Raw genomic sequence first — 60948 nt, 5'->3', positions numbered from 1 at the left:
GAATGGCAGCCCTCTCCTTGAGTATATTGACTGGCTTCCCTCTTGGTGTCATCTACACATTTGATGAGAGCACATTCTTCCACCTCCTCCAGGGCACTGATAAAGCTGTTAAACAAGGAAGGTCCCAGGATAGACTTGCAATACCTCACAACATAGGCGTCCAGGTAGGGCTTGATCAGTAACCATGACCTTTCAAGCCTGGCCATCCAACCAAGCTTCTACTCATTTGGCTGACCACCCATCCAGACCATGATGTCCCAACCTGGGTACAAGAATACTATGGGAAACTATATCAAAAACCTTGCTAAAATCAATGCAAATAATGTCCAACGCTCTTCCCTTAACCAAACATCTATCCATTTTTTTTTTCATAGAAGCCCATCAAGTAGCTCAGGTTCTTCAGTGTTTTTTTTTTTTTTTTCAATTATACCAATGGCATGGTGTGACTGTATGCAGAGCTCTAGTTCCTCCCGCTTGTTCCCCAGATTGCATGTATTTGTGTACACTTCCTTAGGTAAGTGTCCTTTTGCCTTCCTTTATTACTTCTGAAGTCTTTCTTTTACCCAAAATCCTGCCATCTTTGTTTTTAACTCTTGTACACTGCTACCTCACTGTGTCATCTTTGTCCTCTCCCTCCCCTGTTCTTGCTAGTTCGTCTCTCCTCACCAAGTTGGTCAGACTGTTGGAAAAGATCTCTCCTTAGCAGTCCTCAGCCCTCACAGTGGGTCCCATGGTCAAAACTGCTGGTTCCTGTTGACACCAGGTGTGTAAATAGGTGTTGATCTATCTGCACCTCCCCAGGCCTTTCCCCTTCTGTCATGGAGACCAGGTACTGTGGTTGTATACTATGGTATTGTTGGCTCTGCCAATCTATAAGCGTAAATATGTTAACACACGCTGTTCATTTAACCTCTGTATTTCCAAACCCCAGGACAGAATTTAGTTACACAACTCCTGTTCTGTTCAATAGGATTTGTATGGTTAAACTTTGGCAGAGTCAGAAATACAGAGAGTGTACACATGGACATGAACATGAGGACATGTGAGAATGTCACTGCTTGCAGGTGCTCTGCACGTCCTCTGGGACAGATATCTCTCAGGGGTCTTCAAAGCCAAGTAGGACTTCTTCATACACTGTCAAAATAAACAGTCCTCTATAAAGAACTGTTGAAAAGGGCCCTGGAAAACTCTGGACACAGAATCTCTCTGATCCTTGTAAGTGCTACTGGCAAACTCATTTCTGCGGTGGTTTTCCTTAAAAAGGTCCGGTAACATTTTCTTGTCATGGAGTAGCATGTTCCATCCTAATGAGCTACTGCTTTTTAGCAGTTGCCTGCTACCTAGTGGTTTTCACACACCATTGGCACAAATAAAGAAGAGTATTTACTGCTCAACTCCCAGACAGAATGAGAGGCTGGAAAGGTGTTGAACCATGGCCGTCTTTGCTTTTCTGTGTTGTCCAAGCACTCTCTCTCTCCCCTCTGCCCTTCCTACCTCTGTTCCTTTATTTGCCATCGTGAGCCCTTTCTCCCCACTTTGTTTCCTGCAGAAATACTCTGATCCCCGTAGGACTGCCTTTGGCTTACACTGCTGGTCACTGAGCAGTAGCCCTGAAAGGGAAATCTCAGTCTCTTTGAGCCACATGGATGAACACAGGGGCAACTTGGTCTGAAAACAAAAACCACAGCAGGCAATCCTCCTGGAATGCCTCCTCTCTGCCAGTGCTACCGTCTCCAACCAACCAGCTGGAGAAAAAGGGCACAGTACACTCAGGATAGCTCTGGGGCAGCACATCCATTACACATTTCCCCACCACATTCAGACTTATTTCCTCATTTCGGTCACACTCCAGGTCTGCCATTGCTCTGTCTACTTAGAGCTGGAGTAGAGCACATGTTTTATCTGTTATGGATGTGGAGCACTTGCAAAGGTTAGTCCCGTCCTGCCTGGGAGGAATGCGCATGGGAAATCTCTCCTTGTCTTGTCACAGACCCTGCAGATTGCCCAGTTAACCTGTGAGTTATCTTGGGAGTAATCGTCCTGCTACAACCCTACAAACATGGTTTTGCTGGGTTTATGCTCCAGCCATACTCCAGGAAGGCCAGAAGTTTAATTTGTGCTTACTAAAGGCAAAGCCATACCCAAGCAGCACAAAGACTGTAGGGGCTTTTGCTTATGGGAAAAAATGGCAGTATTAAATCCTACTCAAAGAGCTTCTATTCCTTAGAGCCCAGCCTAAACCAACACTTCATGACCTGGATCCAGAGAAAAACTTCTGTCCATCAAGATTTGGGAGCCCAGGTCAGGGCACAGCTGCTCTTGTCTGTCTTGCATGGTGTTATGAACCAAGTGGTAATCTCACATTGCTTTTCCCAAAATCACTGTCTCCACGTAGTTCCATTCTCTGAAGAGGGATTCTTCCTTGTGGTAGGCATATGGGAGTTGAAAAAAGTTCAGGTTGAGTTCACTGGATTCAGCTTTAAATATATTTTTATTTAAATGTAATCCTGTGAGCTAGTAACTGTCACAGCTCGCCATGATGAGGCAGGGAGACGTAATTCACAGTTTATAGATTGAAGGCCGAGGGACAGAGAGCTGAAGGGTATGCTTGGATATACTCTTTCAGTTGAGCCTTAACAGCTTAAACAGTTACGACCCTTTGGCTGTTGGGTGCTGTTTTAATTCACACTGAAAGGCTGAGCGTGCCTCACACAATAAGTCACAGCGTCACAGCCAGAGGGGTGGGGGGCAGTTAACAGCTGAGAAAAAAATAACTGGAAATTAAGGGGCTAAAACTCCTTAATATCAGCCACGAGAGTACATCTGGAAAAGGGGGTCTGGATCAACTTGCCTACCTTGGCTGCTTGCAAGCTGAGCAGATAGATAGTTTAGTCCACTTTCTCAGTGCTTCCTTGTGGACAGATGGGAATGTTTCGGGTATCGGAGAGTGGATTCCAAAATGGTCACAAACAAACTTTGCCCTTACAATCACAGAAGAGTGGATTGTGGGGCAGGAAGGAGGTAACAGGGTACAATTTCAACAACAGTTTAGGTGGGCTGTAAGAGAAAACCATATGGTAACACTGCAGAAGAAAATATGCAGGGTGGAGAGGGGACGTTTCCCCTCCCAACAGAGCAGGTTAAAAATTATGATTATAGATTTACAAAATGATGAGAAACACTTAATGTAAAGCCAAAGGAATCTTCATAGCCTGACCTATCCTGTCCAGCCTCGAGGCTAAATTCAATTCCTCAAACAAGGGATTCCCTCCAATTCTTGAAGACGCTACAGTGACACTGAAGACAGCTACCTACAAATTTTGTGTGCGAGCCCACATGGCCATATAGACTCATGTTGTCACACATGAGAAAAAGGCAGTTTCAGTGGATGATTCTTCCTGGAATACAAAAAATCATCTTTTCAGGATGCTGTCCGTTAATAACAATCAGGCTGTGCAGAGTACTAACTTTCAGGTTGTAAAAATGAGGTGGAAAGAGTCATTAATGGCTTACTTCAAAGAAGCTTCAGTTATCACTAGCTACCAACCCCAGTAACCATTCTGCTCAGTTTCTCTGACATAGGACTGACTAGAAGATCAAAAAGACTATCAGCTATTTATTTACTCCTACTAAATCAAAAAACATGTTTTTTAGGAAAAAACAGGGCCATTTGCGATGTGACAGACACTGAGACAGAACAGTTGTGCACACAGAGGCAGCTAGACAACTAGGCTTAGACACTTGAGCTATGACAGTTCTTCAGTCTTAGTGTTACTTTGTGAGTTGGCTTTATTGGACTTAGCACCGTAAATGCTATTTCACATTTAAATAGAAGCTGCCTTAGTGCTTTGTCCTTAGCACTGGTTGTTTCTACAGAAATTGTTTCTACAGAAAAGTACTGGTGAGGGACGGGCTTATGAAATGGAATAAACCCTATTACTCTTCTTACTTTGCTCTTATTAGTACCAATAAACCTACTTGACTGCCAAAAAAACCCCAAACCCAAAACAAAAACAACAACCAAAAACCCCTCTACCTTTGCTTTCCCCTTGCTCTCTGGATTTCACAAATGAAATGGCAATGAGTACTAACAGCCCTGCAGCCTCGTGTCGGAGCACAGCATCATGGTGGTACCAGAATAATGTTTTGGCAAAGGGACGGCTATTTCTTTGTGTCTGCTTAACTGCCTTCTACAAAATAAAAACACCACCAAACCAACCAACCTACCAACCAACCAACCCACCCCACCCTCCAACCCCCCGCCCCCCCAAAAAAAGTAAAGGCTATCCGTTCTGTAGATCTGTGACAGAGCACCTGTATACTACATATGTGATGGTAAAGAATGGGAAGTATGTTAAAAATTACAGAATATCACATCATTCTCTTCACCTCTTTTCTCCTTATCCCCCAATCCCTCAGAGACTTTACACCACAGTCATTAAAATCAGAATGGCCAAAGTATGTGGGCCACCAACTGTATGCACACACCAATGGGTATTCACTAGAGCATCTGTACAGTAAGCTCCTCAAAAATTAGAATCACTGAATCTCTCTTAATGAACCTTTAAGTCTGTGTCTATCTCAGGATTCATTTTTTCCTTCAACTCAATCTAAGAATTACTGACTAGCTTGCAGAGGCTAGTGGAATTAGTAGTCTGATGGCACTATGTTTCTCTTTGTATTTCTCTGTGAGATTAATGAAGTAACAATCAACAAATTATTCCAAAGGTATTTATTTCTTTCTTGCACATGAAGTAAAAATAAAATCTGAAATAAAAATTTAACAACAGTTTATTGAAATATACAGTCTTATTTATACATCAAGTATTTTTTTGAATATAAGAAGCTAGAAAAATAGAAATCTCATCTGGAACCCATATAATTATTCCTGCAGTACTGCATAGAAAATTATGTTAAAATAAACATTTTTACCTTGAAAAGGCACAGTGCACTTTGCTTAACTAGACAAGTGAAAAGGAAACAAAGAATTCAGTGCAAATTTCTAAAATAAGCATTTTGGTTACATTTCCTATCATACACGATTTCTAAATGGTTAACAGGTCAGATCTTTCATATTCCAAAACAGAGTTGATTTAAATTGAAAAGAAAGTTGAATATGCCCTTGCCTCTTCCTCTTGGAATTTAGTTTTCAGAAATGTCCTAATAAACTCTTCTGGAAGTTCTTGTTTGACTTGAAGTTAGGCAGAATGTATGGAAGCAAAGCATTTTTTTATTTCTTACCTAGAATGCTTCAAGTATATTTAAATTTTACAGAACGTTTCGTCTATTTGAGGTATCTGTGAATCGTCTTCTGAGTTAAAATTTACAGAAATACACATTTATTATGTTCAAAATCATGTAAATTATCACTTTAAAAATTTTGTAACAAAAAGTTACATACTAAAGTTTGGTAGTTTCATAAACCGTTATTTAAGTTAAAAACGTCAGTCTGTGAATCTGACAGATCAGTTAAGGATCTCATTAGCATCCATTTCCTCCATGTTTTATGTGAACTTTGACAATTTTATTGAAGTTGACTTTACTTCGAGAGTCAGACTGCTCACAAGCCAGAGCTAGGTGATATCTTCTGGATAATAACAGGTCAGGGTTGGACAAGCCCATTCAAATCAAGCTCAGTGAAATAGTTCTTACAAAAAAATGGGTATGTCCTAAGAAGAAGTTAACTTTTTTTTTTTTTTTTTCATTTTAGATAATTCTAAGTCTGAACAAATGTACTTTTGGTCCAAAAGAGCATTTCGCTAGATTTTGAAAAAGAAAGGAGAAAATTGTATAAAATATTTTGCTATGCAGCTTCTAAAGCTTGAAATTATAGCCAATAAAATCATACGTTCTGTTAAAAAACAGAGCAACTACTACAAAAAAGAAAATTAATACAAAATCAAGTAATTATTTAAGATTTGCTCAAGGATGCTGTTGGTCTGACCTTGCAAAATACTTAGGCAGGTGCTTAATTTTAAGCATGTGAGTCTCTGTGCCAAGAGAGATTTTTATGGCAAACACTAATGCACAAATATTAGTTAGACCGGCTCTTCCACTTCAAGATAAGCATGGACGTAAGTGCTTTGCTGGATATGGATCAGGATGCTCAGCACCTAACAGGACTTTAGGCGCTGATCCAGCAAAGCACTTACCCGCACGAACAACACTGCTGACTTTAAGAACACTGCTCATGTGCTTAACATTAGGCATGCTCGTAAGTGCTTTCCTGGAAGGGCCCGATAGACCAATAGTGTATAAGCTATAAAATTTGAAGCACTGTATGTTTAACACACCGCATATTTAACAATGTTAATCTGCTGAGATTTGCTTTTTCTTGGAACAGGGCATGTCTAACTTCAAGCATTTATTTTCAGAAAGTGCATAAAAAAAGCCTTTAAAAGCTGCTTTGAGATTATGGCAAGTTAAAATAATATTAGCGAGTCTCCTTATGCTCCTTTCACTTCTTCTTTGGACGTCTTTGTGCAGGCATCTAAAAAGAAAAGAAAACCCTAGGCATAAGCATTAACCTATTCAAATAAGCACCCATGCTTTTAGTTTCCCTCTAAAAACCATAAAGTCAGATGCAACTGAACATGTGAAAGCAAGCATCACTGAACGCTTCTAAATTTCTGAGCTGAAGGCAAATTCTGCCAACTGTGCCACCTTTTCTACTGAAAAAAATCAAATCACCAATTGTCACTTCTACAAATAGAACTAACTTTACTATGTAATACTGAAAACGACGTGCAAGCCCAACCCCGACATATCCCCAAGTCAGTGCTGGTATTTCCGTATGAAGTCTTCCATGCTCAATGATGTCAATCCGTTTGCAACGTGAAGTCTTAAAAGAGTTGGACTCTAAGAGCTGCTTAATCCGAAAACAACAACTATAAAAGCATCACAACTCATCAGTTATTTACATGAGCATGTAAAGACAGCATGTTAATCCTGAAAAAGAAATAAAGTAAGACCATATTTCTGTAACGGCGCTGGCATATTGTCTCATACTAAGCTAACCAAGCAAGAAATAGCAAAGCAGCACTTCATAATGACCTAGCGCTACTGCTGGCTAGTCATAGTAACTATATTTAAATCCTCGTTGTGGTAGGAAATATTGTTTTATGTATTTGGCACCACATGTTCTTCATAACATCTTACAGCTACATGTTAAGGAAGTTTCAAAGTTACTAAATGTATTTCATTCTTTCCTAAAGGGAAAAGAGTTTTTGTTGTCACGTGAAAGCTGTAATGGCTCTTGGAAATGGCTTGTGCTCTTTTGTCATGCACAAATTTCTGCTCAACCAAAGACAGGTGCTAATAAAATTACTGTTGTTGTAAGTTACGGCGTAGCTGACAGCTGAGGTTGAGATGTGACATGCTAAAGCACAACGCATCCATGCACAGAGGAAGAACTCTGACTAGTCCTTACGTGTAGCGATGGATGTGAAAGTCATGGCTGCAGAAAGAAAGAAGAAATCTGTACCCCAAATCAGAAGCCATGACAAAACCTCCCATCTGTATCAGGATTGTCCTTCTGCCCTAAATTCTGACCAGATTTTTTTTTTTCTTAGAAGAAGCATTCTCAAACTGTTCAGTCAATGAAAAGACAAATTTCCAAATTTTATTTCACAAAACCTTTGAACTATTAAAAACCCCAAACCTGAAACTAGCACATTAAAATATTCAGAATAAGAGATACAAACATGCATCTCTCCCACCTCACAGCTCCTGTTTCTACTGTAACTCTCTCCCATTCTTGGTTTTCCACTGAAACATCCATCCCATGCTTGCTTGCTTGTCTTCCCAACACCTTCCAGTGCTTGGAATTGTCGTTCAGTTAATAGATACACAATTCCTTTAATCTCATTTACCAAAGCACTCCCTAAGATGTTGCTTATTGCACAAAACTTCTACATTAACATGACGGTAAGTGCCTGTTTGCTCTTTTTTCATTTCATTACATTACATTATCCTGCACTTTGCTGTTTTTCAACAGGACTGCAGTTCCTCAGTCTAGGCTCACCAGATGCCAGTTCTTCCCAACTCATAGGAAGAACCCATTGGATAAGCCAGTAACTGCTACTACAGCACCGGTCTTCACTTATAGCCCAGACAAGTAAGGTAGGAAAAAAAGCAAGATGGCAACCCTAAAGGCAGTGCACATCAAAACTATCATGGCACCTTCTATTATTTTTTAAACTTGTCTCAGAGTTAATATCAGAACAGGAAACTCTATCGACAGGACTGCTGTCTGCTCAAGACAGCTGAACAGCAAGGCAGTGTGGTGTAGCAGGAGTTTCTCTATGGCCCCACACAGCATTTCCCACTTGTGTTCCCTACCTTTCTCTACCCCTTATATTGTTTAGAAAGTTTACATTCATGAGTGAAATTTTATTAAAGCACCAAATGACTTGGGAGAATGATTCTAACTGAAAAATCAACAAAGTGTCTGCATCTGAATCACATATTCAAACACTAGTACAATGGACTGACTTCCAGAGATAGGGAAGACATACTATTGATTCCTCAGAATGCCTGAAAAGCATTTTTCCTAAGTAATGCCATTTTGGGTCTAGATAAACCACTTCAGACTTTTTTTTTTTTTAACTGGAAGCATTAACTCTACACTTGCTCCTACCTCAGTCCAGTTTCATTGGGAAGGCACCCACATTTAGAATTAAGTACCTCTGTAATCAGAGATAATTCCATAGATTTCCAAATATTTTCCTTTATCTGGAATTCTAACTGTACTGACTTCTCCATTTACAAACATAACTTTGAAAAAACACTTTTGAAAGGCATACAGACCCCTCCCAAAACTGCAATTGCAAAACAGCATACAAGGTATGGCATGTTTTTTCATTCATTTCTGTTTGGAAACGAATGCCACAGAGCTCTTTAACTTGACAGACACCACTGCGATCCAAGGGTTTTAAACAGCAAGCATATCAGCCTGCAGTGGAACAATGGCATAGTTACCAAAAATGGATCAACTCACAGTTTCTCTCAAAGTCCCCAGTATCAAGGGATGCAAGGAGGTTCTCCACTGAGTTAAGTAGCAAAGAATGATGTATTTTAAGATTCCCTTTCTAAAACACTGTAGCTCAAACAGAGTAATGGCTCAGTGCAAGAACTCCTGGAGGAAATCAGATGTTAGTATTGTGCAGGACTGGCTAGGTCTATACAAATGATCCCAGTAACCCAATTCTGTGATCAGGGAAATTGCAATATAGCAGATACCTACACACCTCTGAATACATGGGAATACTCTCTAATAAGGAAAGAACACACCCAAGAGTGAGTTGTATGTTTTAAGTAACAGACAAACTTTGTGCGTGTCTTCATAATGCTTACCTAAGGCACTCAGAGTTAAGCTTTTGAATTACACATCCAGTTCCACACAGGCTTTTTTAAACCCTCACTTTTGTCTTTAAATAAATCTTTCACTAATTATTTTGGTAAGGACCTACTGACCTTGGAACTGAACATAAAATAATTCTATATTGCTATGTGTTAAGAGATTTATCATTTAAGCCTGAAATGATGTTGTAATTCTTCAAGGATTAATATTTATACACAGAAAAATACCAAAAGCCCACAAGAAATATCCTGAAGCCTAACCCAATTCTTGAAACATACAGCAAACACCACAAGCACAAATTTGTTACATAAAGTACTTTATTGCATCACATGGATGTTGACATTTATTGCAATTTGTTTCTAGCATCTTCAAAACAACCAAATCTGAATATAGACACAATATCTTTGCCTCAATAAATTGCAGTGCTTATCTCAGCACTTAAGATTTGGGTCAACATAAAAATCTGATGATGCCATCCTATTCTGGTGTTGTATTGAGTAAAAATCTCCAGAGAGTCTCAAAAAATAATACTCCTAAAGAACAAAAAAACCTCTCCTTTAAAACTTACCACAGGAGAGAGGACATGTTTCCAGCCCACAATGGAGTGCAATGGAGAAAACTCTGCGGTGTTCTTTACTGAGCTTGCTCTAGAAGACAAGGCAGTACAGCTGTGCTGTATGCTACATGTTCATTCCAGGCTGGAATTTCTCCATGGTACTACCTTGTCCCACTGAGACAACAGTTCTGTCCCACACTAGCTTGCAGATCTCTTCATTGCACTACACCATGTACATTAACATGCCCTGCATATATACGTAACAAAAAAACTCCAAGAGACGTTTTTAGCTTAATGTAAAAATAAACACCGTATAAAACTTTTCCAAAAACAAGTCTTTATTTTGATGCCTTAGGTTTGGAGCTAAAGAAAGAAGAAATGGATTTCATTCCACTCTTATCAACTTTGGCCAGAGCCTTCTGAGCTGCAGTCATCTTGCTGTTTGCCTGTAAATGAAACGAGAAGTAGAACAAGTTAAAAAGCATTTTTGTAGGAGGGAAGTATAAGGTACAAATTTCTAAATACAGAAGTCAAACAAGAAGTTGAATTGGTTTTTTAGTATACAGCAGTAAAGATAATTTTATGCAGGCTTTAAATTGTAGGGGAAAAAAACTTACAAAACAAATTTGAGATTATTCAATCAGAGAAATACTTGTCATAAATTGCTTAACCTCAGACAAAGGCAGAGAATCAATTACAAAGACAAGGAGGTGAAACATCTTTGCCTTCTCCAGAATGAGATATCCCAACTCAAACGTTTACTTTGGGATAATCCCTGAGTGTACATTAAGAGGAATAATGCATGCAATATAACAGATGCATACTGTACCCTCCGACTCAATCTCATGATTATGCTGTCAGCAGGCTGAATTACAGCCTTGCATTACAGATGATGAATAATTCACACTGATTTATTATCAAAGTCTCTATGTGCAGTGAAATAAAGGGAAAAGAGATGGAAGAGCTAAGAATGAAGAAGGTAACCAACATTTGCAAAGCACTTTGAGGCCACTGGGACAACTTCCCAGACTTTTACACCTAAAACACATTTTATGAGCCACATTTTATAGAGCTGACCTCTTTTCTTTCTTACATTTTAAAATGTTATGTTTTAAATCTCTAGCTGTTTTACCTATTAAGAAAACTTTGCATTGACCTTTCTTTATGATATTTCTCAGTCTACAGGACTTCACAATTACACTACTTGGGATCAGCTAGAAGGTTACGGACAGGATGGAGATATGCAACTGCAGTATGACTGTCTGTGTTACTGTACAAACAAAAACACTGCCAAAGTATTAAGAAAAAAAAAAAAGAGTAGTAAACTGTACGGAGTCCAAGAGCTATCTTTTCTTTCCCAGATTCTCTCATCAATGTGCTTCGTTATTTTAGAAGTAAATCATATTTAGCATTAAAAGGAATTATCTCTCCTCAGTCTGTTTCTATCTTTATGCTCAGTTCAAAACCTGTGTGTACATAATAGAGAGAGGGGACAACATGCAGATTTTACACTATTTATTACCTCCACTTAGGGGGCAATCCTCTAAGTTCAAAACAAGTGTGTGTCCCAGATATGAACAATTCTGGGGGGTGCTAGGGAAAGAAGGAATCTATCTGTCACCAGCTGCTTCTCTTTGCAAAAGGATAAGGAGTAGTCAGCATTAGTCTGAAGGTCAAAGACCAGAACAGAGGGCCTTTTTAGTTCCCAATGGACTGCAGAAAGATTCATTTTCTTTCAATGCTCAGAGAAACAACCCAGTGCAAGCCTCATAAGCTTGGCACATACAAACAATCTATTTTTCACATCTCTGTTTCTCTCCTAGGAATGGTACAGTGGCAAGCACCACTGGACTCAGATTTGAATTGGCCTCCAAACTTGTGTTGGAGCTGGCAGTCAGCAAGCTCAGTGTTGATTTAACTGTATTAAATTGACATAAATAAGCGCACAAGCAATATGTCTACGTAAAAATACAGCCTGTCTCAGCAGCCCTCGGAATTTAAGTGCATGTTGCCATCATTGTTTCTTTTTCAGATAACCAAAAGTTATCAAGTTGCTATCACTCAGATGTAGGATTTCTCATCTGAAGATCTCAAAGAGCTTTTGCAAACATAATCTGAGAATCTTAACGTGTCAAAGTCTGCAAGGTTCACTGGCGTGTTCACCAATAAAATACAGTCAAACAGTAACAGTTCAGAAGAGTTCAGAACGGGACATGAAGACCATCAAAATCAAATTAAACCTGAAAGTTCAAGATGATACAACTGCAGAAATCTGCCATTTGGCTTCCCCTCCCCACTTCTTGTGTGTTTCGGAGGAGAGTAAAAGTGACTCTGTGCTAATGTTGAGTTTTAATCTATGCTTTAACAAAACATGCATGAGTGCAAGGCTGGCTTACCTTTTTGTTTTTCAGATTGCTGCTGTTAAACTTAGTATAGTCTTCTTCTTCTTCCACAGGGACATCTGATAATTTCCTTTTCTGAAATGTTAGAGTGATGAAGTTTCTCTGTCAACCACTTTTATGTGTACACACATGGAAGTTTAAAGTTCTGGCTTTATAAAGTAACCATAGCACCAAAACAGGACTGGCGATGAACAGAGGAATCTACAGTAACAGTGGAAGGTTTCTTTTTGTAATTGTCTTCTTTACACGATTATATACCATCCCTAAAGTATTCAGAAGAGATCATTCAATGCCATAGGAAGCATTTTCTTCTTCCTAGCCTTTCTGAAGAATGACTTTACAGAAATCACTTTAATCCAGTTTTTAATTTCCATGATTGTGTCTGTGGTGTCAGAGTCTAAATATTTAGAGAACCTTTATGGAGCAGCTGTTGGAAGTTAATTGTCTAGCAGCCAGGGAACCCAGACACTGGTCCCCACAGACTCATGGAACTGTGAAGGACCAGCAACTCCAGTGTTACATCTGCCAGCACGAGTGGATCGTCACCTAGGCTGTTATCTGTTCATGCACAACCTCTAGAAGTGATTAGTTTCTACAGCTTGGCCACAATGAAGCACTGACATAGTTCTGCTGGCTCCTTCATCACTTGAATCCGACAGTACATTGAGAAGCTTGACTGTGCTTGTGCTGGGTGCTTTCTAACTTCAGAAATAATGGGAGTTAAGAGTCCTCAGCACTTCACATGATCAGGCTGTAAGAATGAATATTTCTTTCCATAAACTGTGAGCATGTGTTTAGTTTAAAGGTGAAAACTTTTGGTATGCTTCCAAAAGGGAAAAAAAGTATATTGTATTTTACAACACTGTATTTTTATTATTATTATATATCTGATATTACTACCCTGTCCTTAATATCCTGTGAAATCTAAGCTGTGGCCTTCCCAGGTCTTGTGCCAAAGAGAGTGATTTTGCAAACAACTTGGATGGTACCGTACCATTTTAAGATCCTGTTTTATTCATTTTGTTTATGGTGCTTGTGATCTCCCTCCCTCCCCCCTCCCTTCTGGCACAGAAGCCAGGTCTGCAGCTTAGATTTCTCAGCTCTTAGAACCAGATCCAACAGCAGCCTTCTCTTCTGATTTCAATGGGATCTGGATCAGTCTCTCTGGGAGGCTGTTTACTGAGCTGTGATTATATTTTCAAATGACAATGTAATGAATAATGACTATTCTCCTCTTTTTGGAATCTGATAAACAAGTTTTTAAAACTTACAATAAAATGTTTGCATTTCGGCAAAGCATTTGCTGTTCAGTTGTAGCAGAGCCTACATATCCTTTGTAAGCTGTTATCGTCTGCCAATGGCCAGACTTGCCTATGCTGACAAACTGGACAGTATAATGACTACAACACAGATCAACGGCTTACAATTAATACAGATAACATGTATTTTTGATTTAATCATTAAACCACAATGTCCAGACTGTACCCAGTCTACCTGATATTACAAGAGAGAATCTGTCATAGCTTTTCTGCCAAACATCGAAGTTTCTAAATCTCTCCTCCCTTCAGAATTTAACACCATTTCTAAACATGTAATTACTTTGCTATATGAGGAAATATGTTAGACCCTTATTTGCAAAAATGATATACTATGTCTGTTGATATACCTTGCCCTCATAAAGAGAAATCTCAATGCAAAGCGAATAAGAAATTACAAAGTGAGTAAGTATGGTCTAAAGGAGACTACAGATTTTAGTGTACAAGTCTGCCTTGCTCCTCTGAGGTTGTAAGATAAAGGAGAGGTTTAAGCACCGAAGTTGCAAAGACTTAAACTCAGACACATCATGCACACCTTGGTCAGTGCTCTGAAAATTAATGGGATACTCAGTAAGATTTCACTGCCCAGCAACTGAACGGTTCTAAGCCTCGTTTCCTCTGTAACCCAACTGCTGAAATAAAACTATTTTTAAAAATAGATTCTCAGAACTATCCCAATAGTATAAAAGCTATTCATACAGAATATGTAATGTACATCACATGTAGTTTAATATAGTTGTTGTAACATGCTTATACAGCTAATGAATATCAGTTGGCTCCTGATGTGTGTTTAATATTTCTTACAATACATAAAGATAATTCTTAACAGAATCAAAGGGCCAAGTAACTGTGCAGCCAGAACAACTGTCCAACCACATGGAAATAACTTATATCCACGGATATACATTGGAGAACAAATGCTATTAATAACAGTAGGGCCCAATTATTCCTGCATGTGCTAGCTGACATACGGCTTAACAAAACAGTCACTGAACCGGCCAGAAATGAGGTTATTTTAGACTGTGTTTCGGTAAGTAGCAGGGACTTTGCAGGAAAGGTCATTGTAGTAAGTAACCTAGTTTCAGTAGACACAGGGTGCCTCAGTTGAAATTAAATGAAAAGGAAAATCAAAAGTGGGGCTCTTGATCCCACAGGGGCAAAATTTGCAAACTGTTTGCGTTATTTTCAAAAGCCATAGCAAAGGACTTGATGCATGGGGAAGACTCTTGGAATGCAAAAGAAAAAGATGAAATATGTAATTTTGGATCTCTTACCTTAACAAAGTGAAGAATTTTGAAGCAAAGAGCTTCTCAAACTAAACTAGATGAATACTCCCCCACACATACACTCACACAGATGCACACATTTTCCATCCCCCTCAAGTAAAAAGATAGTAGTAGTAAGCAAAAATCTAAAATGAACAGGGAAAAAAAAGGCATAAAGAAAGATATTTGTTTTAGGCGTCAGGTAATACAGGGATAAAGTGAGAGCTGCCAAAAAGTCAAGCTGAGTTAGACCTTGGAAAGGAAATTAAAACAAATAGTAGAAGGTTGTTTAGCCACAGAAGCAAAAATGGAATCTAAAAAGCAAGGCTGCTACAAATGAATAGATATTAAAGCTAATCTAGGTCTAGCCCTAAAATGGAATAAATCCTTCGCCTCAGTAAATCGTTTTCAGTGAAGATGAAGAGGTTAAATTCAGGGTTAAATTCAGATCAAGAGTAAAGAAATCACTCTGTTCAAAATAGAAGCAAAAACTCAATATGCTGACACTGTTGGGAGACTGCCTCAGAAATCACAAGTCCAGGAGCAAAACCTGGCAACTGTTTTACTAGATAGGGACCACATTGCCGCAGAATAGCAGAACACCCATCTATTTGTAAGGAGGAAGAAAAAGTTATAGTAGGCTTCAGCAGAATGGAAGCTGTGGGTGTGTGAAAGAAGGAAGAATAATTAAAGACACGGAGTAAATGAGAACTAAATGTAGGCAATACCTACTCACTTCTTTTTTTCCACAAAGATAATACAGTTTCTGGTGACAGAAAATGTAAGGGATTGCCAGAGGATTTGACATGGTGCCACTTAAGCAATGGAAATGAAAGAAGATGAAGATTGCATAAGAATTTTAGGGTACGTAAGAAACTGTGTGAAAGGGAAACAAAGGCAAGTAACGCAGAAAGGGATGTCATAGGGATGGATGAATATTACAAGTGGAGTGCCATGAACAATACCTATTCAAAATGTTCGTTAATTGTTAATTAAAGATAACAGCATGCTAACATTCACTGAATGTAGACCACTGAGTAGCATTATGAATACCTAAAGAGCTTGTAACACTGTGAAGAAAAAGCAAAAGAACCTTCAAGACTGAAAACATTATAAACAGATGAAATGTAAAGAAGTATAAGGTCGTGTGTACAGCAACTACCTGCATGAACTTCTAGTATAATCTGAATGCTGATCCCCTAAGAATTGCAGTGTAGAAAAAAAAGACCTGTGTTTCTTAACTGTTCACAGCATGACTATCTGCTACATCACACAGTAAGAGAGGCAAATGGGATTCTAAGAAATAATGAGATAAAGTACTTCTAGTTAAGACCAGAAGGGATTAATGCCACCGTATTGTATTGGTAAAGATGTTACCATGAAAAATTATATCTGATTCTGGCCACCTGTTTTCAAACAATTGAATTCATCTTGGAACAGGTGCAAAGAAATGTTCCCACAATGATAACGGAATGGAGGAACCATCTTCCACAACCACGTTTGGCTTCACAAAATGAAAACAGAAGGATATATATTTTCCCTTTACACGCTGAGAGAACTTATGTTAGGGAGGGAAAAGAGCCATTTCAATTAAAACAAACAATGATAATGTTAGCACAAAACCCCAAGGGAATAAATTGGCCACGAATAAATTCAAGGTGGAATTTACAGGAAGGTTTCTGAGCATCAGAGGAATGAGGTTATACAACAGTCTTCCAAGAGAAGTAATGGAAACAAAAAATCCTAATGAGACTTACAGTGGAGAATGGTCATTGTAGGAGAAATTATCCAACATGGTTGTCTGGGAATCCATGACCCAGGAGGTCCCTTTCAGGGTCCTCATAAATTACATATGAAAGAAAAGCTATGAGGTCATAGTGTCCCATCAACCTCAATAAAACTAAATGAGCAAAACACAAAAGAGAAGACTGCTGACCAAAAACATAAAATAAGTCTCTTTCCCTCCCCTTTTTTAAACAGCAAAACCAACCAAAATATTGCTTAATATAAAATATAAAAGTACCTGGTAATGTTCTCGTGTTATTTCAGACTGTGTTTTTACAAGGCCAATTTACTCATTGTATTGCACCCAGTGCTTGGCCTAGTTCAGTTTTAATAATAATTCAGAGAAACTAGCTTACAACATACTATATCTTTTAATATCTTTCTCCTTTATGTTCTCCTACCTTCAATGGTGGCTCTGGTGCAGGGCTTGTAAGTTCTGGGAGACTGCAGAACAAAAAACTTTATGTTATAAATTTAGACAGCTGAATGGCCCAAATTTTAATTCCTTTCCCACAAAGGTTGCTTTGTGTATCAGATACTCACACATGGCATATGTTTGCAAAAAAGTGGCTCATGAACCCTGCCTGTATTTCTGACTTAGACAACTGAAAAAGAGCCAGGCACCACAAAGAAAGATGGGCTCTTTAAAAAAAAAAAAAAAATCTTAGATTGGGCAGCTGTAACAGGAGAAACCCACCTTACTTTTGAAAACTTTGGCTTTATTAGTAAGATGCTTTTACAGAGCACATAACACCTCTGCAATCAAACTGTTAAGGTATGGGACTTCTGAGGTGTAAACTGCGCATTTCTTCTACAGGCCACAACAACAGAACACAATGAACAGAACTGAATGGAGGGGAAAGTACATGGTCCCAGTGATACCCCAAACAAATGCTGCTGCTGGATGAGAACACCAGCATGAGGACACGCTCACCTTACAGATTTAAGTATAAACTAGCACGGGTTACATACGTGAACTCAAACCCCACACCACTGAGTGAATAGGGAAAATTGTATTATTCACTGTAACTTTGATGACCAAACATCAGCATTCAATAGAAGTGACCAAAAGGATATTAATGCATGCCACATAAAACTAGCAGCTAGCTGGAACAATACTTACCCTAAGTATTTTGACAGCTCCTTACTCAGATCTTCAGGAATATATTCTGATATTAACCCGTGGGCATACCGTACATAGTCTTCAGGAACAGGACAGGGAATGAAAAGAATAAGAAAAAGAACATTCACATTATATAGTCATGCTGTCTTAGCCATGTTGTATGCACTACCATAAATCATAAGGTTGAACTAATAGTAAGAGACTTCTAATGGATACACTGTGATGGTTCTCTGTGTTGAGTAGTTTATGTTACATGACACTTGTAGGTTTATTTAAAAAGTAAAGACTTACTACACTCACTTTGTCAGCACATGTTATTAATATCTGCTGTATGTACTTTACAAAAGCTGTTCACTTTCTGAGAATACTAGATATCATGTATTTTTCCGAATAAATTAAATTTTAAAAACCTGCAAAAGTAAAAAGCTGACTCAACAGAACATGCAATCATTAATTTTAAAGCATCTGGATCTTACAATTATTTGGCAAGCGCTTCAGTACTAAAGTACATTTTCTGGCTTCAACTGAAAACAATTAGATGAGACAATGAGTCTATTTCAAAGTCTTGTACTTAATTTCAGTACATTACGGAAAATGCCAAGGCCTATCTAAACATCACTGGCAAGACAGGATAATTATCTGTGGAAATATGAACTACTAGAAGCTGTTTTCAGTACAGGGCACTGCTGCTATAAATGTTTTTTTCTGAGAGACGGGAAAAAAAAAGTGACCCTTTTATAACATGAAGTCCTAAACCAGATCTTTTCCGGTCACGTTCTACACTCACACTTACTGATCATGGGCTGGAACTTTCAAACTTGCTGTTGTTGGGGCTGCTAGGGAGTAACTTTATCCGTGCACAGGAAGTATTTGCCAGACACACATCAAGCTAAAATCTCACCTCCAAATTCCATCTACAATAGGCCAGCTCTATCTTTTTGTATGACTGCACCCTTAGAGAGTTAAGAGGTACATGGTAAACTGGCCTCAGGGTAGTGAAGAGCTATTTTTTCTGCATCAGAGAGTTTCCTCCTTTTTTTGAATATCTAAAAAGCCCAATGCAAATTGGCACTGAAGCAGAAAGCATTAACAAACTGACACCAGCATATGCATTTCAATCGGACTAGCATCAAACTCACAGTATCTCCTGTCTGCACTTCTCTTCCCTCCACTGCCTCAATTCATCAAGTCTTAGTCACTCCCTAAGCCCATTTTAGGGTCAGGAGAGAAGAAGAGAAGAATAAATAATTTCAATCCAAGACAACTTTACCTCTGCACTTAATATGACCAATTTATCTCTTAAGAAAAATATTTCCGTCATTTCACTCTTTGCATTATGACACTGAATGGCGAGGCCTGATCAACTGCTATTGTAACCCAAATACGAAATCAATTTTCTTTATATTTCTGCCCTGAAGGAATCTTCACTGACTTCCTTTACCAATTTTAAAATACCACTGTTTGCCTTCCAGGTACTCTGGTCTCACCTTAGCCTTGCTTTGTTATTAACCTCCTGTCAAACACCAGGAATACTTGTACACCTCCCTTCTTTGTCTTCCTAGCGAAATATTCAGGTTTCCTATGTTGAATCTTCCCTCCTTTCCCACTTGCACTCATTATATCATCCCAGGTTTTTGCCCTACAACATCTGTAAAAGCTAACTACAATACCCATCTATTCATGAGGTACTGAAATTTCATAATACCCTTATGCAAGAAGAAATTCTCTACCGAAATAAATTGCACTGTCATGGCAGTGAAAGGATCAGACAAGAAAATTAGGCTTATTAAAAATAAGTGTTGAGTAAGGTCCATTTGACTTCCTGTCATTCACCTTGCTGTATACAGTGGGACTGCCTCCAAAACTTACCTATTTTTAAACCCTGGTATTCCCTACTTGAATGCTGCTCTTTTAAATCTATACATCTAAAAAGAAAAGTATATGCATGTTTTTGTAAGTAAGCAGGAAGGTGGAAAAAACACTACAGATTAGCTATTTGATTACTCATTTCAGAGACAAAGTATTTAGGCATAGTCAAGACTGTCAGTGTCAGCACAGGACAATTTTCCATTTCTTTAAAGAAGTAGGGGTAGGGAAAAAGGGTAAAAAGCTACTGTAAAGTTAAAGTAACTTACAAATTTTGCAGCTTTGTCTCTCTTTAAAAACCATATATTACAATCCCTGTTCTATAAAACTGTCGAGCTGCCTCTTAAATCTCATTTATGTTGTTTCCTTTGATATCATTACTTGGTAACTCATTTTCCACTTCGTCAGCAAGTTGCTTTGTTTTCCTTATTTTTCAATGGCATGCAGACTTCTGAATGTCTTAGTAATCAGAAGCAATTTGCCTTTGTTCGTTTTGTTCCGAACCTTTCTTAATTTCCATTAACGTCCATTTTCAGGTTTCTCTACACAACTTCATATCCCAGTGACATTCAGGATGCTGCCCTCCCCAGCAAAAGGGTGACTAGAAGGAAGCAGGATCACTCCAGACTTTTTGGTACCAGCACTGTCACTTTCAGAGAGATTTAATATACATACACTGTTGAAGTTTTTGCCCTGAATAAGTGTGCAAACGTATTCTGTCCATTTGTCACAAAGTAATGTTTAGTCTATGACTGTGTCTTCCTACCATCCGTTTTCTTTTAGGAGACTTCTATCAACAGCATTTGCATACTAATAAAAAAATAGTCTTTTCTAATACAGAGACTTGTATTGTGTGGATACTCATACATATTACGTATGGTCTCAGTTCAGTAAAGCACTTCAGCATATATTTCACTGAGAAAACATCTTCTCTGTAAACTAAGGAGAAGCTAAAAGAACCCCAGTTGAGATCTAATGTCAATGCCCCCCTGATGAAGATACCAAAGAACTCAAGAAATGTCAAGAGACACAGCCACAACACGCATGGATTTTTCTGTGCAAGGAATACATTCACTGCAGAGACCAGTTTCAGTCCATCTTAAATGCTAATCATGTGTTTTATCTGCAGGTATGCTGTTTCACAAAAACTGAATTCATTACAGCGCTTACAATGGTTAGTTTTCTTACCTTCTTCAGCATCTGTGATCTGTTTACCGCTGATAAACGTAGCTGCCTGTACCCTTTCACCTACAGATATATTGTTGCTTTTAAGTGCTTTCACTGTTTGATTGACCTATAGGAAACCACAGAAAGAAATGTCTATATCAGTGTTGTTATGCACACATTAATGCAGTGACAAAGCTCTTGTAATTTTGTTTCAAGCATATAAAACACTCAAGTTATGGACTGTGGTGAAATTTAATATACATTTGTAATGACTAGCATATGAGCTCAAAAACGCAACAAAGCTAGCCCGTTTTTGAACGTGTTGCCTTGGCAACACAGCACCAGTTTTGTGGCACCCTAAGATGCGATGAGCTTTTCAGATGTAACAGCCACCCTTATACAGGTGAGAAATACACCTGCTGGAAGAACAGAATGCCCCAACCCAGTTGGACTGCAAAGGCAGCCCCGATGGAAATCAAAGATTAAGAACATTACAGGGCACTGAGATACTGTACCTAACACAGAGATCACTGGCAAAGAAATTTTCAACACAAGCAGGCGCCTGCTCAACCACTCAGGCATTCATTGGAAAGGAGATAACCCCTAGCTTCATCATTGCAGAAAGCAGACCAGATTTTCTGCTCATGTTGACTAATTTAAGGTTTCCCAGCCACATATGATGCATACGATCTTTTTCTACAAAGTAGCATCATAATAGAGGCACATCTATGTGTAAAATTAGATATACCTTCTTTATACCAAAACACAGACAACACTGAACTTAGTCATAAGAGTTATTTCTTTTCAGCATACTGTACTGACTTCTTGAAGAATGTGATGGGATTAGGATAGCAGCAACCATATCAGGACCGTTATGAAAGACTCTGCCAAGACTTCATGAGGGATCACATTTACAGCACAAAACCAAGCTGGACTATCTGTCCAGCTTTAGGGCATGGCAGAATTTAAAAGTTGCAAGGAGAAACTCTTAAAGCCTTCCTCTGGCCCACTGGCAAAGCAGATAAGGCAAGAAATAAGCCCCTCACTTCGTGCAAAGCCCACAGAGCACAGCAATAAACTCAACTTCAGCTTCTTCTCCTGCCTCCCCACTTCAAATCTCTTTCACGCCAGCCCCATCAAAATGAGAAATGTAACAAACCTGCCATTTCTCTAATACCTCATCCCACTCCTGCATGCAGCAACTGTGGTGTGCTGTCTATCCTTCTTGCACAGGACATGTACTTTAACTGAGGGATGCCACATGGCTCAAATACAGATATGGACAAACTAATCTGCATTTTCGATTTAAACATAAAGCAATTTAAAAAGCAAAATAGAAACATGATACCTTTTTCTTTAACCACTTCAATGTCTTCTCTTGGCTGTACTTGTGAAATTTCTGACTGCCAATCTCTGAGATAAAAACCAAGAAAGGGGAAGAAAGTCATGACTGGTTTAGATTGCATTTTCAATACACTTAAAATCTTCAGAGTTGTAGACAGAGCACGGAAGTTAATTTGCAGCTTGCACATGTTTGATATCAGGGCAAAAAGTTTCAAAAATATTGGAAACATGGAAAAATAAACAGACTGAGCTGATATGCATAAGTTTGAACAACCTAACAATCTTTAATTAGGCCCTAATCCAGCAAAGCTCATATTTTATTTATATATGGGTAATCTTGGGCTGCCTGAATTCAGTAAGGCTCTTCTCAAGCCCTTGTAATTTGCCAAACCTTCACTACCCTGTGTCACCAGACTGGTCATTGTAACTACACACTTTGCAACATAAAACATTGTTTGCCTGACTGCAAAAAAACAGACAAGCACCCACAACATAGTATCTTAAATCTTTGGTTTATTAATTCCAGCACCTAGTAGGGGGTCAGGAGAGTTGGGTAGGGAAGACAAACGATTTGACCTTTCAATAATCTCTTTTCCTATCATTTCTCTGCTCTCATTTCACAGGGTGACTATGGTAGAAGTTTACTTCTATCCTCCTTTTGCGTACTTTAATACAGTGTCAAAGGAAAATAAAGAGCTAAAATAATGAAACACACTCCTAGTGGGAGGAAGTACATGATTCATTTATGATTTATTGAGCAACATAAATTAACTCGATGACATAAGAATTTCAAAAAGTATTTCCCCTGTGATAACTAGGGTACCACGAACATATGTGAGTCAGGATGCTGAGGCAAAGGAGAGAGAAAATTGCAAAAGCTCATGGAAATTTCAGGATAAAAATTATTGAGCTTTAATTCACAGTGCTCCATTTTAGAAATGGAACAAAATGCCTAGTAAGATTACACAGGAGATTTCAGAGCCCACTGTGTTTGAATCTATTTCTTTAACAGGTATTTCAATAGCTTTTAATCTCCTGTATACCGTTCCCATAAATACATACATCTGTTTCATGTCATTTACTGACCCAGTATCATATTCCAGCACTAGGTTCATAGAGTTTCCTTCTCCCCTTGCAAACAACAACATTATTTATGATTGTTTCAGCATTTCCTTCTTTGGGGTTTATCTTGGCTCTTCCAAATTGCATACAAATATCTAACTATTATGTGCTCTTTGTGTATGCATGGTAGGGGGTACGGAGAGGTCAGGGAAAGCTGTTTACAAGATAAAGTTTAAGTCTATCTCAACACAACAGCTGTAGAAGAGTAAAATGCAAAAGATTCTTCATAGCAAAAAGGAAAAAAATACTAATATACACTTTGCTTCGTGCAGTTGATGAGTTGCAGGTAAAGTTGCAGCTGTGACATTACTGGCTGCAGCCTTCAGGACTTTGAAGTTTCTAAATGGCTCTGAAAGAGAAGCAGCAGAAATTGGGGGAGACTGTCTGTATGCTTGAACCTGCTTCTCGAAGAGCTAACATGGTTTGGGCCAAGCACAGTGAGTACGATTACCGGATTCCTCTCTTATCGGAGAAAGTTCGAGGAAGGGACATCCTCCTGCCACCATCCCCCAGCCCATGCTGAAAAGTAATTCTAGTCCAGATTCCCAGGCAGACTCCCCCACAACAGCATGATTCAGAGTGACTCAGTTAGAGAAAGGAAACGTAGAACTGTGAAGCCATTTTCATTAAAACATGTGAAAAATAATTACGCTGAACCCTTCAGAGATCACTTTGTTTGAAAACATTTTGTGTGCTTGACAGTTTTGACTATTAAACTCTAGAAACTGACAATATTTGAGACCTCTGAAGAATTAAAGTGAGTTATGAAAGTCACAAACTGCTGACAAAAGGATTCAATATTGGAACGTGGATTTAACATGTGATGCACATTTGATATTGGTGAGAGTTAGCGACTATGTTTGATAATATGAGTATATATTGGAAAGCCTTTTGTTCCCTAATGTGTCTGGTGCCTATAAAACTGGTCTGAGACATCTGGAAAGATTGGGTTTGAGAAATACAGATGGAATATAAGTGGTTCTACAATTAAATAATATGTTCAGCGATCGGGTAATCGCTATGTAGACTTGGAAGTTTCCCTGATGTATTGTTGAGCAAACTGCCTAAAGCACATTTTAACATCCATTTTCTCAGTGTTTTCCATAACTCAGAAACTCATATGGCCCCTTTTTTCCTACCTTCTGGGAATACAAGCTTGGCAATATTACTTAGTTATTCTAATCAGGTAAGTTTTCTTGGCTCTTCATGTTAATCACATCAGACAAGATCACAGTGCAGTTTTTGCCTTGCAAAATGAAACAAAGAGTAACGCTCTAGAATTGGGAGTTCATAACCCTTTCCTAATCCTTCTCTATTGTACTCTTTATCCAATCTTTGAATTCATTAGCAAACAACCTGCCTCACCCAGATTCAGCAAGCTGTAACACACCCTTTCCCCAACTACTAAAGCAGGTAAATGGGAATTTAATCCAGCAAAATGAATTTTCAGTGCCCTTCAACACTGAGGCCAGGGAAAGTGGAGTTTCTGCTAATTCAGTAAGTGTAAACTGTGAGTGCTCTAGGGTAAGAATTTGTTATACAGATGTTAAAAGTCTTAAGATTAAATTAAGAGTGAAATAATTATGTTGTTAGGTTCTGCCAAATGGATCAGAGTCGCAGAAGACCGAACACAACAGATACTTCTTGCCCTAAAGCCCTGCTCCTTAAATGAGAAAGGCTATGTAGTAGACAAGTCTTAGAGCTAGAAAAGAGTACATTAGTCATAATATTGGTATTTTTTACAGGCAATAAAAGAGATGTGAATATGAAACACATAGAAAGGGAATGAACAGAACGGTGACCTGTGCATGACAGGCAGGCAAGCACTGATGTGTCTGTTGCATAACTGTAGGTTTGGCGTTCTAAAAAAGTGAAAGAAATCCTAAGAGCAAGGCCTAATGTTGTTACTTTCAACCCAACCCAAACACGAACAAGAAAAGCAGCAGCAGGTACACGTCCAAGATTATCACATACAGCCAGAGCATGCAAGCACACACAGCATTAATATTGACAGCAATCCTTGTCCATTATGTTTCAAAACAAACAAACAAACAAAAAAAAACAGGAAATGAAAGTAACTTCTTGAGCAGTTAATATCATTTCCTGGCAAAATGTCCCAAACTGATTGGTGTACATAATGCATTATGAAAAGCACCAATACAAAAACCAAAACCAAGCAGTAAAGAATTTTCACTACTATCTACCAATACAGTCTATCAAACAATGCTCTGGTGGACAACAACCGCAAATACGATTTCAGAATGGATACAGAGGTTAGACTAAGATATAAGATCTTGTCTATGGCAAATCTATATGCTTAGTTATTATTTTGCTGTTAAAAAGGAAACACTAATACCACCCAGAGGCAGCGTTGCTGTTTGGAGAAAGTGCCTCTTCAGAAAAATAACGCTGGCTTTGCCGTATATTCCTATGCAGAGTTCTTAGTTTGACAGTCAAGAGAATCTGGTGGGATTTTTCACCTTCTGAGACAGAAGGGCAGAAGTTTAGTATCCCCTCTTGCCCCCTAGCTCCTTAGCCAGTATCGGACAAGTTGTAGGGGACAGTAATCGCCTAGAAGTTTAATATTAGTTTTTACTGGAAGCATTTATCACTCCATGGGAAGGCAAAAGCGGTTTTGTAGTTCAGATGCATCTGTCTTAAAGAAGCCTTCTTGAAAGTCAGAATCCACCCTGAGAAAAGGGTTGCCTGCTCCCACTGACACTGAATGTAACTCAATGCTTTCCGAAGGTTCTTTTGGAAATCCAGGACAGCACATAACTCCAACTACCCCAGTCCCAGCAAAATGTAACAATTGTCTCACTGCCCAGATTTCCTGCTGTCTTGTTAAAGTGATCATTTTCAATGGAAACGCGTCCTGCCCTGAAGTTCAAATTGATTCTTTTGGGGAAGTAACTGCTCTGTGTTAATGCATATGTACCATATCATACAGGAAATATTTGAGCTTGTACATCTAAATCCTTCAGGAAAAGCTCACAGTCTCCTATCTTGATGCTCTATGCAGCCTAAAAGAGGTCTGGCATTTTACTCAGCAGCATTTTCGTCTTCTATCACCCTTCCTCAGCCTATCTGTAGAGGAACAGCTAGATATTTCTTCTTATACATATGTATCAACAATGGCAGAGTGCTTCATGAGAGCATATTCCTAATATTTCTAATTCCTAATTCCTAATACTTCTAATATTTCTAATTTTAATCTGTGTACCTCTACTATTTGGAGGTGCTCTATACACGTAAAGGGTCAGACAGTTAACGTTTTTTCACTTGGTGGTAGATTCAGTGTTCTCAAATTCCTGTACAGGTAGAACTCCACTATCAGAAAGTCAGCAAACAGAAGCATAATGCCCTTTATAGGACTGAACGTAAAAACTGGAGATTTGCATCTTTTGCAGGTCTGCCAAGCTGCAAAAATTATTACGTAATGCCCCTTTCTCTTCCCTAGAAAGTATATATTGTCCTCAAAATAAGAGCCCCCTGTACCAAAGGGAATTCTGGACAAAGCTTGAGGGCACTATGTATAGAATTGGTACTTTGCTATTTTCTTCCGTTCAGCTTTTCTCTCACATAGCTATGCATCCCAATCAAGGTATGCATGTAAAAAATAAAAATAAAATTAAGTCTTTAAACTTAATCCCACAATAAATTATGCAAAGCTAGAAAACTTGTGCTCTCCTATCTCAGCAGTATATTCTCTCTTCTTGAGCTTTGTTCTGCTTATTGTTTGAATGCTTTGCTACAAAGGGAAAAAAAAAAAGCCACATGGACAATGGTTTCACTTCTTCCACAGAAGACTATGCTACACTAAAGAAAGAGTTCAGGAAGAAATAAAACTTTTATCAAAAGGCAAAGAAAGTTCATAGCACATAGCCATCTCTGATCAGTTTATCATTTTTATGCCACCAAGCTGGAAGACTGCACAACTATTTTAGAGTTAAAGCAGATAATCTGAGATCCACATTCTACTATTCACAATACTGTAACGAAGACTTTTAAGCCTAAACTTCTGCTTTTAAAATACAGCTTCATCCAGCACCTTAAGTAAAGTGAAAAACAGTACTTAAATCTATTTTGTAATGAAGTAGCACTAATAAATCCAACCTTCCCTCCCTCCCCCGCCCAAATCTTTTCACCTTTTTCTTCCGTTACATGATGTATGGACTGTTTAACATCTGCACACTTCAGCAGCAACGGGCAATAAGGGTACTCTGAGTCTAGCACAACTTGATCCAGTGGCTGGAACTTTCCTTGCTGCTGAAAATACATCAAAGGAACAATAAAAGCATTATTACAATGTTAAGACATATATATATACGCATGTATAGAAATATATATGCATGCAATTGCCACAGTTTTAAAATAAAGTATTTAAAGAAGATCATATTTTGAACGGTACCACATGATACATTTAGAAACTGATTACAAAGCAAACTATAAATATTTACTTCAAAACAGTAAATATCTGCAAAATGCTGAACTCTTCAATTACTGCACTAAAGAGCCCAAATTTAAAACAACATGGGGAGAAGCTAATGTGAAGTACAGCGAGATTTTTTGGAAGATGACATAAGACACAGTAGTCAGTGTGTGCCAATAGTGTTTGAGACCAAAACCTGTTGGATTAAACCCAGTGTCATAACTTCCATTCAAATTTTGCTTTTCCTTCCATAAAAGATAAATCTCAAAGGAGCAGGGCAGCTTCTGGAACACAGTATTAACCTTTCACCTCTGCAAAGTCAATTCCAGTTTGGCCACAGTATGCATATAAAGCGATTTTGGCACAACTTAAATAGCCCCACACATGACAGAACCATCAAACAAATCTTGTCGTTGCCAAACAATGCATAATCATTCAGCACAGTTTGGCACAACTGGCAGCCTTCTCTTTGGAAAGCTCCTTTAGCGCATCAGTACAAAGACTCAGTGAGCTCTCCATCCTTGGAGAGCGCAAGGTCTCAGGAGCCAAGGCTGAAGTCATTACAGCGGTCAGTATAAAAAAAGCACTTGGGTAAACTGTTTTCATTATTAATTAATCCTCTTACTAAACAGTCAGAGGCTTCATAAAAATAACCATCCGCTGTTAAATAAGATTTAAAAAAAAAAAACACCACAAAACAATGAATTTCAATTTGTTTCTCTTGAAAATGAAAAGGTACAATTACAATGGCAAAAAGGTTATGAGGGGCAGAAATAAAGCTTCAATGAACTGTCTCCCATGGATAACTTACCTGCACAAACCACTTTGTGTCCAGAAGCCAGACAGCCATGTTCACCTTGTGCAGCAACACAGAGCCTAAACTAAGATTGGATAGGAGATGGCTCTGCTTAGGGACACTTAAGCAACCCTGCATCACACTATCAAAACTGGAGGATGGTGCAAAGAATGATTCTACAATACTCAGGAGGTATCTTAATTACCTCCTCCTTAATTACTCATTAGTTCAAGCCAGAAGTGACCGTGCTGTATTCAAGTTGGCCTTGCTTGAGACATCTGCCACAAAATCCTCAAGACTTTGGTTTACTGAAGAATACAGTAATTTAGGCAGGGAACTGCAGGAATGCATTCGTCCTTATTTAGGAACCCATAACAGCTCTACAAACTTACCAGGCACCATGCCTGGTTTAGAAAACCCTTCCAGAACAATGTACCTAAGAAGCAAATGGCAGTACTGGATGCTTCCAATGCAGAGAAAACAGCAGCAACAGTCATCCTTTATTCAGGCTACCTCAGCACTCTGTCACATTGACACAGGAGGTTTACTGTTTGCCTAATTTAAGTTTGGTTTATAAAGCTTTCAAAGGAGTGCTGAATTCAAACAGAGTGCAATACTGAGAGAAACAGCTCAACTATTCCTGTGCAATGACTTCTTCTGATGGGACACCCTAGAGCAGGAACAGACCACAGAACATCTGAACACACTGGCACACCCTACACCATAAATTATTTAGAAGTAATTGCATAACAATAGGTTACTATTACAAATGTCTAGTAGGACTTTACTTCTTCAACATACAAGAACAGTTTTCCTGCATTCTCCACCTGCAACCTTAAGCAGAAAATAGCAAGCCACTTGATAGGAAATGCTCTTAGAAGAAAACCTCTTAGGATGCATAAAGTGAAATTATTGACCCCATGAAATAAAAAACGAGGATTAACATTTTTATTTTATGCTCTCTTTTCACAGGCACATTACAAACTATAAATCAATAATATTGCCTAGGAGTTTTGATACACGTTGGATATTTAAGTAAGGTTTTGCAACACCCTAGATAAATTGATTAACCCATTTATTAATCATCTTTTGGATACTTGGTTATCCCTTTGCTATTGCATGATACACCAGCTCTACAAATACTGTTTGTAAAAAGGCAATGTTTCTTTTCAAGTTCAAACTCCCACAGAAATGTTTCTTTTTCATCTCCCATAGCATCCAAAATCATCTTTCTTTCTTCTCCTGTTTCTCAGAGTGATTCACCTACTCCTTAGGAAGGGCTCTAGTTTGTTTTATTCTGATGACATCTATCATTTTAAATTCAATGGTTCGAGGATCGGTTCTCACAAAAGGACAAAAGATTCTCTGCTTCTTTTACAAAGAGGGGATTAGGTTTTGTTCAGATTGCAAGCTGATTCCTGGAATATACTTTACTGGCCAAAAAAAATGGTGAAAACAGAAGTATGTCTAGGGTGGCCATCTCTGTTTTAAAAGCAAATTAAATTTCCCATAATATGGAAGTCCCTGTTGGTAAAATTAACATAACTTCTGCAGAAAATGAAGACAGAGCTAATGCTTTCTCCTGAGAATTCCAGTGAAAAAATTAAGCGGGCGTACCTCCTTGTCTGCTTTTATGAGGTAATAAAGTATCAGGAATAAGGGGTCCATCGGCGTCACGAACAGCAGGCGCCCATCTAAGTGAGAGATATACAAGAGTAAGTTTAGTACCAAGAGGCATGAGTATATTGCTTGTCCATTTTTTAGGATGTTTGTCAGGACCGTGGGCAAGAAGAGCGGATTTTTTTATGTTAAGTAATCCAGTATTTCGGTAAAATGGGCAAGAAAATAGTATTTGTGATTTTACGTTAAAAATATAGAGAGCTCAATTCTCAACTCTGCCAAACAAAAGCACAAGCTCTGTTGCAGGTCTTCTGGCTTCAAGCACTCTCAGTTTTCCCTTTTTCTGGACTGTAATAAAAACAGCAAAATTAAAGCTGCCCTCTATTGGCAGATTTGGGTGTAACAGAATATTGTTCTGGGATACCAGATAGACCCAGTATACTTCACCCCAAACACCGTGCAAGAAAACACCATGCTGGCAGCAGAGGATGGCCGTGCAAGAAATAATTTCAACAGATAGTTAAGTTAGAGCTGTGTTTCATTTGTAAGGGGAGAATCTGCACATAGTCTCCTAATAGAACAAAATACACTGCAACAGATCGGAAAATGTTCCTGTGTGTTTTATTCAAAATTACAAAAGAAGAACTTGGTCTCTCCTTGAAGCAGACACCTCTGCCCATATGAAGCTCATTGCAGGACAATAGCTCAGTCTTTCTGTATAATCGTAGATAATTGGAAATAAAGAAATTCACTAATGAGAGATAATAATTGATGTCAACTTGAAATTAGTTAGCAAACCAAAGGCAAATAAATGTAATTCTTTTTTAATTCACGTGATTAAGATATTTTTTAAAAAAGGAAATCTTATTGCAATGGCCCTAAGGCTAACAAAAGATAGGGTGGGAAGGTGGTTTGGTCAAAGCTCATACCCAATCTAGCATCTGCACTGTTAACATGATGCATTATAGTGTGAAGTCCCTACAATAAATCTGTATAGCCAAATCAGCCTGGGGATCCAGTTCACGTTTATCTCAAAGCTGATTTCAACTCTTCTTTCCAGAGAGAGTACCAATGACATGGCTATTACGGGACTATTTGTACGGCTTCTGACAAGCCTCAAGAATCCTAAATGAACCCCTGGCTGGAGCAGAATGGGCTCTTACACTGTACTGTGTCATCCTCCTTTTGCAATTCTGTAATCAGAAGATAAACCTAGAGGTGACAGCCTCAAAACGTGGCTCTAGTATTGTGTGAGCTGTGTAAGACAAACAAACATAAGGCAACTCGCATTTATATCAAAATGATACAGATCAACCCATGCAAGCAAAATCAAGACAAGTCTAGGGCATTCAGGGTCAAAACATTCCTCCAGCTATGTGAGTTTGTAAGCTGGTACTGTCACATGCTAAGACCCTGGAAGAAAACTACCCAGATCACAAGGGAATACATTTCCCTGACAAGAACCAGGCAAAGACAGCTCTTAATCTCAACACCACAGCCGTTAGCTGTGGAAAGTATCTGGACTACTTACTCATAAAGCTGAAAGTTTTTATAATAAAATTGGAGGAAAAAAACACTAGCCACTTTCTTAAAGTTTCAATTTAAATGTTTTCAACTGTACCTCCAGGAAGAGTATTTTTATTTGTCCTAAGGAGTTTTGACTCACTGTAGGTGTGTCAAGACCTCTGTCTTTCTCTGCAGATAATAATGAGATGATTTGCTTTAACTGCAAACAACACAACTTTTTTGTGTTGTTTTTCATCTGACCATCTCAGAGATGCAGCAGCCCAAACATTCGGAAAAAAAAAATTCCCCCCTTTATATTTTAAATGAAACTGAAGCAATTGCTTCTCAAGGCAAGCGTTTGCAAAGGGCCAAAGCAGAGGTTAGAAAAAGAAAGGGGAGAACACAACATGGATGTAATTGGGAGCAGGGAGCAACCCAGTCTTTTGGCTCCCCCCCAGATGGAGCAAGGAAAAGCTCACAGACATACTGTTTGCATTGCTATACGCACCTGCAAAGGATGTTTAAAAAATAACACGCATTTGGGATATTACCGTTAAAGAAGGCATATGTCTGGTGAGGCTGTTTATTTATTTATTATTATAAATGCTCTTTTTTTTTCTAGTTGAAAATGGACAAAAAGGGTATGCCTTTATCACCTGAACTGATACTTATTGCATGGTCTGTGGACGTCCTGGGAGAGAAACACTACCCCAGTGACACCCTTATTGATACAGGATCATTAAAGCTGTCACAAGTGGTTACATAAGTTTCTTTCTCATTTTTAGAAATATCATGGACTATGATATTATAGATGATCTCACTTCAGACAAAACACTGAAACGGCACCTTCAGACAGCAGCCGTATCCCTGAGATCACAACACTCACACAGAGGACTACAGAGGTAATTAAAAGAAAACAAGACCATGCATTCCAACACTTGGAGCTCTAACACGCTGCTCTGCTTAGCTAGCTCAGGCCTTCCAGCCCTTTTTCCCTGCCGTAGGATAAGACATATTTTACTTACACTGAGGACTTTCTGGTCTGATTGACAAGGCAAGCTAAGTATTTTATAGCACTTCAGTTTAAATACAATTGAATGACTCCCCCGCCCAGCTATACCCTTCCTCAAAGACAAACGAACATCTGTCTAATTGAGGCTGCCAAAGGCAGCCTTTTAAAGAGAGACCACAAAGCCCCTAGCCCTGGTTAAATCCAGATGGCAAACGAGTGTGTCAGAAGGTAGGGATGTGATGCAGCATGCCTCAAACAACTAGGAGAAACACCTGTAAATTTACTAGAAGAGAGAGGGAAGGTGTCTGTTTATGAACATTAGTTACAGTTGGGGGAAGGATATGTTATATTACTCACCTTGTTGAACAGTCTCACCTATAAACCAGGAACGATATTCTTCATGAAAAGCTTTAACTTCAAACAGCTGCTGTGCACCACTATTGAATAAGTAAAGGGTTGCTTCCCCTGTCAGAAGAGAAATCTGGTTTGTGTTTGTAAGCTTTCACAAAAATCAAAAGAATACCCAATACATCTGAAGAATGTGCCTTATATACATACACACACAAACATACACACATTCTACATAAACTCACTACAAAGAAAGCTCAGACAAAGAAAACTATTATATACAGATGTTCGTTTACCAGCTCTATAAACCAAACTGAATTTGAATCAATAAATAAGATGTGTGAATAGTTCATCTTACAACACAAAGCCTTTGATCCAATCCCAAATCAAAATCACAGAAGAAATTAGCTTTTGTCTGTACTGAAGGGGGAAGGTGGAAAACCAGAAAATTTCCTTTCCCTCTCTCGTGCTTGTTCCCAAGACATTAGATGCTGGGTTAGGGGAACAAAACTCTCAAACCTTCAAGTGACAACTTGAAATCTTTTGTGTGCGTGTGTACATCAAAATGGACAACAGATAACTCAGTATGGTTAGACAAACAAGGTTAACAAGGAAGTTAAAAGGAGCTGCCTCAACGTGCCCACCATAATCTTGACAGTTTGAAAAGTGAAAGAAAAGCTTTATTTTGAGCCACCTCATAGCACAGCTCTGCTGTTTCTAGGTTCTAATGAGAAGGTGACAAATGTGTTACAAACAGAATTGGCATTTTCTGTGTCTCAAACAAGAAGTCAACAGAACTACAGAAGGGGCCACTGACATTCAGTTAGTTGAGTCTGTTGGCTGGACTAGCCCTGTCTTGGTTATCAGTGCATCTTCGAGAGACAACATCAACTACAACATGGCAGTCCTGCTCAAAACACATAAATTGCAAAGCTGCACTGACTTGCAGATCGCATGCTGGCTCAAAAAAGTGTCAATGCAAGCCCTTGCAAGCTGATGTCAGCACTACTGTTTCCAGCCTGATGAGATTCCTAGGTGCAGAGGAAGGTCAGCTAAAATGGGCAGATGCATCTTTTCCCAAAAATGACTGATGATGCTTTTTTTCCCCCCTTTATCCAAGAAGCTGACCAAATGTTTAACCTCACCTAAGGATACAGTTTCAATTCTCTGATAATCATTCTTTTGGAGAGGGGAGGAGAGGAGTGAACAGTAAATATAAGGGGGAGCAGAGGTTTCAATCATTACCATGTGCTTCTTAACAAGGGTCTACACCATAGTTTGATCAGTGCCAGACATCAGACTATCCATGGAAGTGTTCGTTGAACAGCTTAAAGACTCCTACCAGCGAGCATGCTTGCCAAATGCGGTGGAGAGCTAGGAAATGTCGGGAAAGAGACCATTCCTTCTGCGTAACTTCAGCTCCTTATTTTATTTCTTTACATTAAAAGGACAGTCACCACGGGTTCCCAACTATGTCATTAGAGAGAATCTCCAGGAGATGGAGAGAGAAGCTAAGTAGCTCTCCTTCTAACTTTGCCACTTCAATTAGTTGATTAAGTCTTGTGGCACGGGTACTCCCCTTCTTTTAATTTAAAACTTTGAAAAATGCTTCTTGTAGGACTTCTGAATTACAGGCTGAAACGCTAGTTTATAGTCTTTGTATGGGATCAAAATTTTGTCCTTTTTAACCTGACTACAAAAAGGACCATGCATACTTTTATTTAATAAAGTGGTTAGCATGACTATCCACAGCGTGCTGAGTCCTTCAGTGGGTATTTATACAATATCTGGCATCAACAATTCATTCATTAGACCCAGACATAAGGAAAAGACATTATTAGGGTGTTCTCAGTCCTTCCATTTTCAAACCCTATACTTATAATAGGCTACATAACTGAAAGTTTATGCATGTCTATAAATAAGCTTCTGTAAATTCTAAAGGAACACACCCAGGCTTTTGGTCAAATCATTGAACTTCAGGTTTTCCCCAGAAACCTTTCCCAAGATCTCTGATTCTACAAGCTAAATAGTTTTCTTCTTCCACAGAGAAAAGCAAATTAATATCTACTCTTTTTAAAACGTAATAAATTACAAAGCCAATATAATACAGCAGGTGGAAAATTTCTCTGGCTGTATATTCTCACTGTAAATCTGAGCAAACAAAAAACAAGTACCCTGACGAGAATAAATGATTTCACATTCTGTATCTATTATTTTTAAATTACTTTTTCAAGTAGAAATTAGAGTACTGTGGTATTAAAATGTACCTGAAGACTTTAGTTACAAATATATATCTAAAAGTGAATGGTGAATTTCAAAAACAAAAGTATATAATTTAGAAAACAAGCTGGTGAAAAGAAAAAAAAAAGCACCAGCCATGTTTTTTAAACAAAACATGCTAACCGTAACCAAGGCTTGCTGCAGATTTCTGCTGCAGTATCTTATACCACAATTATTACGTTACTCATATAGAAATAACAAATCCTTGACAAAAATGGCAATCTGACTAGAAGAAAGTAACTGTGTGTGGGATGGTGGTGTCATTATATCACCTGCATCTGCTGGTCTTTCCAACGTATTTTGAATTCAAAGTGCCTCGTCATCTATTAATGGGAAAAGAGACACCACCACTTGGACCAAGGAAACAAGAAAATTAGATTTAAAAATGTAAAGACTCAAACAGCTTGGTAAGTATAATTGAATCACTTCTTCTGACCCTGCCTATTTATTTTACAGCATAAGATGAACGGTATGAAGCCTAAATTTGGATTAAAAAAAAAGCCCAAGCTCAACACCCAACACTGCAAGTTCCCCAAAACTAATGCACTTAAAAACACAACTTAAATTACACCTCTTTTTTGTGCTGCCAATATTCCTGATGAATAAACATTTCAGCCAATTAAAATTATAAAAGAAATCCTAAATGTTTGCAGAGCATTAACTATCTGGCATCACCAGCAGTATCTTTGGCACATAAGACTTACATTATCATCACTATTTCAGCTTGCAAAACACGAATCATTTGGTAGTGGAGGGAATCAACCAGAACATTAACAGGCTCATGTCACTATTCCAAAACTTGCCTGTGCTTGGACTGCGTAGTCTTGTAAACATAGGTTCGCTGTCAGGTGTCTTAGGGGGGTCAGTAGCAGCCTCTGTGGGGAGAAAGGAAAAAGTTATAAACTTGTAAATTGAGAAGCATTTCACGTTCTGCCACGCTTCTCCAAGACGTTCAGAATTAATTGGATTGACACTTTTTGAAAGCTCACATATTTTCTGCCTAAAAAGCTATATGCCTCAGCCCAAATTCACCCTACCTGATCAAGGCACCTAAATTATGATTCCAGACTTCCTGGCACTCTCTATTTGCCGTGGGAAAGATATGCACCTGGGGATGATTTAGGTTTTGAAAACCACTTCCCCCCAGAGAGCCTCAGGCAACAGAGCTCCCAAGTTTGACATCTCAGTTAAGTGAGATGAACTGATGTGTTACCCCGATTAGTCTCAATGCCAATGAGAATGCTTTGGTAAATTACACCAAGCATGGTGTGGGCATTAAAAAGTTAAAAGTGCACAAGGTAAAATATTTGTAGGAACAAACAGTGGTCTTCTTTCGGGAACTAAGATTATGCAGCAATATGGGGCAGGAATTGTCTGACTGGTTGTTACTTATGTGAAAAATATGCACCCTTGTTTAACTGTTACATATAATCTTGAAAAACAATGAGTGCGTTTCGTTCTCCCCACAGGAAAAAGAAGCTGAGAGAATACAGCGCCTCTGGCTTAGGTTCCTGACAGTTGTTCTCTTTTCTCTGTTTTTAAGCAAAAAAGTCAGACAAAAAGCAGAGCCACAAAAGTACAATTTTTCTGTGAAATTTAAAAAAAAAATAGAAAGGAAACAGCTCCCACAATGATGCTGATTCAAGCCTGAAAAAAACATCTATAAGGATCCCCAGTTAAGTGTATTCTATCCAAGTTCTCTTCGTTGGGAAAGTCTAAGTTATATGTATGAAACCAACTTCCCACATCTGAGTGAAGAGCAACACGACAGCATCATCCTTCTTAGCCCGCAGACTGCCAGTTCTGTCCCAATTCCTCTCACAAAGGCATTCATCAGAGCAAGGAAAATTGCTAAAGCATTTCACATACACAACCAGCATCCAGCCCCCAGAGAACGGACTGACAGGGACCAGGATGATGCTTGGGTTATGGTGCTGCTGCAGGAAGCGGAGAGTTTTGGTAGTATCCAGGAGGTTTGCTGAGACAGAGACAGCACAGTCCTTTTCCATAAAAAACACGGAGGTAGGAACCTCAAACACATTCAGAAATCGGTGTCCACTCTGGCTGAAAGCCTGTCCCCAGCACCTCAGGAAAGGACAGGCAGACTTCTCACAGGCTGTTCACAGGGACCTCAGTTGCAAAAAAGGCCCAGGTAACCCTCATCTTTCTCATCTACACCTCCAAAGAGAAAATGTCCACAGGAAGACGTAAGCAGGGCTTAAAAAGCAAGTAAGTGTATTTTGTGGTGAAGTATTGGAAGACAACGGTTCCTAGAGCTGTTTGAAGAATTTGCCACTATTTTCTTCTCCTGAATTTTCAGTTGAGTCTTCAGGTGGCTTGAAAAAGTGCTTGAAAAAGTTTCAATATACGTTAGGGATTTTTAATGGAAAAAAAAGTCCATATTTGCTAACCAGACTTACTGCATATGCTGATACATAAACACACACGGTTGTCAAGCTACATTTGTCCTGGCAAAGGAGAACTTCAAATTTCTAAAGCTGTGTATATTTCAATTTTTGACCGCAGTTTAACATTGGTGTATTTTTTGTTACTTTTTAAAACACTACAGTGATTAATGACAGTGAAAGAAACACACTGCATGTGTTTACTTTGATGTGTTTCACATGAACATGTTAAAATATACACACTAAATGTGAGTTTCAAAATTTGAAACAAAAAGCAAAGCAAAACAAAACAAAACAAAAAAAGCCAAGGAGCTTTTAGCGCTCACTTGCTCTGCTTTCTTCATGCATAGATTTATGAACACTGGGAAGGCATCCAGCTGAGCCCGAAGTTGCATTGTGTATAACGTGAACAATTAAGTAGACAACCCTTCCTAATGGAGCTGGATTTAATGAAGTTCGCAGCTTTATCCGGTAGATCTGTTCTTTTCCCAACCTTCTAGTGCCACGCTGGATTCATCCATCTCCACGAAGTCTGGGAGATGCCTGCAGCGACCCCGCTGCCTCCCAACCCTGGATAACCACCTTCTACCACTGAGGGCCACCCCATGCCATCACCCTCTGCCCTGACGGATTCCCCTTTATCTACCGTGGGTCCCCACAGGAAGGGAAGCACAGCCCTACCCCTTTTAGCTCTGCATCCCTCCCCAGAAACTGCATGGCAGGCAGCTGCCCCTGCCAGTTAACCCCTAAAGAAGAGGCCAAGTTCCAGTCCCAGCATCTCATGCCCACAGGATCAGAGCAAAGACCCTGTTCCCCCCACAGCTGCTGCAGAAGGCAGCTTACCATAAGGGACGCACGTGTGCAAACACAAAAAGAAGGGAAGGTGTGAGCAAAGGCAAAAGTGGTTTGATTTTTTTTTTGTTTTAAACCTTGGGATTTCTTCAAAATGTATTCAATACCTCACTCCATTTCCAGGGGCAGCTGAAGTATATTTTTGTTACAGATTGGCTCTATTAGATGTCAAGTTGGCAGATAAAAAGAGGCAATTGGGAGAATGCCTGCTTGGAAAACTGGATGCAGTAGTAACGTGGCCTTACGGACGAAGAAGGCCCTATTTATCTGAATTTAAACACTTGGTGGCTAGTAAAACGCTGAGCAAGGGATTCTTGAAGTTAGGTGTCCAAACGCTTTCTTGTGTGTGTTCTGGCCTTCAGCCAGGAAAGGTAACTAGATTTCTTTAATGTCATTACATTTATCAGCCCTCGTATTTGGGCAAGGATCTCTTCTAGCTAAGTAAATAAAGACTTCTTTAAAAGCAGTTCTGTAGTGATTTTCTAGCAAAACTAAGAGTTAAACTAGGTGTTTTGGAGTTTTGAATTTTAAGATTCACAACCAGATAAGCAATAATCTTACAGAAAATAAGCAGACAAAAAGGGCATTACAGGAAAAGCTTTTTTGTTAAATCCTAATGGAAAACATCAGGTGATTGCCACTACACTTACTCCAACAGCTTCTGTAGCTCAGCTCTGAGAAACCTGTTCCTCTACTGGAATAACAAGTGAGAGAGATGAGACCTTTCTGACTGTTACGTTCTCTGCCAACTGCAGCTGTACGCGGCAGGTAACACACAGGGAGCACAGGTCAGCATAGTGACAGATGTGTCAGTACAGCACACTGTTCCCCTAGGACAATGTTCACTGAAAGGATACAAAAAACAGACACACAGGTATGGAGGGCCCGATTAATCTTGTCCCAGGGAGGCATCTGAATTAGCCAGCCACTCCCTAAAGTGCCAGATGCTTCCAGGAGGCAGCTGAACCCCCCTACAGCCTGCCCCATCCCTGGGAGCACACTCCGTCTGCCTCAACCTTTCCGACACCTCCAGCAACCCGGGTGAGGCAGCGCCGCTGCTGCGCCAGTGGAGGGAGTTCTGAGTTAAGCACAGCGCAGGACAATGAAACACCAGCACCGCGCCGTTAAGTAGGTATACTTTGCTTAAGTTATGTATAGGCTACTGCTCGTTCACGATCAAATAAGTCACACAAAGCCCACCTAAAAATGTGGGCGATACATCCAGCAGTTGTACTGGGGTCTACAGAGGGAACGTCAGAACCCTGGAGGTGAGATGAAGAGACTACAAAGCCTTCAATTACACAAAAAGAGAAAAGCCTATCGTATTTTGTGGAGGCCACACGTACAACCAGGCAAATTCTGTAAAATGTATAAACAGAACAAAGTGAAAATGAAGCGGCTGTCAAAGGATTTCTAGCAATAATGTATTCCACAATGGATAGATATGTGGCATTAACAAATCTGGCCATCAAAAAAACAAAAAAGTCTAGCTGGTACTGCAACATGAATAAACTGGAAAAGAACATAAAACTTCCACTAAGATCTATGAAACTGTTAGAAATGATGCAAGGTCTATTCACCTTTTTTTCCAAAATTGCTTATAGAATACTGTACATAACAGACTAATATCAAGTTATATGGAATTCCCATGCAAAAAACTGCCAGCCAAGCAAGCAGAAGGCTGTAAATATCTGTCAATTGCGTAAGAGGAAAAAACCCTCTGAGAGCACAAATTTCCCCACCACCACCACCCAACAAAAAAACAGGATCATTTAAAAGTCTGGAAATATAAAGTTAAGATTTCATTTAAAAACAGATATTAAACCACACGTCACCTACACAAGTCTTTTCCATTCCCTTCTGAACTTCTAGTCATGCAAAAAAAGGTGTGTCAGATGGAGACATGCTGATGATGGAGATCATTTAATGGACATTTTATGGAAACCTTTAAACTATGTAGTCTAGGGGTGCAGATATGTTAGATCTGATAACTGTTTATTTTTACATTATTTTTAGAACCAGTTAACCCTGAAGTAAACTGCTTTAATTCAGTGCCCGCTTCAATGCTATATAAACCAAGTGTCCTCTGTCCTGCAGTGCACCCTAAACAAAAGGCCAATGAAAAGTAATTAATAAATCCAGGGCTTTTTATCGAACAAGCTTTTAAAAAAATGTAAGTTACAAGATAATTATGTATTAGCATAATGAATCAATTCAGGTATGCATAGACTGAGGATGCAGTCCCATGAATGGCTTCCAGTGACCAAAGATCACAGGTCATTAAAAAATGCAGTCCTGAGCTCCCCACCTCTGCTGCTTTCTCTCCATTAAAACCAGCAATTCTGTGCCTTGTGGCAAGCCAGCTCAGTCCACTGACCTAGATGAGCAGAAACAAGCCACAAAAAAGTCTTCATTTTCATCCAAATCAGTAAATATTGCCACCCACCATGTGGTTACATGATCACCAGAACAGAGGGACAGAACCTGTGGCAGCAGCAGCAGACGCCACAGAAAATCACTTACTCTATATGAGACAATGGGCTCTTTGGTCAGCTTGGGCTAATTAGAAAACTAGATCTTATCCGATTTACAGAGGTGGGAAAGCAACAGATGAGCACAAGGTATCTTTGCTTCCTTGGCTGACAATGCTCCCTGGAGAGCACTAAACGGCACACAGCTCTATTACCACTGCAAAAAGCCTCCCTTCCACATGCCTACACAGGAGGCATGGCTTCACACTTGAAACCACTTCATTTTTGGAAATCTTACCTTAGTGTTTACTCAGTTACAATAGTTTGATGTCACCTCACTCCCTTATCCTCTCGACTGTACATAGTATTGGCTTCAGCAAGGGGATTTCTGCGATGCCTGTCGTAAAAGCTAGGATGGCAATCAGCTTGGTAATTATAATATATACTATTCGATGCCTTGAGCAAATAATGTTTAATGTGGTGCAATTTATACCCTTAGACCCTTTTTGGTTCCTACTTCACCTGCAAATACTGTGGTAAAAACAAAACAAAACTTACTGAGAAGCAAAAATGGCACTAAGTTTTCTATCTTGAACAAAACTTGACACAGAAATACTACCAGATGGCTTGAGTAGTCTTCTGCCCCAGTACACAGCCAAGCAACTGCGCTTAATATTAAGACTTCTGCCTGAGAGCATCCTTTAACGTCACCTAATGCTGGCACAGATCACTTCTTAAGCCAAAAACACATGCTTATAGACTCACTGGCAACAATGGAGAATACTAATTCAGCTGTTACTGACATCTCGATGTTAGGCAGATCATCCAGAGGAGGCTGAGCTGAATGAAGGAAAAGTCAATCTTGAGAAGTTCGAGAACAGGTTATCACTTGAAAGGATAAAAACTTCAGACTTCCCTTCTCAATATTTATAGGGTCAACAGTGGTGCAGCTGTATTACTGGCTGAATCAGCCCTATTCCCATGTGCAGAGAGGCCTAAGTTGGCATAAGTTGGTCTCTTTCAAGCCAGATGGCAGAAAGCAGAAGTAGGAGATGGTGTTACACATTAAAACATCTCTTTTCAGTTACTTTATTTGCTATGCTTCCTTCTGGCTCCTTAGCTTGCCAGTTATATCTGCTTTATACACAGCTGAGCTCAGTATGCCTTTTAAGAGATGACATGCAAAAAAACAGTGCAAATCACCTGCAGGCAAAAGGCTTTGTTCAGGAGATGCAAATGCCAGTTTAGGGAGAGGTTAAGTAAAATATGCCCGCAGAGTGCTGACTTCTACAGTAAGTGTATCCACGCTCACTTTATTAAGAAGGTAGATAAATACGGGCACGTATACTTACATTATCTTTCTGATGTTTCAAGTCAGCTGCTTAAAAACACACATTTTTAATTATGAACATTATTTCCAAGTTCTTTATCTGAATCGTTCTGGAAGTATTAACGTTCAAATGTCCTGCTCAATTTTGGCATTCGCTACAACTGCTGAAATAAGCTTTCTAACAGCCCAGCATAGCGGTCTGTTTTGCAGCAGATACTCTGAATTTATTTCTTTAACACTAAATAAAAGCACGTATCAAAGTGTTTTTAAGCACAAGGTAAGAGAATGGAAAACAATAAAAAAAAACACTGCCTACTTCAGATGTTAAAGCAAACTACGTTTATGCACTATATATTCAACAGCTTCTTTTGATATAACATCTTCTCTCAATATGACCCCAAATTTTCAAGTCAAATGCTTCCTCTGTTGTTGCATGGAGACAAAAGTTCCTTAGTCTCATTTGAAAGAAAGGAGGATTAATTTAATGCATGCTGATGCCCTATGGTTTGGCATCACAGTCCATTTATTTCTGCCTCCATCTGACTTTTGGCATATGAGATTTGTTCGAAGAGCTTGCCAAGTCTCATGTGAAACTGCTCCTTTTATTTTTAAAAAAGTAATTCCTAAAAATAATAGGATTGTTAAATTTCCCTCCCTTCTTGCTATCCTTCCAGTGCCATTAAAATGGCAGTTCCCATAAAATAATAAAAAAGCTAATCAATTTGCTGTTTAAGAAAACAACAGACCGAAAAAATGTAGTCTTCTAAACTTGTCTAGCTCAGTAAAATAGAGCTGGAAATTAATCTTCAGCTCGCAGCTAACCCCTACTTCTTTTACTAATACAGAACAAATGAAATACAGTGCTCTTAACCTTGGGTGCTGAGTGAAACGCCAAACTTAGAAAACTGTCTTCAATTCCTGACCTTTTTGCTAAAACCAGCGAAGGATATAAATAGTATCAGCTCCGACATAACACCTATCCCAGAGAAACTGTACTGAAAAGAGACTGCCCTTCACACCCGTCCTGCTAGGCAGCTAGTGGGAGAGGTTGGTTGCTGTCGGTACGACCAGTTTGAGGCCATTATATAAGATATTTTGTTATACGGAGCCCAGGTGAGATCTGTCACACGACGTGATTTCACCACGGTATCTGAAAGTTTTCCAGATCCCTACTCTTGTAAACCTACCGTTAGGTGGGGTCTCGATATTATTTCTTTTTCTAAAAAATCATTTCTAGTCCTTACGATTTTCAAAGAAAACATTGACAACGGTAGCTCCGTGGGCTCTGTGAAACAAACAGAAATATCCTATATGTGTATTACAAAAGCACCTCATTGATTCAGGTGATATGAAAAAAAAACACAACATAAACATAAATACTCAGTAAACACAGAATCTCTTCTACAAAAGCCCAGCATAAACAACCTTCTAGCTATGAGACAGATGGGCTCTAATCCTCAGGAGCCACTTCATTTCCCTTGGACCCACTCAGTAGACAGACCAATACAACAGGAAGCCTGTATAGGAAGCTCTGCATTCTCAAGAGTAAGCGGAGGGTGTGGATACACACACAATAAAACATCACAGATTATCCAACTGCTATGAGAAATGCAGAAGAGCACAATCTGCAAACTCAGACACCCACCAGTGAAGTCCACGTGGGTCCTTCGGGACTTACAAACACCGTGGTGCCTCTGTACCACGATTCCTCCAGAGCTCCAGATTCCGGAGGTCTTCTTAACGGTCGACGTCAACTACCCCGAACAAAGCAAGTTCAGATCCAGATTTCCAGCCAAGCTAATAAAATCCCCTGGAACGTGGAACACAGCACAGAAACACCCATGTGGGTCTGCGCAGAGCCAGCTCGGTTCCATCAGGACTTATTAGTTCAGACACTGTCTGAAAGCAGCTGCACTGCAAAGCTGGTTCTGGAAACAGCAGAGATGTGTTAACATGGCACAGCACTTGAACCAATAAACCGTGTTAGTGCTGAGCAGAGTCTGCTCTAGGCCAAACCTGGTGCCTGTGTATCCACAGAATAGTTAATCTGCAACTGGAGAAACTGCCTGAAGGGTTGGCTCTATTTTGAGCCCAGCATGCAGAGCTCTACCCCTACCTGCATGCCCAAGTCTTCTGTCCTCACCCAATTTTATGTCCTCATCACCTCACTCCATCTGACCAATCCCTCTGCCTACTCTTCTCCTGTTTGTTCATTGCTTTCTCTCTCAACGATTCACATCCTTCCTCTAAACGCCTGTGTTAAGGCTGCACGATGTCCAGCAGTGGCTCCCAGCCTTTATGAGTGATCAGCATGGTTCCCATCCTCTCCTTGTCCAACGTTCTCCACCAGACCAATGCTTCTTAACTCCTCTGTCCCTGAGTCCCAAGCCAAGGCTTCTCCCTTCATCCTGCCCTTGGTGCTTCAATCCCTCACATGGGAACAACTGTGCTTATAAAAACAAAAGAAAAAGATGTTTTGACATAGCAAATCATCCTGTGCCACAGGAAAAAAAAAAAAAAAGAAAGTATCAGCAGAAACACCACGACCAGAGCTCTCACCAGGACAACGGCAGGCTACCTTGTCTAAAGGTAAGATTTGTACTTCACCTTGAAGTTGCATACCCGCAAGCCCTGATAGGACCGTCCAAGGCTCTTCCCCCTCTTCCTACTCGAGATTTCCCTTGTGTGACTGTCCCATGCCGAACAGGCTTGAGCATCTTAGTATGGCAATGGGCTGGTGAGGACAAAGCTCTGTCATCAAGGTGCTACTGATAAGTGGAGTGAACAAAGCCCTTTCTTTGCCATAGAAAGGAACGAAGGCAGACAAAGACTGACAGAGGTGAAGCACAGGGTGCCTGGCTGACTGGACATCAGGACATCTTGTCTCTCAACTGAGGCAATGCTGTACCCTCCTCCTTCCCACCTTTACCCACCTCTATAATCTAGGCAAAATACCTGATGAGCTGCGTGTTTTGTAGCTGTCCTACCACTTGTAGGCATGAAATGGACACCGATGGTCACAGTTTTACAGTACTGGAAATATAATGATACAGTTAATGATTTGTAACAAAAAGCAAGGGAGTCTGGCCCTCTAGGACAACTCAAGAGACTGCTGTAGCACGCATCATTGGTAAAACAACCACTCCAGCTGTATTACTCCTCTAGCTATAATCATTTCTTGAAAAAACAACATAGGGCAGTTCTAGCTGACAGAGGAGATTTCTTGTTTCTGAGCTGGTTCGAGAACACTGAAATCAATATGAAAACAAGGAAATCAGAACCAAAATTGAAATATATCTTCTCAATTTCAAACACACTGCAAACAACAGAGCCACACAATGTAATATATTCTATAAATGTATAGCGAAGCAGGGAAATTAGTAATAATTTTAGAGCCTTCAATCCCAAAGCACACAACTCCACTCACTTTCTATGGCAAATCAGAAAATGAAATCCATCTGTTTTTTAGCTGCTGTGTTGCAAATATCACAATGTTGCCAGCTGCTGAAGTCCAAATAAGAAAGAATCTCACCTTCCTCTGGCATGAGCTTTTTACACTTAACTAAGTGTTTCTATGTGTCATATAAGTAACGAAACCGTGCTCCGAGACTTCTGCGAGAGGCTCAGTCTCTTCTGATAGTTTCAGAATGGCACAATGATTAAGAGATGAGAGCAACATATGTATCCTTGTCCAGAACTCCAGCCACATCCCTGCCATGCTCTGGGTCAAACTGATTGAGAAATGCTGACAGTTAAGAAAGCGAGTTTCAGTTCTCTCAGCTTTAATTCTACCCTTCTGACAGACTTCATTCTTTTTTAAACTGATATCTAGCCTCTCTGCAGAGCTAGTCATCATCTCCAGCCATACAGGAACTTTTAAGATGTCACTATCAGTGCAAGATGAATGACATATCCAAGCGGAAATGCTATTTAGTTGTGTAGGATGGTACGCATTATTAACCTTACAAGCTGTTCTAGGGAGACTGCTCTGGTGAGTAGCTCAAACTAACTGAATTACTTGAAAGTAGGGCCTTAGAAAGTGCCTTTAGTATAAGAAAAGTTTTGGAGCTCTTTGCGTAGTATTAAAACATGTCTTTCCCTTTCCTGCCACTATGCACAGGATACATGAAGATAAACTTACAATCTACATCTACAAGGTGTTAGCAGACATTAACAGATGGTACTAAACTCCCACCCAGAACCAGATCCCACAGTTATTTACACAGGTCGCTTTTATGCATGTATGTAGCATAATACCATACATGTCTTGTGAAGGTACAGATTGCCATATAAATAAAAATTAACACTGTCAAAGAAAAAGGCACCTCTGGTTATACAGAAAACTTTGTCCATCTTCTTTCCTAAGAGCAATCGGGTCTTCTGATTACAATTTCTGCTAAATGGCCAATGAAGACTTTCTGAGCTCCATCAGACAGAGCAGTTCAGAAATGTAAAACTTTAACAAGCACAACAAACACTAACTTAAAAATTGTTAAAAGAAAACTAAAATCATTAAATCTATTTAATTTCAGTGGTCCTATTTATATGCTATGCAAGTTTCATCAGCTGTGGAGTTCTGAAATTATCAGCCACACACTTTTTCTAAAAATCACTATGTGCTCTGAGGTTCTACTAAGGCTTAATAAACTTTCTTACAGGTCTGGAGTACTATATAAATTTTGTCAGAGCTGTGCTGGCATAATTGGTAATACAAACTGTCTGGCTTCATGAAAGTTACAAGCTCTGGCTCCAATCCTGCAAACACTTACTGAAGAATTTAACTTACTGCACAGAACTGACTACTCATGCATAAGTTAAGCATATTTGTAAATATTTGCACAGTATGGACATCTGTTGGCATAGCCAGTCATCTGATACAAGATTCAGCTTTAAATCCTAGTCTGCAGAGAAAGGAATGCCTCGCTTATAAATTCCTTTCTTAGGCATCAAGCATGTCAGATACCGAAGGCTGGAAATGAAAAGCTAAAACCAGAGGAAGAGAGGAATCAGCGAAACCATAACAATTGCTCCTGTTGCTCTTGTAACTAGAGAAGCCTGGTTTCTTAATGCCTCAACGCTGAACTCCTGCCTCATTTTCAAGCCTCGGTGAACTAAGCTGATTCTCTACCTTTCTGTTGGTGGTATCATTTACAGCACTTATCACATTGTCACAGACGTTTTCATGAAAATTATAAAAATACTCCAAAAAGCTCCCCCTTTTTATCAGGTTTGGCTGAAATTAACAAACAAGCTTGTAATTTTGGGTAGGACAAGAAACAGGCACAGCATGAGGCTGACCCACGAACAGCTGTGGAAGTCTCACTGCCTTAGGATATCAGGCTATAAAAAGGTACTTGTGAAATGCCTCCTTCCTCTGAGCATCTTGGAGTTTGAACACAACCTGTTTGCCTCATCCTCCTTAACACAAAACCCTTTTGTGACCTGTGAATTTAAGACTTTATGAGCTGATACTAGCCAGAAATAAATTGAAAGGGTGGGAAAGGCATCTTCACACTTGCTTTGTGCGAAGCAAGAGAAGCTAAGCCTACACAGCGCTTATGGCCTCGTGTGCGCTAGCTGCCATGTGGAGGTCTGCTCGTTCAGCCTACAGGAAGAAGAGCGGAGGAGATCTCAGTGTGGATTAGGATTTATGCTTTCCAAGGAGTTTGTTTTGAAGCAGAAGCTTAGGGATTAAGCCATTTCCTCAATAAATAAGTAAACAACGGGGAAAGAGGTGAGGCAGGCCAGCAGCCAGGAGACGACGCTGAGTCTCAATGGAGGACCTTGCTGACAGGACCTCTCTTCCACAGCTCCTCTCTGCAGGGCTCACAGCGCCGCCTGCACACCAGGGGTGAACCAAATTTATAAAAAATAAAAGACGGTGAGGGAGACGGGGTCCCCGGGGAGGAGGGCGATCCCCTGCAGGGCCTTGTGTCGGGGCTGTGTCACAAAACCAGGGCCGGCCGCGCACCGCAGCCCTCACAGGGAAGGCGGCCGCCTCCTGCCCGGCTCCGCCGCCGTGACCAGCGAGCGGGGCGCTTATGGCGGAGCCCGCCCCACCTCGGAGCCCCGCGGGGTTACCTGGCGCAACGAGCACCCACTGGGCAGGGTGCGCAGCCGCGGGACGCTGCTTCGTGCCGTGCATGCTCCGCCACCCCCGGCGGCAGCTCCCACAGCCGCCGCCGCCGCAACATGGCGGCCGGGGCGGAGCGGCGCGGCGAGGAGAGGCGGGAAGCGCCGCCACAGAGCCCGGCGGCGGGACGGCGCCACCGCGCGGGCGCTAGAAGGGGGGAGCGGGTGGTAGCACGGCGCTCACATAGCGGCGGCTGTACCGCCTCTCCCCTTTTCCCCCCTCCTCGCTCACCCCCGGCCGTGTGAGGGGAATGGTACGGGCCGCTGCGGGCGGGAGGAGCGGGAGGTGGGCGTGTGGGAGGGGAGCGGGAGGGCTGTGTCTCTCACGGCGATCCCCGGCGTAGGCACCTGGCCCTTCGCCCTCTTAAGGCTGCTCCTTATCCCCGGTCCGTCGCATTGTGGGGTGGCTGTAACTGCCCCACGGCCCGCTGTCTCTGCCAGGATCTCATCCAGCTAAATAAACGCCTCACGTTGTGGGGGAGCGAAGGAGATGGTGTCCGGCTCCTCTCAGGAGTGCCTACTGACAGGACTTGTGGTGACAGGCGCAGACTGAAATAGGAGAAATTGTGTTTAAGCATAATAAAAAGCATTTCATGTAGCGTGAGGGTGGTCAAACGCTGGAAAAAGCTGTCCTGAGAAGTCGTGGAGGCTGATCCAAAGCCTCTTCTTAGCAGTCATCCCCCCTCGTGTGTAATAACAAGTTAAATGTGTCCTATATCTACAGATAGACCCCAAGGAGCTCTAGTCATAAAATCATAGAATCATTAAGGTTGGAAAAGACCTCCAAGATCACCTGGTCCAACCATCCACCTACCACCAGTGTCACCCACTAAACCACGTCCCTAAGCACCACATCCAGCCTCTCCTTGAACACCCCCAGGGACGGTGACTCCACCACCTCCCCGGGCAACCCGTCCCAGTGCCTGACTGCTCTTTCTGACAATAAATGTCTCCAACCTGAACCTCCCCTGGTTTAGTCCTCCAAAGTAAGGCCCATGCATGTGCATACACACATACATGTACATAAAAAGTAAGACCCATGCATACGCATACATATATATACATGTACATAAACTTAGCTTCACCAACACAAGAATGGGTTGATGGCCAATGTCCCAGAGATTTAGAAGACAAACGTTATATGGTATCAAAAGTATTAAAGTATACATATCAATTGTAAATCTCAGAGATATGAAACAAATATTAAAAACATACTAACATTTATGCTCTAAAACAGAACAGAATTAACCAAGGCCAACATATGCAAAACAGCTGAGTTGATGTAAGGCGGAAAAAAAAATAATTTCCTGAAGTCTGAGCATATACATTCATAACTCTGAGATTACACTAATCTAAATTTGTTTTATTTTAATTTTCCTGATTTTTTTTCCTCCTGCCTGAAGTGGGGCAGGGTATAAATGCCAAAGACCACACCACACCATGTGTTTTGAAGGAGAAGTCCCCACTGAAATCACAGGGAAATTCTGCTTTCAGAATGACTGCAAGTTGCAATAGCATGTGCCTGGATTGCAACATTTGCTGATGGATGTAGTAAAACCCTCTTTAGTACTTGTTTTAACAAAGAGAAAGAGGATCCCAACTGTTCCACTGTAATCCATGCAAAAGCACTGGGAGAGCAGAGCAGGAATGGTTCCTGTGTTTGAAACCTTTTTAGAAGGAAAGCTTCCCATACACAGAAACGTTTCCTTGTAAATAACAACAGTTTGGCTTCCAATCTTGAAAAGAAGATGCATGGCAGGCTGTTGTACACTGCTGAGATTAAGAAGGCTCTGGAAAAGACAGTACTCCAGCCCTGCAAGCCCCAATCTGCCGTGTGTGTCGAGGTCAAGGCCAGAGGCATCACCTGCAGTTGTTCCAGACATCCCATTTCCTCCCTGGCTGTGGTGTGTGCAAGACTGCGTGTGATGGAAATGTTACAGCAAACAGTGCTGTACATTTGCAAAACCGACTTGTTAAGCTCATGCTTTTCAAAGCACCAATCCATCCTAATTTAGGCACCTGATAAGCTGATAAGCAAGCTAATTTTCAGAGGTGCTGAGTACTCTTAGCATCACTTGAACTGAATGGATATTCCAGATGTCCTTTTTGTCTATTTATTTATTGGATTTATTAGCATATTCCACAATCTCTAGATGTGTATTGGCCCTGAGATATATAATGCATTTCTTCAGGAATTTCTGCTTAGAAATGTTTTCCTCAGATATTTCAAAATGCCCCAAACTGGAATTCTCAAATGGGCCTGAATAAGGTTTTAAAATGACATCAGTTTGGAATAAAAATAATGCAGTAATTTATACATATTAAATATTTAAAACTTTCTGTTGCTACTCATGCACATTTGAGATATACTATCTGTCTCTATAAGCCAATGATACTCTATATCATTATAAATAAAAGATATACTAATTAAGGATTTCTGTCAGGAACTGATGGTACTAAAATCTTATTTGCTTAAGAATTAAATATTTTCCCTCCAGGCTTGCCAGCACTTTTAAATCTTACTGATATAGCCTAGAAAAAAAAAAAAAAGAAAAGAAAAAAAGCTGTGGTGATATCATTGTGAATACTCACATCTTAATTTTACACACATGGGTATTCTCATTTGGGTCCATATGACTCATCACGTACAGAAAGCTAAATGCATGCAATATGGGACTGCATCCTATCAGAGGACAATCATTTTACACATTTCAGAGCCATTTGATATGCATTCAAACTTCACCTGCATGCTGTCCATTCATTCAGTTTTGCTAGGGCTGCTTCCAATAATCCAAATGTCTGTGCAAATGCAAGCATCCCTTTTTGCCAAACAAAAATTACTTTCTGCTGCCAAAGAAATGCTACCTTTGTCCACCTTCAGCTGTGGAATTTATCCTTTCCTCCTCTGCTACACAAGCTGAAGTGAAGCAACTTTTAAATCTTGCTTGGAGCAAGAATTGAACCAAAATTTAGAAAGAAGAGTGTTTCATTGTTAAGTCAAAGTTGTCATTCAAAAGACAAAAATGTTTCCACTTACGATTATGTCTCATTTTACAATGTTTCAACAAACAAATTACAGTTATGGCCAAATTTAGCTATTTCGTGCTTCAGTGGTTCAGTTACGTGCATAACTTTAAATCCATTGATCTGCATGTTTAAGGGTCAGCTGTATGTACGCAATTGTGTTATATTTAATCCCAGTAAAACTCCTATTGATACATGCAATTTTAGCAGATGTACCAGAATATAAAAATAATTGTAATTCATTATAAGTTATGTAGTTTGAAATATTGCTCTCCATACCCATCAAATTATTGTTTTGTTTGGTTTTCTTTAAAACAAAAATATTCCTGGCATTGAAACAAATTGAAGATATTTTATTCATTTTTTTTCTTATTTTTCTTCCTATTAGACAAGAATCACACTCCTTCATTCTCATGACTAATGGTGGATACAAACAGAAAAAAAGAAAACAACAGATAAATATGAAAACTTAAAAGGCTAATAAAATTGTATAAGGAAACATGAATCATGCTTTATTGCACATTAAAATAAGTTCATTTAAATGACAAATGGTATATTCTTAGCATACTTTAACAGAGGATAAGCTGGGGATGAAGTGTGTGTATTCTGACCCACCAAAACAAATCATAGTCCTTTCTCATTCTGTGATCAGAAGTAGTCTCTGATGTGACCAAAATGTGACATCCATCCATCCATCCATCCATCCATCCATCCATCCATCCATCCATCCAACCCCCTCAGTCCAGGTAAGGGGATCATCTCATCATACGTGATGGGATTGTCTCATCACACGTGCAAAGTCTCATTCTGTAGCAGGAAAAACTGCCATTTTGGTCACATGAAACACACGTGCTGGCACATATGAGGAAGTAGGTCCAGGTGTGCAGCCTTGTTGTCCAACAGAATAGGTTTGCTTGCCTCAGAAAACGATTTCCCCATCTCAATCTTCTTGACTTCAAAAGTACTTAAGAGCTGGTAAATCCCTACATTTAAATCCTAGCAAACTCAGAGGGTTCTGTTGCACCTCAAAAGAATATGCAGAACTCTAAAATAGAGATGCAAGTCCAGAAAATATGTGCACTAACATAAATATTACAGATTTATAAAACTCTCAAAGTTATGTTTGAATTTGTAACTGAAATATGCAATCTTTTTTTTTTTTTTTTTTTTTTTTAATTCACAGCACCTAATTTTAGACATCTATACCATAAATGCCGATCTTCAGTATCTTCAGGCTGATCATTTAGTGCCTTTTTCTAGTTAAATGAGGGAATCAGACTAGCATTCATCTGAGGCATTTTGTAAGTTTATCTCTACATTAGCCCATCTACCTAAAGGCTGAGGTGCAAACTGTAGGTATCTCAAATCAGCAGGTAAGAAGTTTTCTTCATTACATTTTTAATGTACCAGGACAGAACCCATTTAAAAATAGTTGTTATCATTCTCTCTTAATTCCTCTCCCAACACCCCCTTTTTGTGCATCCATCACAACCTAGGGATGGATGGATGATGACCTTACTGTGAGTTTAGCACAAACAGATATTTGTTGACACAAGTATGCTGGGATCTCACAATTTTCTCTCAGGAAAACTGAAAAAGATTATTTTTCTTCTGTTTAATCAGACAGAACATTCACTTATTGGAGGTGTGTTGCTATAGCAAGCTGAACTTGGTCTGTTTATAGAAGCTGCTCAGAGTGATGTATGTTGTTTGGAGAAAAAAGTTGAATGAGTATACAGATTGTGAGCTGGCTTCAAGTGAACAGTAGCAACACTTGTTTAATGTGTGTGATACATTCATCCACAGCAGTGAGTTACTGCAAAATATCCTCCAGATTATGAGTAAGACACTAGGAAGGAAAAAAAAAAGTAAGAAAGAAAGAAAGAAAGAGAGAAAGAAAGAAAGAAAGAAAGAAAGAAAGAAAGAAAGAAAGAAAGAAAGAAAGAAAGAAAGAAAGAAAGAAAGAAAGAAAGAAAAAGAAAAGAAAAAAAAAAGGAGAAGAGCAGAGAAGAAGAGAGGAGAGGAGAGGAGAGGAGAGGGGAGAGGAGAGGAGAGGAGAGGAGAGGAGAGGAGAGGAGAGGAGAGGAGAGGAGAGGAGAGGAGAGGAGAGGAGAGGAGAGGAGAGGAGAGGAGAGGAGAGGAGAGGAGAGGAGAGGAGAAGAGAAGAGAAGAGAAGAGAAGAGAAGAGAAGAGAAGAGAAGAGAAGAGAAGAGAAGAGAAGAGAAGAGAAGAGAAGAGAAGAGAAGAGAAGAGAAGAGAAGAGAAGAGAAGAGAAGAGAAGAGAAGAGAAGAGAGAAAAGAGAAGGAGGATACGCTAGCACGTACTTCAAAAAATACGTGTTCTCAGGCACAACCATTTCAAATGTATCTATATATTTTCGATATAAAATGTATGTGCATATGTGTATATCTATCTCTTTGTGTGTACTGAAATGTTTCAGAAGTCTCTATGCCAGTCTATTGGACCTGAGGCTTCATCTTCTTGATGTTGAGGAATAGAAGCCTAGACATCTCAGACAGATCAGTACTATTTGTCTTAAAATGCTATCTAGATAGACCAGAAAATGCCTCTTCTCCTTCCCCTCATCCATCTTGAAACAGCTTTAACTCTCTTTGATCTTTTGTGTTCCCATTTTTCCCCTTTGAGGAATACTCTCTGAAAAATCACTGTGGGTTTAATGGCTTAATTTCTGCCAAATTTTTTTTCCTCCCTGCTTTTTCCTGACAGCAATCCTGTCACTAAACCAACACATCCATAATTCTAATATCCGTGAATAACTGAACATTCCAGGAATCATTACAGAGGTCCATCGTGGTTAATTATGAAACGTTAGTAGCTAACTTCTGCTTTCAACCGTACAAGAGTAAACCAGACTGCTCCTCTCAAAGCAGAAGGACAACCCAACCACTCTCTAAAATTCATGACATTTACTTACTGCAGGTTTAATGTGGTTGCTGAGTGGGAACACCTGGTCACCCGCTTCTGGCCCAGCAGGGCACTGGTCTCCTGCAGGTCTTTTTTCATACTCCTGGTTCCGTATGCATCTGTCAGATATCTTAAGGTATCTCAGACGATGATAGTGCCCTTCATGGGGGAGGAAAGGATTATGAGGTGGCCTTATGCCATAATTAAAAGAAAACTCAAACAGCAATGGGACACAAATCCACTAGAAATAAGGCTTCACTGGTAGATTTGGAAGATTATTTGTATTTTTTCCCCCTAAAAGTCAAATGCAGTGGGAAAGGTGTCTGTCTGCTTGCATCCCACCTGTTGTTATGCATAAAAATGCATAAACCTCCACAGGGCCAGAAATGTTGACTGTGTCGTGATCGTGGGAGAGCGGAGCATTGCTTACAGGCAGAAGCAGGGTGATCTGTAAGCAGAGGTCACTCGTATGAGTGGATTTAGAAAGATCAGCTTTGTCCTGTGCCAAATATTATGCCCCCAGACACTTTAAGGGACAACATGACTGTCCCCAGTGAGTGTTATGAAGAGGGCCACCATATTTTGGGGACAGAGTAAGGCGTCATGGACATATACGCCTATTTCTTCCCCTAGGACAATGGAAGGGGCTCTGGCCTGAGTTATTTATTGGTATAGACACAGCCATACTTCAGTATGTGTGTCACGTTGTGGCCAGTGAGAATTTTTGCCAAACAGGTCTCTTCTGCAAGCAGGCACAAGAAGTCAACATTCAAATAAACCTTATGAGGCTTGGCTGCTCCAGGTCTCTTGTGGTTGAAGAGCGTGTAGGGATGGCCAGTTTATGTAGTGTGACCCTGACATTTCTGGAAGTGCAGGGCTTATTGCACATGCAGAAGGCATACCACACGTCTGCATCTGTGATGTGTGCAAATAGGCTGCTTAACAGCCGCACTGGAGTGTGGCTGCTGGTGCATGCACGCTGACCATTTGCCCAGAACTGACAGCCTGGGCAAAGCTATTGCTACTGCTCCAAATGAATGGCCAGACATGCAGAAACCTTTGACAAATGACCATGTTTTCTTTTTTTCTCCTGACAATACAAAATTTTTAGAATAGAAAAAAAAGTCTTTTTTTTTTTTTTGTGTGTGTGTGTGGAAAAAATCAGGTATACCTAATTTACATATTTAAGATTTTCAATTGCTTCTTGAGTCAATGGTTTCAGCTCCCATACTATACAAAGCTTTTCATTTCACAAGCTTTTCGTTTGTCTTTAAAAGTCTTCTGAATTCATGTGCAGAACAAATCTTAGTAGTAATTAGGTATTTGGTGACTTCGTAGCTTGCTACATGTGTTAATCATGTTGAAACTAGCTGCATTCTAAAGTTACGTTTAAATCAGGCTGAAAATCAGAGCTCTCAGTTGAATTATATGTTGGCTTATGAAGTGTTGTGTCTTCACTAATGTAAGTAACTCTATTATTTTTGTGAGCGCTGCAAAGAGACTATATTGTTAATATACATAAAAATTGATTTCAGCCAAGTATGTACTCAAGGGAAATTCTAGAAGGCAAAAGGTCCTTGTTATTTGAAACCTCATTAACAGTATTTTGTGACCTTCAAAGGAGATCATTAGAAAAATTACTTGTTAAGGTATATGTACCATCCATGGCTTTATTTAAACAAAGGGTCTGTGTGAGATGCTATACCAAAAATTCTGTACAGATCAAGAAGTGTTGTCTTTGACATAACCCTTATCAAGTACATCATACCAGAAATGAAGAATTGGCAATAAAGCATCTCCTGTACTGGGTTTGGGAAGGAACCAAACTGATTACAAAGAAAGATTGTAAATTGATTTAAAATGTGAAAGGGTAGTATTAAACTTAAAGACTGCTGTACTTGTTCCATATCTTTAGAAGTGACTGGCTGAAGACTGACTTGCCTATAGTCTGAAACAGACTTTTTATCATCTGTCTGCTGGATGGAACAATACAGACATGTTTCATTTATTTAGGAAATGGCCAGGGGCCAAAGAAAGATTAAAAATGTAAGCAAGAGTCAGTGCAATGGTTGTTCCTGTAAGAGTTAGGCATTTGGACTGCAATATCAGCAAATCCTCCCACAAAAGATATGTTCCTACAATGCAGGATTTCCATTTGGTATGGTGAGGACGGGCTTACCCATTACCCCAGCACAGTTGAATTTGGAATGCATTTGGTGTTCAAAAGAGTAAACAAAAGCAAATGGCATACTTAAAGAAGTTGTTTTGTGAGCAGCAGAACTAATGCATACAAACAAGTCCTAACAGGAACAAATTGCTTCTTATGGATTTCTATCTTCATTCTTTAGCCCCCATCATACTAGCTCCAGCTCCCCTGCTCTGGTTCTCTGCAGCCTTTCAGCCAGCTGAGATTCATCACGCTGCAGCTTATCTAGAGCCGTGCATGTGCTTCGGCCCCCTGGCCACAGCCAGACAGACCATGCAAGAGCTGAGCTCAGCATATTTCCATCTCAGTGAGGCAAATTGTCTCCAGAGCTCCATCCTCCAGAAGATCTTCCTTGATCTATAGACAATTAAGATGGGATCAAGCCTGCCCAACACAGGGGCCTAACTTGAGCTTAAATTTAAGGAAACTAGTGAGCCAGACTTCTTGCAGTGCTTCTGTCCCCTTCCACAAACAACAGAACATCATTGACGTCTGTCTGATTAATACTAGACATCTAAATTTGGCAAAGGTCTTCCTTCAGAGACTTCCAAAGATGTTTATCTATCTCCACTGACTATGGAAGGAAGCTTTTCTCTAGGAGGGCTTCTTCTCCACTTGTCTGAAATTTCAGTTCAAGTTGGGAACCTAAGATAAGATTCCAGTTTGAGCCTTATTTTTTGTTTTGATTGAAACTGGCCATGAAGGTCAGGAGAGGAGGACAGACTGCCCAGTGGCAAGAATTATGGGAAATCAGGCTGAAACTAATAACAATTAGGGAGCATGTGTATTTAATATAGTGATTTATCTGCTTTAATATTGATATGGCCAATGTAGAAAAATATTGTGAAGAATTCAATAAATTTTCATTTAGTTCCATTAAAATGTTTTATAAACAGGTGAATACCAGTCCAAAACTTGTGTCTACCTGGAACAATTTAATTCAAGAAATACAGAAAAGCTCAGTCCATGGTTTCATTTCAGGTATGGGAAGTAATTCTGCTGCACAAATCATAAGTGAACTGAACAGAAGACTAAACTGTTTTGAACACAAACTTCTGTAAAAAAGCTGTGCATTACCAACTGAACTCAGAAGGTTTATTAATATTCCTCAATCTCCTGAATCTACCCAGATTGGTGGCCGATGTGATCCCTTAACCTTTCTCTGAAATATGTTTTTAATTTTTGCTTGACGCTCAGGTTCAGCAGAGATCCATTGTTTTGTGATTTAACTGCACTCAACTGTTTTGGAATGCATACAGCTCATTACACAGGGAGAGCAGGAGAACAGCTAGTTCAAAAGGACATTAACAGAATTTGAAATAAGTCAGTTCAAATAAAATAAGAAACAGGCTGAACCAATATCCAAAAATCTGACTAGTTTCAAGCTGAAACCATTTTTCACATTGAGTAAGCACAGAACATGATTTGAAGTGCAGTTTTGTGCCTTCTTTCTCTGTTGGAGTGAAACTGGGATGAGGAGATACCCTGATACCACTTCCATTGCTGTGCTAGCTTGAAGGCAAACATGAATGGGAAGTAGAAAAAAAATCTCGCAGGAAGTCCATTTCATGCTCAGTTGTGCAGACAAAAGAAGTGGGCTGTTTGGGAGTGAGCACATGAAGTTTATTTTGGTGAATATTTGAGGAATTTACTCCGAGACCCTTACATTTAGAGTACGGAATATTTGTCCAATCATTCTTAGTGTTTTCAATTTATTTTTTTTTTTTATAAATTGAGTGCCAGTTTGGCCAGGATATGCATTCATGACAAATGCTAAGTGATCATTAATCATCCGTGTCTCTCAGTTGTGACATTGGAACAATGGAGAGCAGTCCTCCCCATTGCCAATAGCCAACCTCCCATCAGTGGGCAAGCTGGTGAGCTCCTTCAGCTTCTTCCACCCACACACAGCGGGACCATGTTGGTTCTCTGATGTGCAAATATGCTCAGAAGCTGCCATGATCTGGCTCTAGATCCACATTTTGTTTCACTGGGATGAAATAAAACTTTTAAAGTGAGTTTTGTTTCAGCAGAAGAATGCCTGGGGAAGCATCCTGGACTCAGAGAGAGGGGTTTGCACTGAGGTACCAAAGATACTAATGTACTAAAAACATTATATACGTGTTTATGAAAAAGAAGGTAACCTAAGTAATACAGAAAACATCCCCAGTTTTATTTGTGTAATGTGGAATTTGTGACTTCTATAGAATACATCCAGAACAGAATCAACCTTTAGGGGGATATCTTAACTCTGCCTCATGGGCTTCACACATTCAGTGAACTTAGAAGTAGAGTGGTAAACAAAAACGAACACATTATTATTATTATTATTATTATTATTTAAACTAAGACTTTGCTGTTCTACTTCTAAGTGCATTAATGTGGAAATCCTCAGGGACAAAAAGCGAAGGAAGGAATAAATAACTGGAAATAAAGAAGCTGGACCTAACCTCCAGATGCCAAGGAAAACAGCGATAAAGATGAAGAAAGCTCATTGACCTAGCTAAAAAAGCTTTGCCTTAAATAAAAGCTTTCAATGGACTGTCCCCCCTTCTCATGTGTGTGAAAAACAGCAAGCATCAGCAATGGCTGCTGGCCTCCATCATCATGGACTTGCTTACACCAGGACTTGCTCACAGCCTGGACAGCCAGTGTGGACCAGGTTAAGGGGTGATATAAATGGAATGATATTTTTTGTTGGGTTTGGGGTTTTATTTATTATAAAAAGTAAAAAAATAAAAAAGCTCTTTAGCGTAGGTCTCTACCTAGGCTTTTTTTTTTTTCTTAACCTAGATATAAAACAGTTTGGCTCCATCCTAACTGGCCAGCCAAACTGTGTTATAAGGTCAGGCCATAAGCAAATTTAACAACTGTTGTTAATTAAATAGTTATTGTAGTATAGATGGGGTCAAACAAAGGGTATGTGTGGGAGGGGAGGGGAAGAGAGGGCCTAAGTGGCAAAAGGTGGGGGAAATCTTGGCTCCTGATTTAGAAGGAGCGAACAAGCTCAACTCCCCGGATAAGGCCTCTGGGACATAAGAATAATAGTTAACATTTAAAATTTTGGTGCAAATATTAAGCAATTAATAGCAAAGGACAGCTCACGTTCTCTCATTCATGCTTCCCCGTGAGCAGGCTACATGCTCGGAAAGCATCTCGGTGAGTAAGAAGTGGCTTCCCTCCAGCAGAGAGCCTGCATCTACCTCTACCAGTGGCACCACCGTCACAGCAGCACCGCGCCGACACGTTAATGCCTCCCGTGCCAGGCCCCAGCTGGCAAAAGGAGTTGCTACAGAATGGGGATTACAGAGCAACAGAGGGAAAAAAACAAAAAAAAAAACAAAAAAAACACATCAACAACCATGCTTTCCTTGTCATAGAAGTGGAACCCCGCCTGCAGCCTGCCTTGCATGCTGATTTTGTTTGTGCCTAGCCGAAACTGGTGCACATGGTACGATCCCATTTCGACTCTGCAGAGGAGGGCAGGAGGAGCAAAATTTATGTTTCAGGTCTGCAAGGCATTTTAAAGTTAATCGGGTCCTCTGGGTCTGATATAATTTGCGTAAGATTGCTGTTGATGATTAGAAGAGCTATTTAAGATTTTTGTTAATAGTCTGTTACATGGACCCAGTGGAAAGATTCCAATAGCAGTCTGTTAGTTTTTCCCTGTCACATTCAGGTTACAGACCCTTCACAGATGTTGTAAATAGACATCAATACTAAAAGGGAATATTACACAAATTAAAATCATAAGTGTGCTCAAACTGCCAACACAGACATTTTGTTAAAAACATCTGTCACATAAAAGCAAACATTTAAGGCCATTATATTTATAACAATTGTTTTCATTTTTAATATGTACTACATATTTTTCTTTTCTTCTGTTATTATTGACTTGAATATTTTTTCTTAGACTTTAATACTTATTTTCTCCAACATTATTTATGTTCTTGACCATATAAATAATAATGCGGACTTCTAATGAAAAGAAATAAATCTAAGTGGTTGGAAATCTAATAGATACTTGCACAACAAATGAGTCAACTGAGAATCCAACACCGTGTTCTCCAAAAAAATATACCGTTATCAGATATTATAAAGACAAGTATAAAGCTGGATGTCTGCTCAATTACATACGGTTATTTCATTCTGTTCTGCAATTAATTCCTCAGGTGAAAAGGATAACTGAAATAAAAATCTCTCAGTCTCGGCCTTTCTGTTGCATTACTGCTGATGCAGCTCTTCTCCTCGTACCAGCGCTCACCGTGATGCTGTGCAAGGGGGCTCCTACAAGACCTACT

At 39.7% G+C, this 60948-nt stretch overlaps 1 protein-coding gene across 5 annotated transcripts; it reads right to left on the bottom strand.

Annotated features, from left to right (window-relative positions):
* Positions 1 to 4773: 4773 nt before the first annotated feature.
* Positions 4774 to 48598, bottom strand: RNASEH2B (ribonuclease H2 subunit B). 5 transcript variants are annotated; one of them, XM_083810187.1, is made up of 11 exons: positions 48441 to 48598; positions 36105 to 36176; positions 33049 to 33138; positions 30153 to 30229; positions 27456 to 27576; positions 22190 to 22254; positions 20863 to 20968; positions 17809 to 17887; positions 17087 to 17129; positions 12314 to 12394; positions 9661 to 10363 (listed from the first exon to the last, which is right to left on the bottom strand). In XM_083810187.1, the coding sequence occupies exons 1-11, from the start codon at positions 48502 to 48504 to the stop codon at positions 10256 to 10258; spliced, it is 906 nt and encodes a 301-aa protein (XP_083666313.1). In that variant the 5' UTR covers positions 48505 to 48598; the 3' UTR covers positions 9661 to 10255. The 5 variants fall into 5 exon arrangements, with proteins under 5 accessions (XP_083666315.1, XP_083666313.1, XP_083666314.1 ...); XM_083810188.1 differs by having other exon boundaries at positions 27456 to 27573; XM_083810185.1 differs by having other exon boundaries at positions 33031 to 33138; positions 48441 to 48597.
* Between the last annotated feature and the right edge of the window lie 12350 nt (positions 48599 to 60948).

The sequence above is a fragment of the Anser anser genome (assembly GCF_964211835.1).
Source record: "Anser anser genome assembly, chromosome: 1".
NCBI lineage: Eukaryota > Metazoa > Chordata > Aves > Anseriformes > Anatidae > Anser > Anser anser.
The sequence above is the reverse complement of the archived record's forward strand: the minus strand, read 5'-3'. Positions and strand labels throughout refer to the sequence as shown.

Coding starts and splice junctions, on each gene's coding strand:
- RNASEH2B (XM_083810185.1), bottom strand. CDS start 48,504: ATGCACGGCACGAAGCAGCGTCCCGCGGCTGCGCACCCTGCCCAGTGG. Junction 20,969..22,189: donor TGAAGTGGTTAAAGAAAAAG/GTATCATGTTTC, acceptor GGTTTCCTATAG/GTCAATCAAACAGTGAAAGC. Junction 17,888..20,862: donor GATCACAGATGCTGAAGAAG/GTAAGAAAACTA, acceptor CTGTTCCTGAAG/ACTATGTACGGTATGCCCAC.